General features: G+C 36.2%; 2 protein-coding genes and 1 long non-coding RNA gene across 3 annotated transcripts; 2 read left to right on the top strand and 1 right to left on the bottom strand.

Annotated features, from left to right (window-relative positions):
* Positions 1-13,712: 13,712 nt before the first annotated feature.
* LOC131859150 (uncharacterized) lies at positions 13,713-27,395 on the top strand. The gene is made up of 3 exons (XM_059212707.1): positions 13,713-13,749; positions 13,859-14,925; positions 27,153-27,395. Exons 1-3 carry the CDS (start codon positions 13,713-13,715, stop codon positions 27,393-27,395), a joined length of 1,347 nt encoding a protein of 448 aa, XP_059068690.1.
* A 1,473-nt stretch (positions 27,396-28,868) lies between these two features.
* Positions 28,869-29,492, top strand: LOC131029278 (uncharacterized). Its single transcript, XR_009102739.2, has 2 exons — positions 28,869-28,925; positions 29,117-29,492. It is a non-coding gene; the product is annotated as an uncharacterized LOC131029278 (long non-coding RNA).
* Positions 29,493-41,582: 12,090 nt separating this feature from the next.
* LOC131029274 (uncharacterized) lies at positions 41,583-42,957 on the bottom strand. Its single transcript, XM_057959699.2, has 3 exons — positions 42,657-42,957; positions 42,461-42,549; positions 41,583-41,976 (listed from the first exon to the last, which is right to left on the bottom strand). Exons 1-3 carry the CDS (start codon positions 42,793-42,795, stop codon positions 41,893-41,895), a joined length of 312 nt encoding a protein of 103 aa, XP_057815682.2. The 5' UTR covers positions 42,796-42,957; the 3' UTR covers positions 41,583-41,892.
* Positions 42,958-72,089: the final 29,132 nt, after the last annotated feature.

Here is a 72,089-nt window from a genome sequence, read left to right on the forward strand (position 1 = left end):
AGTATCAAGTATGTCAGGGACAGAAACGATACAAGTGCAGGACACAGTGAATCTGAAGTTCACTTTTAACAGGTCCTAATGTTGCGAAGGATGAGACTCGGGTCGAATGGTCCGGCGCCGAGGACGTCGCCTGTTTTAAGTGGGGCAGGATGTAAGAGGCTGCTATCTCAGGGAGATCAGTAGGCTTCTGGGGTTGTAAGTCCCTTGTTATTCTCAGCAGGTGGAAGTTGTGGTGATTGACAAAGGGTTAATGCCAAGCTACAGTTGTGTGAGAATTGGAGGAAAAAATTATATATGGGGGTCGGTTGAAAGAATAGCCGAGTGCTAGGAGTGCACCAAGGTGGTCTGCGGTAGACACCTCCTCCTAGGGGTGAAGAAGAGTAACCCTGCTGTCTAGTCTCAGGGAGATAGAGGTCCTACATGGACATTAGGGGTGAAGTAGAGTAACCCCGCCTTATCATTGGATGGTGAGGTTTACTAGTGGATGCATTCTCATGGTCCCTATCTCAGTGAAGCGGAGTAACTGAGCCAATGTTGGGGATGACTCCCGGGGAGTTATCTATGACCCGAGGACTAGGGAAGTGGAGTACCTAGGCTCTTGCGAGAAGGATGATCATGCAATGGATTGTCCCGGTTGGGGAAATGGAGTACCCAAGATCTTGTAAGGGGGATGGCCGTGCAATGGGCTATCTATAATAGAATGTTGGAGCTTGAGAGTTGGGCAAGCTATGTGGGTTGAGTTGCAAAGCCAGAAGTCCATGTGTCTTGTGGAACAAGTGGGGTGATGTGCCGGGCACGCACCTAGGTTACCTGAAGTGGGATTTGCATAGAGGTCCGGGATCTCAAGGCCCTAGAGTGGGGGTCAAATGTGGCAGTAGGGACTGGGTTCCGAAAGTGTGCTCATGTGGAGCCGAGCCATGAGGCGAGTCCAAGAGGGTGACAAAGATGGATGAGTTGCATGACCGAAAAGAGGACATGGTCCGTAGGCGAGTTGTTCTGGGAGCACAACCGAGTTGAAGGTGAGTTCAACGACCAAGGATATTGGATTGGATCATGGAGCGAAAAGCTTGGTGCCCAAGTAGGAGTGCAAGGTGTTTTGTCAGTCTGAGAGACTTAGACTAGGTGTTTGCATGGAGCTGGTTATTGTGCATAGGATGTACAGGGAACTAGGTTCACCGGTGAAGCCATGTAGGCATAGGCCAAGGGCCCAAAGCAGTGTGACTTGGAGTCCTTGTTCAGGAAGGGGTTCTGAGTTGTTTACTGGGTAAGCCGTCGTGGGCTCATGAGAGAGTCAGTGGTGTGCCAGGTTGAGTTCCGAAGGAGACAGGGTCTTCGTGGATCAGGAGTCTATATGAGAAGCTATCGCCAGGGGCGAGGTGCAGTGGTATCTGTGCTGGTGTTTCAAGAGTGGACGTTGATCTAGGGGCAGGAACTTGTAATCGGATGCTTGGGAAGTATTCGGGGTAGTGACCAACGACAGAGTTGGAATTGTTTGTAGATCGAGCTAGGGGCCATCTCTTCATAACAATAAAGCTATCTATTGCCCTAGTGTTGTGTTCATTGTGTGGAGATGGACCAACAGGAAGCTAGCTCAGGGAGTCTAGTCGTCCCATGAGATATGTTTGGTGCTTGAGGGTTCAGAAGAGCTGAGGGAGGCCAACATGGGGCGCCAGTGCTGTGGGAGTACTGGGCATGCTCAGGGAGTGTGCAGAGTTGGAGCCAGAGGACTTAAGGAGTTCCGGATGGGTCATTGTTAGTAGTCAGGGTCTTATGGGGGACTCAAGAAGATGAAGACATCGAGGAGACCTGTAAGCTTGTACCAGGGGTGCAAGGATGGTGTGACAAGACAGTGCTAGAGTAGAGTCAGGGACTTGAAGGGAGTGCTAGGAGCATCAGGATGAAAGAAACCCGTGAGAGGGTTGGCATGCACTTCTATTCCGCATGGGTGTGTGTTAATGTGGTCAGGTGGTGGACACTTGAAAAGGTATGGCGTAGTCTGGAAACAAGAAAGGACTTGTCCGCAATGGAAGTCATGAGTAAGGTTTGCCAGTGCCGCATGAGGTTGGACCTCCTTTGGAAGGAAAAAGCTTGCTTGATTGCTTGTTTCTAGCTTATTCTGCTGCTGATGATTGAATGAATAAGAATTTCTTTTCAAAATAAACTTAGAGTAGAGATGTTTTGTATGATTACTTTTATGTTTTTACCTATGTTGTATTTCGAGTTGTTTGTAATTCTCTACGTATATCTCAACAAATTCTACTTTAAGAATATGGGCATTAAAGCTCCATAAATCCGTATTATTTATAACCCAAAAATCTTAAATTTCATGCCAGAAGGAAACATAGAATAAAGTCATCTTCAAATTTAATTATTTCGTGGTAAAATCTTTCCATTTCACGGTAAAGTAAAATGGATTAAATCCATTCACGGTAAAGTAAAGTGGAATATTATATTGTAAAAACATGTTTGATCATTAAATTCAGATTCTATCCTTCATGTGTACTCTCACTTATAGGAATCAATTATTCCTAAGCTGCTCTATTAATATTTATATAATTATTTCTTTTCTTTCAAAACTATTATAATTAAAGTATATGTGAGAATATTGAAAGAGAGAGAATTAATAAATGTAGGTAATAAATAATATAAAGAGTGTGAATTTATTTATTTAGTTTAATAATTTTAATGGATAAGTTATTTGTTTGGGTTTTTAGTGTAGAAAATCGTTAGTCATTCAAAAAAGTGTCTATAAGGACATTTATTGGAAGCACTAAGAACTTGGTAGCTGAATGTGACACATTTATTTATAATTTTTATTGAAAGTATTATTTTCATATTTATTTGCAATGTTTATTGAAAGTATTGTTTATTTATTAAGGTTTTCTCGCTTAAATTATTGGAAGTACCAAGAACTTGATAACCAGATGTGGTACATTTATTTGCAATTTTTATTGAAAGTATTGTTTTTACATTTATTTTCAATTCTTATTGAAAGCATTTTTCTCTCGTTATTTTATCAATAAAGATTTCTTGCACTATTTGCTAATTAAGTGGTTGCATTATATGTCACTTAGAGGCTTGCGTCTAGCTTGCATTTACTGATTTAGTTTTTTTTTCCACTGTTTTGGCCTTGCTCATTACTACATTTTGACTAATTATGGCCATTTTAAAGAGACATTTTCCTTGATGATGGGTTAGGGTTTTTGATAAATAAGAATAAAAATAAAAATTAAATAGTTATTATGAGCTATAAAAATTTTGCAAATGATCATTATTATGGTTTTTGGCTATTTATAAATTAAATACTCTGAGTTTTATTATAGTTATTATCGTTGCCCATTATGCATTTTGGTGAATTATGGCTATTTGTAAGAGATTCTATGGTCAATGGTGGGTTAAAGTTTTTGAAAAATAATAAAGAAAAAAAAGCTAAATAATTTACTGAGCATCTAACACATGAAAACTCGTTTGATCAAATTATGTTCTAACAAATAAATAATTACTACCAATGCTCATTAGCAGTAAAGTGCTTTCACAAAAGATTTTTATTTTATAGAGTAAGGCAATATCCATTTATGAAACAGATTGCAATCATTTCACAACCTTGCCATTTATTCTTTCTTATTACAAACAAGATATTAATCATGGGAGTTCTTATGAACTTGAAGTCTACTTCTTCAAAGGTCACATTAAAATCAAGTCAACACACAATAACAACAGACCCATATTCCCATATTCCACACACACAAATATAGAAATCTTCAACCTATCTTTGGAGTTATGGTCACTATACCATTGGAAACAACAATACCCTTACATGCTTATTATTAAAATCTAGTGTAACAAAGGAGCCTTTAGAGAGTATCACAACAGTCAAGTCTAAGTTTTATGATTTAATTTTCTTCTTGGCTTCCTCCCCCAAAATACTCACAACCTCTAGCCATTATCTGAGTGGATTAGTGTTCACTTCAAACAATTTTTCTTGTTCCTCTTCATAAGGATGATTGAGGTTACCTTATTAATGTCACTAACATGTAATAAAAAAATACATTATATACAGAAATCATCATTGTGAGGTTGTATATATATACAATGTTAATGTGCCATAATGAAGATATACATTTTAGACTTGTAACAACACAAATTACAAGTAGTGCCTATGGATGTGTGTTGTTTTAGATGAAAAGGACATATATACATTGTATATAGATACAACTAGATCAGGTCTACAAGACTTGATTAGAAAAAAAAATACTTTCAATAGTGGATATATATCGAGATCCGAATAACAAACTATAGACCAACTTATGTCATTATATAAATGAAGGCTATAACTTTCTCTAAACATATCTATTCTGAGAATTGATGACTTGTTTGATATGAGAATTCAATGATGTATCTAAAGATGAGATCATAGAAATATAAACTTGAATATTCACTTAAGAAATCAAAGATGTACCTAAGGTGAGATAATATTTAGAAAATTGAATAAAATTATTCATATGGTCAAAATTGTGTAATTAAACTCCTATGGTCCATCATCCGAATTTTCCTCGTCCTGATAATAAAGGATACTTATTCAACTACAATAGAGTGTATAAATATCATGTCATTGGATATAAACTAGCTTCACCTATACGAAAATTCAACTACTTAACAAGCATTTGAGGATGAGAGAAAGCTCATATTAGACTGTCAAATATAGCAACTCTCAACATATAAGTTACATCCAGTGTAGCCTACATTCATTCACAATTTTTTTTTATAGGGTTCTACCATGTTCATCCATAATGACTTGTAGAGGAAACAAAGGATTGAGAAGAGATTTAAATATATATATGTCACATGGAGGGCTTGTAGGTTAACAAGATGAAAATTAATCAAAAGGACAATTGAAGTTATCTTAATAATGTCACTAGCATTTAATAAAATAAATCACAATATATAGAGAAATCATCGTTGCAAGATTGTATATATATAATATTTATATGCCACAATGAAGATATATATTTCAAATCTATAAGAACACAAATTACAATTAATTCCTATGTATGTGTGTTGTTGTAGATCAAAACGAGATATATACATTGTATATTGATACAGCTAGGTCAGATCTCACTATATATGTTCAGTAGCTAGATATATACCACCACTTAAGAATAATTTGTGGTTATATATATTCAGTTGTGAAAATGTATATTCAGTCCATAGGCTAATCTCAAATGCAACTAGGGCAAGCCATATTACTTACTGATCGTTGAGACAGACCATCTCAGCGGTCCTAACTGCCCAACTTCAATTTGTTCAACTGGCCAAACCTCGCAACATTAGCCACCGCCTAGGGTTTGGCAGCTCCCGAATGGAGGTGGGTGGGAGGGAGTTATAGATGAGCTTCCAGACCTTTGCGGCTAGCAGGATTGAGGGCTAACCCCCTCGCGGGGGTGGGTGGAGCTTTGTTTTCCATCCGGCCCCTATTATTTGTAGGGCCCGACTATAGTTCCGTTCGCGTATCATGAGTGAAATCCGTTGATCCGCTCGAGAACAGGTGAGTAAAATTCAGTCAACCAGCCAGTCAACCAGCCTATGGGTCTAGTTACTGTATGATCGTATGGAAGCAGTATGGAGTAACCAGTATGCCTGGTTTAGTAGTCCAGTTATTGTATGGCAGGTCCAGTTATTGTATGGCAGTATGGAGTATTCCGAAGTCCGCCCCCTACTATTATAAGCCAAGCCACTAGAATGACAATTCTAGATGCGGGGACCCTATTATTCTATTATTCCCCCCTACTATTCTAAGGCTAAACAATTCTAGATGCGGCAGAACCCTATAGCGGCGCTTCGAGATAGCAGGTGAACTAACTAGAGTTGCTGATTCGATTCGCCCTACTATTCTATGGGCGTCACTTCTAGAGAATAAGGCCGATTCGATTACAAGAATTGACTGCTCAATATGCTGCACCTGCCCCTCCCCTCCCCTCTGTTCACTCCGCCCGCGTTGCTGCCGATCATCCGTCACGAATCCAATCCATCCCCTCTTAATTACAACAAGTTGAATGCTCCCACCATATGCAAAAAGAGATGCATGTTATATACGTCGCAACACCTTTAATAACCAATTGAACAAGAATGGGGACGGAATACAAAAACCGATAGTCAACTTACGCTGGATCAACTTTCTTTTTTTATACCTCATAATGGGGAGGTGGAGATTATAAGGGGTTTAATGCTTTTTTTTCTGTACAATCCATATAGTCTCCAAGAGCAGGATAGGTTTTGTAAATATACAATGTATATATTGTAACTTCAAAGTTACAAATCATTCAAATGCAACCACTTAATCACAAAACACTACGAGCAAGCCTAAATCAGAAAATAATACTTTCCATAGTAGATATATAGTAAGATCCAAACAACAAACTACAAACCACCTTATGTCATTTTATAATTAAAGTCTATAACTTCCTCTAAACATATCTATTCTCACGTTGAACAATATTAATCACAAATAATCCTTATGTGCGTATATATACAATGTATATATTATATCCTGTAGCAAAAAAAAACCACAAATAATCCCTTTGTGGCTGCACTCATAGTTTATATATAAACAAACAATATATTGGCCTCTATGATTCGATAAATATATGGAAGGGGTAGTGGCTGCTCAAGGTTTGGCTAATGAATAATATATATACTTACTGTGGGGTTGTTTTTCTCTCTGTGTTTTCTAATTAATTGGTTGCATTATATTTCAGTATAGAAACTTTTGTACGGCTATAGTATTTCTCTTAAAGCTTTGTGCTTCTATACAGGTTTTGATTAATATAGTTTTCAAAAAACTAAAGTGAACACTATATGGTTTTTGAATGGTATTTCTTCCCAATGTTTATTGAAACTTATATTTTCTAATGAATGATAATCTTGTCGCAGTGTCTATCGAAAATATTATTTTCTGATTTTCTGATTAAGTGGTTACATTGTATTTCACTACAGAGGCTTTCTTCTCGACTTGCATTTACTGGTCTAGGTATATTTTTCATTGCTTTACCCTTATCCATTACTGCATTTTGGTAAATTATGACTATTTGTAAGAGATTTTTCTGTCAATGGTGGGTTAGAGTTTCTGACCAATAAGAATTTAAGCCAACTTGCTTCTTGTGTCATTTCAACCATTCCCATCTTTCTAACAATATATATTGTTCTTACCAGGTGTAGCTTATAATCTGAATGCAAAACGACCACCTTTCAAGTCAAGCACTAATTTAGGTATTTTATTGCACTATTTTTTAGTATCTTGTGTTTACTTTGGGAGTATTTTTGTTCTATCTAGCAAATCAATCTAATTGTATCAGCTATCTTTTATGAATAAAGTTCAAAATGAGTTTATATTATTTTTTTTTGTCTTCCAAATTTTATTTGTGGTTTGATTGTTCATATTAGGTTCACTTAAGAATCATTCCATACACCAATAATCATAGTCTTATAATAACAATATAGTACTTTATTGTTTCTCTAAGTGGGTTCTCTTATACTTTTAATGTATTTTACCTATTAATATTCAATACAATGCATAATGCACCTACAAAACCAAATTTTATATAAAATCAATAGAGAAGCGCAACAATTTTAAATGTGTCATGCATTTAAACTATTTGAATATAGAAATTATAAAATTATATTATGTAGATAGGGTGGATCCTGTCGGAGCTTCTTAGATCTATACTTTACATCTACACAAGTTGTTTTATTCTTTGTGCTATAAGATTTGGAAACCATCCTAATAATGAACAAAAGTACTCTTAAAAAGGATTTCAAACACTCTCTTATTTTAAGTCTTCTTAGATGATTTTTTATGTAGATCATTGACCCTAAACTTTTTGAAGATGATGAATAATATAACAAGGAATGTTTCAAACTATCTTACATCCTTTTCCTTTGTCCTCTAGACAATGGTTCTCATGTACATTATCTGTCTTATCATCTTGGTTATGGTTTGCATCATACTTTAAAAACTCAAACTTGAGAAAAACTTACCAAACCCAAAATTTTCAAAAACTTATGACTTGGGCAAATTTTTTGGATATGGGGAAACACATAAATGTGTAAATTATTCTTCAAAAACATGTATATTACTAAAAATAGAGATCATATTAACGATATCAAGTTCACATATTAATCAAAATTAAATTTCAATGCACATTGTAGATAGAAAAATGAATTCAATATATATCAACTTCAAGTTTCAATATATATAAAAAATTACAAAGTGTACAATTTTAATATTCACATAATCAACAAATTTTTCATATGACTAAAGTTCCTAAATGACTATGGGTGTCCTTGAGTTAGATGTTGGTATTATAGGTCCTTGTTAAGAAATAATATCATTTGCAGTAGGATTCTTGGGCATATAATCATGATGTGAATGTTGCTACTACATCCATTGCAATTTCATAACCTTCTCCAAATCAATTTTACCTATTTCTCCTCCAATTATAGTTGTTTCAATGAGATATTTTTTAAATACTCCCATAATGCTTGGTTTTTCAATTATTTTAATCATAGTGGGTTAGTTTTTTTAGGGTTTGGAATTCTGCGGCTTGCATTTTTACAACTTGAAATTCTACAGTTTGATTTCCCAGTTTTTAAGAAATTGAAGTCCTAAGGTTTGGAGATTTATGGTTTGATGTTTCTAGGGTGTTTAAAATTATATAAGTTTTTTAACCTTGGTTATTGCTGTTGTCCACTTGCAACACCAAAATTGTCTGATAAATTTGGAGGAGTTGGATCTTCAAAGAAACGAGAAAAAACACAATAACAAGGTATTTTTACTGCACATATAAGGTATTTTTATGCTTCCTCTAGTTAGTAATTTTTGTAATTAATTTGAAGCCTTGAATTCAAAACAAAACACAACATTCCAGACAATTATGGTCACTCAACATAAGTTTGATAAATAGACACCTTTTATTATTAATGATGATTTCTAATGAATCTACTATCAAAATTTTAGAACAAGCCACACTAATGATGCTTTCTCATTTATTATTAAATTATATTTCAAAGTGGGGACATTATAGTCCGCCCTTCCCAAATTTAGTCGTCCTCAAGCAATGTCGATTATAATTTTCTCAAATTAAGTCATCTCTCAAACTAAGTCATCTACCAATATGAATCAAACATGAAGCATACACATGACAAACACGAAGCATACACATGGATGGAGCATACACGTGAATACACATATTATTAGACTTCTTATTGACTAGAATGATTCATTGATTCATCTTTACCCTTCAAGATTGTAGGATCAAAGCTCTGATACCATTTGTAATGTCCCCTACCTCATCTATTTCAATATATTAAAATTGATTGACATTCTTCAATTATTTATTAACAAGTGCTTATCCATTTTCCTCATTAGATGATTAATTTCATTATTCATAGTTCTTAATATAGATATGAGATCTTGTTAATACTTCAATTTTAAGGGAGAAGGGTTTATGTATATTACCAAAGCGCTTAGAGACCAACTATAATAGGTTTGCTCAAAGTTTATAGATCCAAGCCATTACCTATCTTGGATCTATACCCTCAAGGCTTATGGGTCGTTGATGCCCACCCTATCTTGGGACTTAACCTATTGCTTGGATTTAGATTGCCCCTCTTTGGAACATCTCATTACCATCTTCTTAAATACTGATGGTAATAACATGATTTAGACTATTAAGTATACTAATTTCTTAGTTATTATGAATATATATATGAAATTAAGTATGACTAACATACATATTGCAGTCCATAATAATAATACTATTAAATTGTGTGTAAGAACATTATCATGCTTTATATATTAAGCATACATATTAAACACATCCCTATGCATACCACCAAGAACAAGGGTGTTACTGCATGTAACTTAATAACAATTTTGATCTAATCTGATCCATGGTGATATCTCTCGATGCTTTTGATTCCTTTCCCATATATCTCTCAATGTGAGGGAGAGGTCACACTCTTCATCATGTATGTCCTTTGGCAAGGGACACACCCTTTCACAATCAGATCTGCACTTCTAATTCCCAAATTATCCCCCCTTCAAATGATTTCTCTCCTCTCTTTTATACCTTATAGTTTGGGCGAGTCACAACTTATCATTTCATGTCGTTTGACCTTTCATTAACTTTAATGAATTTTTAATTATATTCTTTTATATTTTTATTTTAATTTTAATTTTATTTTTATTCTTTTGTATTTTAATTTTATTCTTCTCACTTATTATTAAATTATATTTCAAAGTGAGGACATTACAGTCTACCCTTCCCAAATTTGCTTGTCCTCAAGCAATGCTGATTATAATTTTCTCAAACTAAGTCATCTACCAATATGAATCAAACACGAAGCATACACATGGATGGAGAAAACACATGAATACACATATTGTTAGATTTCTTCTTATTGACTAGAATGATTCATTGATTCATCTATACCCTTTAGGATGGAAGGATCAAAGAACTGATACCATTTGTAATGTCCCCTACCCGATCTATTTCAATATATTAAAATTGATTGATATTTCTAGTGTATTTTTTTCTGGATTCGATTGTGTGTATATTTTTCCATCAACGTTTCGAATCACACTCCGTGATTCATCATCAGGATGATAAGAATTCCCAAGACATGAAAGATGTTGAGTTGCAGATTTGAGGCAAAATATAAAGAGGAGAGGGGTGGGGGAAGGCACGGGAAACAAGGAGAGAGGAAAGAGAAAAGGAAAAGACCACCTGAAGGATGAGAGACCTAAAACACTCCAAGGAATAAACCACCCACAAAAAAGAAAAAAGGAAAGCTCAGCACCATAATCAAAACCACTAAAGAACAAAAAAGAAGAAGAGAAAATGGGATAAAAATAAGAAACTAAAAGAATAAAAAATGATTATAAATACATAACGGAATAACCACAAAGGCAAAGACCAAAAGACAAAAACCAGAAACAAATAAGAAAAGAGAAAATTACAATTCCAAAAGAATGAGCATATAAAAATAAACACACGAGGAGGTCTAAAATCAAATAAAAACTAAATAAACAAATAGGAAAATAGACCAAAGGGGGAGAGGGCGATGCATAAATGAAGAAGAAAGAGGAGGAGAAGTCAAGGAGGGGGGCGGGGATGACGCTGGAGGGCAAGAAGAAGAGGGTGCCACGAGATGCTAAGGTTTAACCCATCGTCTCGATTAAGATTGGATGGGTGCTGAATGATAGCAATGGCCTCTTTAACTTTCCTCTTGAAAAAGTTGTTCTCCCTACACAATACCTGAGTGTCCTCTAAACAGATATGATGCTTGGTAGTTGATGAATGCTCAGCTAAGGCTGATTTGAGGGCACGTTCATGCTTAATGTCGGCACTATGCTCTTTTATTCGAGTCATGAACGAACGACCTGTTTCTCCAATGTATGGAGTTCCACAGGAGCATACAATCTTGTATACACCTGACTCTGAAAAGGCATCCCTAGTGTCCTTAAGCGGTGGGGCATGCCTCTTGATGGTGGAAACAGGTTTGAAGGCACAACGGAGACCTTTTTTCCCAAGGATTTTTGAGATTTTGTGCGAAATGCCTTCAACATAAGGGAGAGAGACATACGGGGCCTGAGATGGAGAGGGCACGGGATTCGAGATGGAAAGGAAATGAGATTTGGCTTGGAGGAAGGCCCGAGTGATCTGCTTGTTCGAGTAGCCATTCCAAAGGAAGACTTGACGAAGATGGGAGAGCTCTTGGTCTAAGTTATCCTTATCACAAATCCGATGGGCTCGTAAAGCCAAGGTTTTGAGGATCCCAACTTTCTGGCTATGGTGGTGATGAGAAGACGAATGAAGATATAAGTCAGTGTGGGTAGTTTTGCGAAACACCTGACGACCAAGGGATCCGTCAGGTTTTTTACAAATTAAGACATCGAGAAAGGATAAAAGGTTGTTGGATTCAAGTTCTTTGGTGAAGGTAATAGACGGAGAAATGTTGTTAAGGTGAGTATGAAATTCCTCTAACATGTCCAAGCCATGGGGCCAACATACATTGGTGTCATCCATATATCGTTTCCACCATTTTGGCTTGAGGGGGAAAGAATGTAAGGCCACCTCTTCAAAATGTTCCATGAATATGTTGGCAATGACCGGCGAGAGAGGGGAGCCCATGGCTACTCCGTCAACCTGTTCATAGATAACACCTTGGAAGGCGAAGAAGGTTGACCTTAAGCAAAGTTCCACTAAAGAGGCGATTTCCTCATTGACCTTAAGCTTGACAATCTCTATGGCGTCTAGAATAGGGACCTTGGTGAAGAGGGACACCACATCGAAGCTCACAAGAGTGTCTTGAGGGTCCAACTTAGTGTCCTTGATAAACTGGACAAATTGGTTGGAATCTTTGATGAAGGAGTTGGAGTTACCAACAAGCGGAGAGATTAATTTGGCAAGAAAAGCGGCTAACTTGTAAGTCGGAGACCCAATGGTATCGACAATGGGTCTCAAAGGAATGTTGGCTTTGTGAATTTTTGGGACCCCATATATACGAGGGGTCACTTCCTTAGACGGAAGAAGACGAAGTTTGGTAGAATCATCCAAAGAGGAGTTAGAAATAGCAGATCTAACTGCCTTCAGAATCTTCGGGCACGGGTTACGAGACAAAATTTTGTAACTACTAGAATCTGAGAGGAGGATTTCCATTTTGGCCAAGTAATCAGGTTTGCTCATAATGACCGTGGCATTGCCTTTGTCAGCTCTTGAGATGATAAGGTCATTATTGTGCATTAGATTATTGAAGGCCAACAGCTCAGCTTTAGGGATGTTGAATTTAGGAGGTTTGGCATAACGGAGCGCAACAGCACAATCTTGTCTAACCTCTTCAGCAACATCAAGAGGAAGGGTACGAACCGCATTTTCGATCTCGATGAGGAAGTCGATGTGCGGAATGTTGCGAGGAGTCAAGGCAAAGTTAAGACCTCGCTTGAGGAAGTTGAAAGCGAGAGGATCAATGTGGGCGGGAGAGAGGTTGACCACAAGTTTGGTCTCCCAATTACTAATGGGGTTGATGATAGGGGCTGACCTAGGAAGAGTGCCGAGATCCAAGGCGGGGGGTGGGGGGGCTGAAAAGACATAAGGACAAGACTGCAAGGAATGGGATGAGTTCACACCGAGGGGAGTGGTCGGGCAAGGTTTACGTGGAGGAAGATAAGCCACGAAGGATGTGTCCACCTCCTCCGTAGGAAGAGCCGGTTGCGGTTGGACACATGAGCATGAAATACTAACCTCACGTGCCACAGCCTGGTGATGGGACAGAGGAGGAGTGGCTCGAGGTTGGAAAAGATTGCAAGCTACGCAACCACAAAAACATGAAATGGCAGAGCAATTAAAGCAGAAGGGACGAGATTGGATAACTGAGGAAGAGGACAGCGTACCTGGAGTTGACCGAGGAGAGCCGTTGCTGAGGAGCCGTTGGTGAATTGCTGAGGAGCCGTTGGTGAATTGCAACGGCTCTCCTCGGTCAACTCCATGTACGCTGTCCTCTTCCTCAGTTATCCAATCTCGTCCCTTCTGCTTTAATTGCTCTGCCATTTCATGTTTTTGTGGTTGCGTAGCTTGCAATCTTTTCCAACCTCGAGCCACTCCTCCTCTGTCCCATCACCAGGCTGTGGCACGTGAGGTTAGTATTTCATGCTCATGTGTCCAACCGCAACCGGCTCTTCCTACGGAGGAGGTGGACACATCCTTCGTGGCTTATCTTCCTCCACGTAAACCTTGCTCGACCACTCCCCTCGGTGTGAACTCATCCCATTCCTTGCAGTCTTGTCCTTATGTCTTTTCAGCCCCCCCACCCCCCGCCTTGGATCTCGGCACTCTTCCTAGGTCAGCCCCTATCATCAACCCCATTAGTAATTGGGAGACCAAACTTGTGGTCAACCTCTCTCCCGCCCACATTGATCCTCTCGCTTTCAACTTCCTCAAGCGAGGTCTTAACTTTGCCTTGACTCCTCGCAACATTCCGCACATCGACTTCCTCATCGAGATCGAAAATGCGGTTCGTACCCTTCCTCTTGATGTTGCTGAAGAGGTTAGACAAGATTGTGCTGTTGCGCTCCGTTATGCCAAACCTCCTAAATTCAACATCCCTAAAGCTGAGCTGTTGGCCTTCAATAATCTAATGCACAATAATGACCTTATCATCTCAAGAGCTGACAAAGGCAATGCCACGGTCATTATGAGCAAACCTGATTACTTGGCCAAAATGGAAATCCTCCTCTCAGATTCCAGTAGTTACAAAATTTTGTCTCGTAACCCGTGCCCGAAGATTCTGAAGGCAGTTAGATCTGCTATTTCTAACTCCTCTTTGGATGATTCTACCAAACTTCGTCTTCTTCCGTCTAAGGAAGTGACCCCTCGTATATATGGGGTCCCAAAAATTCACAAAGCCAACATTCCTTTGAGACCCATTGTCGATACCATTGGGTCTCCAACTTACAAGTTAGCCGCTTTTCTTGCCAAATTAATCTCTCCGCTTGTTGGTAACTCCAACTCCTTCATCAAAGATTCCAACCAATTTGTCCAGTTTATCAAGGACACTAAGTTGGACCCTCAAGACACTCTTGTGAGCTTCGATGTGGTGTCCCTCTTCACCAAGGTCCCTATTCTAGACGCCATAGAGATTGTCAAGCTTAAGGTCAATGAGGAAATCGCCTCTTTAGTGGAACTTTGCTTAAGGTCAACCTTCTTCGCCTTCCAAGGTGTTATCTATGAACAGGTTGACGGAGTAGCCATGGGCTCCCCTCTCTCGCCGGTCATTGCCAACATATTCATGGAACATTTTGAAGAGGTGGCCTTACATTCTTTCCCCCTCAAGCCAAAATGGTGGAAACGATATATGGATGACACCAATGTATGTTGGCCCCATGGCTTGGACATGTTAGAGGAATTTCATACTCACCTTAACAACATTTCTCCGTCTATTACCTTCACCAAAGAACTTGAATCCAACAACCTTTTATCCTTTCTCGATGTCTTAATTTGTAAAAAACCTGACGGATCCCTTGGTCGTCAGGTGTTTCGCAAAACTACCCACACTGACTTATATCTTCATTCATCTTCTCATCACCACCATAGCCAGAAAGTTGGGATCCTCAAAACCTTGGCTTTACGAGCCCATCGGATTTGTGATAAGGATAACTTAGACCAAGAGCTCTCCCATCTTCGTCAAGTCTTCCTTTGGAATGGCTACTCGAACAAGCAGATCACTCGGGCCTTCCTCCAAGCCAAATCTCATTTCCTTTCCATCTCGAATCCCGTGCCCTCTCCATCTCAGGCCCCGTATGTCTCTCTCCCTTATGTTGAAGGCATTTCTCACAAAATCTCAAAAATCCTTGCGAAAAAAGGTCTCCGTTGTGCCTTCAAACCTGTTTCCACCATCAAGAGGCATGCCCCACCGCTTAAGGACACTAGGGATGCCTTTTCAGAGTCAGGTGTATACAAGATTGTATGCTCCTGTGGAACTCCATACATTGGAGAAACAGGTCGTTCGTTCATGACTCGAATAAAAGAGCATAGTGCCGACATTAAGCATGAACGTGCCCTCAAATCAGCCTTAGCTGAGCATTCATCAACTACCAAGCATCATATCTGTTTAGAGGACACTCAGGTATTGTGTAGGGAGAACAACTTTTTCAAGAGGAAAGTTAAAGAGGCCATTGCTATCATTCAGCACCCATCCAATCTTAATCGAGACGATGGGTTAAACCTTAGCATCTCGTGGCACCCTCTTCTTCTTGCCCTCCAGCGTCATCCCCGCCCCCCTCCTTGACTTCTCCTCCTCTTTCTTCTTCATTTATGCATCGCCCTCTCCCCCTTTGGTCTATTTTCCTATTTGTTTATTTAGTTTTTATTTGATTTTAGACCTCCTCGTGTGTTTATTTTTATATGCTCATTCTTTTGGAATTGTAATTTTCTCTTTTCTTATTTGTTTCTGGTTTTTGTCTTTTGGTCTTTGCCTTTGTGGTTATTCCGTTATGTATTTATAATCATTTTTTATTCTTTTAGTTTCTTATTTTTATCCCATTTTCTCTTCTTCTTTTTTGTTCTTTAGTGGTTTTGATTATGGTGCTGAGCTTTCCTTTTTTCTTTTTTGTGGGTGGTTTATTCCTTGGAGTGTTTTAGGTCTCTCATCCTTCAGGTGGTCTTTTCCTTTTCTCTTTCCTCTCTCCTTGTTTCCCGTGCCTTCCCCCACCCCTCTCCTCTTTATATTTTGCCTCAAATCTGCAACTCAACATCTTTCATGTCTTGGGAATTCTTATCATCCTGATGATGAATCACGGAGTGTGATTCGAAACGTTGATGGAAAAATATACACACAATCGAATCCAGAAAAAAATACACTAGAAATGCAAAATGGATTGTGGAAATCTCATAGCTTTAATTGATTGATATTCTTCAATTCGTTATTAACAAGTGCTTATCTATTTTCCTCATTAGATGATTAATTTCACTATTCATAGTTTTTAATATAGATATCAGACCCTTCTACTACTTCAATTTTAAAGGAGAAGGGTTTACGCATAATACTAACGCGCTTAGAGACCAACTACAATAGGTTCCCTCAAAGTTTATAGATCCAAGCCCTTACCTATCTTGGATCTATACCCTCAAGGCTTATGGGTCACTGATCCCCACCCTATCTTGGGACTTAACCTATTGCTTGGATTTAGAATGCCCCTCTTTGGAACATCTCATTACCATCTTCTTAAATATTGACAATAATAACATGATTTAGACTATTAAGTATACTAATTTCTTATGTATTATGAATATATATATGAAATTAAGTATGACTGTCATACATATTGCAGTCCATATTAATAGTACTATTAAATTATATGTAAGAACATTATAAGGATTTATATACTAAGCATACATATAAAACACATCCCCACGCATACCACAAAGAACAAGGGTGTTATTGCTTGTAACTTAATAACAATTTTGATTTGATCTGATCCATGGATGATCTTGATTCCTTTCCTATATACTCTCAATGTGAGGGAGAGATCACACCTCTTCATCATGTATGTCCTTTGGCAAGGGACACACCCTTTCACAATAAAATCTGCACTTCTGATTCCCAAATTATCCCCCCTTTAAATGAGTTCTCTCCTCCCTTTTATACCTTATATTTTGGGCAAGTCACAACTTATCATTTCATGTCTTTTAACCATTCATTAAATTTAATCGATTTTTAATTATATTATTTTATATTTTTATTTTTATTTTATTCTTTTGTATTTTAATTTTATTATTCTCATTTATTATTAAATTATATTTCAAAGTGGGGAAATTACAATAAACCTTCACAATCAACCATGCTTTATACTTCTCAACACTTCCATCTAGACTCAATTTCTTTTTGAACACCCATTTACATCCAATGGGCTTCTATCCTTCAGGAAATGGTACCAGATCCCATGTAGCATTTTTTTAATGTAGTCATTGCTTCATTTATGGATTTCATTTAGGAATATATATCATGCATACCCATAGATTCTCTAACAATCCTTCATTAGTGATTAATTAAAGAAAATATGCATTTGGAATCCAAAAAAGAATTTTTAAACCTTTTTGGTGAATAAACATATCTATTAGGCACTATCTATCATGGGTAGACCCCCTCAATGGCTAAGTTTGAGGTTCTTCTTCTTCTTTAGAAATTTCAAAAATACTTGAACTCTCCTCATCATTAGGTCCAACAGGAGTGCATAGTTCATTTCTTATAGGAGTAGATGGTACCTAAACTACCTCCATTTTTTGTTTTTCTTCCTTATCTGGCTGCAAAACAATTGTGGAAGATTTCAACTCATGGAAGATCACACTTCTACTATAGATAACCTTCTCTTCAAATGGATCCTAAATCTTGCAGCCTTTCACATTGACACCATAACAGATTAAGATATACCTAACCATCTTGTTCTCCAATTTTGATACTTTCTCACTTGGTAGTTGTGCATATGCCTCACAACCAAAGACTCTAAGATGTCTCAAAAAGAGATTCTTACTAGACCGTACCTCCATGAGTGTCTTTTCAACTAGCATTGAAATAGGAGATCTATTTATTGAATAACATGAAGTAGCTACAACTTTAGTCCAGAACTTTTGTTAAGGCCCAACTACACTTATCATATGCCTAGCCCTCTCCATCAATTTTCTATTCATTCTTTCGAAAAATCCAATTTTTTTGGGGTGTACGGAATTTTATTATGTCTTTCAAACCCATTGTCCTTACATAAATTATTAAATTCTGTTGAACAAAACTCAACTACCATTATCAATTCTCAAACACTTAATTTTTCTACTAGTCTAGTTTTCAACCAAGGATTTCAATTCCTTAAATTTACTAAAAACTTCAGATTTTATTATGAGAATATATAGAATTGTCCTACTATAGTCATCTACGAAAGAGAAAAAAGACACAGATCTAGATATCAAAGGAACATTAATTGAACCAAATGCATCCAAATGAATATAATCCAAAACTCCAAAAGACTTATGAGAACTTTAATAAAAATAAATATAATTTTATTTTCCATAAACATAATATTCACAAAAGTCAAACTCAAGATTACAATCATCAAGGCTTGTAACAAGCATCTTGTTTTTTAGGGCTCTAAGAGCCTTCTCACCAATATGATTAATTCCTTAGTACCATAACATTGTCTTCTCATTTGGGAGCTTCGTCTACAAAGAATTTGCACCCTTAAGTACCTAGAAATCATGGCCATCAAATGTAGAGACATCAATCTTCTTTTTTGCTTGATCTAATGGTGAGGACAAAGAATCAAAATACTTTTTCTTGGACTTCACAAAAGCACTATTTCATTGAACCATGCATGCACATTTAGCTTATATAAGGTGCCAATCTAAACTCCCTTAGAAAGAACCATAAAGCCTCTTGTTAGCTTACATGCATTACTTGAGAAAATAGCCTATGCACCCAGATCACTCAACTTGCTAATTGAAAGTAAGTTTCATGCCAAACCAAGGATTGCAAGACTATCAATCTCTTTCATTATTCCATTAGGAAATAAAATCTTGACTCTTCCATGGCCAACAACCTTTAGGTGAGATTCATAACCCAGATATACCTTCCCACCATCAAATTTTTCACACTTTGAAATCCAACCTCTATGAGAGGTCATGCAGAAAGAGGAACCTAAATCTATCAACCATACATTTTTCGATGCACATGTTGCAAAAGCTATGATAAAATCATCTACTTCACCATGAGAGGATTTATTAGAGTCAAGATTATAGAAATCCTTTATACCTTTCTTTTTCTCCTCCTCCTTGCACTCTATTTGAAAATGACCAGATTTGCCATAGTTTCAACATGTCACATTGGAATTTTTACCAAGAGACTTAGATCTCCCCAAATACTTTGATTTACCCTTCTTGTCCTTTTTATTTCCTTTCTCCATCATTCTACTGTGAGCAACTAGGGCCTTGTTAGCCATCTCAAAATATTTCCTCCACGTATCTTCACCTAAGAACAAGCCAACCACATCCTCGATCTTGAAAGTGGTTGTTTTGCTTCCAATGACCATCACAAGACGATCCCATGATTCTGACAAGGAACATAATAGAAGCATACATTTATGTTGATCATCAATCTCATCACCAACAAAATTTAGTTTAGAAACTAGCATGTTGAATGCACTCATGTGATCTACAACGAACCATCCTTCATCCATCCTCAAAGAATACAATTTCTTTCTTAGGAATACATTATTTACTAAGGTTTTCCCTTGATAAATATCACCAAGATTTTTCTAAAGTGAAGCTATAGTCTTCTCCTCATAGAAATTCAAGAACAATAAATCAACTACATAGAGCCTTATCAAACCCTTAGCTTTATAATCCATTTTATCCCATGCATCCAATGGTGTATTTTAAGTTTTCATTGAAGAAATTGCAACCCATAGATCTCTATCCACAAGTATGTCCATTTTGAGTTTCCACAACTCAAAATTGCTGCCATTAAATTTATCCATCACTATCTACTAGATGTGCTTTCCATACCAAAGTTGCAACAAAATTATGAAATCTTCCTCTGCAAAACTCCCACTAAAACTAGATCAACACAAAAATACGTCAAGCCAATAACAATAGTAAAGTTAGCCAAGCTCTAATACTAATTGAAAGGAAGCCAAAGTGTAGAATAATACTTCCAAATGCTAAATCTAATAGGATAGATGGTGCAAACATTTCTTACAAACTCTTAAATGATTACAAATTAGATAAACACATATAAAATTAAAGTTAAAAATATAAAACCACAACACTAGATGTACATGGCAAAACCCTTTCGAGAAAAAACCCACACTCAAAAAGATAGACTCAATTGTCTTATCAATAACACCAATACTCATAATACAATGCACAAAGCTAATGATCTTCAGGAGTAGCTACAACAGAGAATTCGAGAACAGTTGTGGCAACATAACAATGCCTTAGAAAACAATCAACTTGTCTCTCTTTAAAATAACTAAGGGTATTAACATAGTAATAGAGCTCAACGCACATAAGTATGCACCCATGGTTTCCAAAAACATCTTGAATGCCTAAGAGGTAACTTATGTAATAAAAAACGTCTTACTAATCCCATGACATGTTGCACATAGCAACTTTCAATACAATAACACCTATATCTTCCATAATGGTCATCTTGACAAATATAATGTAAGTACAACATTGAAGTTTTCATGACCAAATAGGCGTCTTCCTTACCTCACACCACTTATCAAAATTAAACTCAAACCATAAATGCAAGCTGCAAAAAAGTAACTCTCCATGACTCTTCCACCAAACTAGAAACCATGATAGCCATAATATGAATTAGTCATAGTCTCAACCTAGCAACGTATGACACTAGTTCCCTAAAATTTAGAACTTTCAAAGTGGGTGTAAATAAAATAAATAATTAAATAAGTATGTTTGGACTCTAAGATTGAGATACCTTAATCCCAACAATACATAATAATACATCATTTTTATTCACTACTATATAGAGGGGGGTTTTAAGACAATATTTATGACAATATATAGAGGGGGGTTTTCAGAATTCTGATTTTGAGATTAGGTATCTCTGCATTGCATTTTTATTATCTTTGATAAAAATAATGCAATTAAAGAACTAAAAAATTCGTCATTCCAGTTAGATGAGATATTTCTGCATTGCACTTGTATGCTTTTTAAGAAAAAATAATAAAATGATGTGATTATATTTAAAATGGAACACATAAAATGAGGTGTATATATAGATATTAAAATTAAAAAAATAGGGCATTCAAAGTGAAGGGGATATAAAGTCGGTTAGAATACACTGTGAAATTGTAAGTGTTTTTTTTTCTGAATTATTTCTTTCTGTCGTTGGTCCACTTGTGAAAAAGAAAACATATGAAGTAGAAATCACAATTACAAGCTTCAGACCACCAATCGAACTGCTAATCGAAATTTTGTAGAGTTGATTTGTTTAATAAAAAATTTCTCTATCTAATCTTCCTTTTTTTTCATTTGATGTTGTGGGTCTTGATTGTATTCATTTTTTTACAAGGACATTTTCTTCTTTTTTTGTCATTTGATGTTGTGGGTCTTGACTGCATTCATTATCTCACAAGGACATTTTCCTTTTTTTTTTTCATTTGATGTTGTGTGTTTTGACTGCATTCATTCTCTCACAATAACATGATTTGTCTGTGGGAATCTTACTTTTAAAGATTTACCATGAACAATTCGAGTGTACCAAGATTCCTTGAAAATGCATTGAATCTATAAATTTAGTTTATTCTTAAAAATTATTAAAAGATTAATAGTAAAACAATTAGAAAATAGTTGATAAGGGAGATGTATTAATTGTTATATTGCTTTAAATTTAGAAGCTTATATAGAGATCATTCTAGTTTCTGTCACTTAATTTTATTATAAAATGTAATTGTTGATATATTTATATCATTTATTTTAATTATATATTAAAATTTGAATATTATTACACTAGTTAAATTTGTTTTGGCACATATAAAATTATATCAATTTTAATTTTAATAACATATTATTAAGGTATTATGTTATAAATTATTTTCTTAAGATTATATTTGAAGAGTTCCTTTCTTTTGGTTATAGTATATTACAACTTGAAGATTTTAGTTGAGATGGTGGGATGCCAAGTGGAATGATGAAATCCTTTTCATACTAGATCAATTGGATTCATTCTCCAATGGAAAAGTAACATTAGACTATATAGAGAAAGCTTATTAATGAAGATCAATGAGTGTTGTCTACTTACAAATCTTTAAAACCACTTACAAATTAGAAAATCTTACAAATGAATGATTGGATCTATTGAATTTATGCACTTATCCTCATTTACATTAAATGATTCCATTTGTTGTATCACTCCTCTATGTACTTTCTTGGTATTACTATATTCAGCTTGAATATAAATACTTACTATTTTGGGGACTTTAATAAATTTAATATTTTAATATATTTTTAATTTCATAATTAAATTATTTTAAAATTATAAATCCTTTCAATGATTTGTGAATATATACAAGCAACATTATTAACATTATTAACATTATAGATGTAAAAATACCAATTCATATCTCTTATTATTATCTTTTTAAATTCTTAAAAAGTTTATTAAAATTTTAAATCAATTAAAATATTTTTCTATTACTAAAAATTGTAGAGTTTTGAGATAAAATTATAATATTTAAAATATTAAATGGAATATAAAGAATTAATTATAATTTAAAAAATTAAGTTTAATTAATGGTGACATGTTTCTTAAATTATGTTTTCTATAAAGATTTAAATCTCTAAAAGATTGCACAGGACTGATTCCTCTAGTTACATATATGGAAGAAATTTATAAAATACTTAATAAGAATAAAGCAATTATTTAATATTTTTAATATGAACAATATATAAAAAATTCTTTTTATGGTAGACAAGGTATCATGAGAAAGAGTTGACCTTATCTCTAAATGCTTGACCAAAAAAATCATACTTATTAATAGTGATGCTGTTTACAATTATTTATCATAGAATGTCCTCTTAACAACCCTTGCACCTTTGCTATTCTTGGTTTTTTAAGAAGACCTTTTGTCAAACAAGTCCGTGTCTCTATTTGCCTGATTTTCATATGCAGATATCATAATACAAGTTTTTTTTCCCTTTTTCAAATTATTTAAATAACAGTAGTGCATAATCTTTACTACCTTCAAAATTAGTAGTATGATATTCTTATTGTTGTTTATAGAAGTGAACATAATAATATTTTTATAGTGGAATTGTTGTTCTTGTAGATAGAGAAAAGATGGCAAAGAGAAGATCAAGATTAGCACTTTATATGTTGTTAGTGTTGATGGCAGTTATGGTAGAAGCCGATCCAACATGCAGTCTAGCTGGGAACTTCTGGTGCAATAGTGGGTGATGTTGCAGCATTTATAACTGGTGTGGAAGTACATCAGACTACTGTGCATCTGGCAATTGTCTTGTTCAGTGCTGGCCAAATGCCCTTGCACTTAATCATTCTAGTTTGAGTGTAGCTCAACACAACCTTACCTCAGCCTCTCCATAGCAATCCATCACTGCTATCAGGCTTGATGAAGAAGAATTAGTTAATCTTTTATACTAAGCAACATATGAAATCTAGAGAATGTCAGTTGATTCTGAGTGTTTAACATTTTTAAATTTAGAAATCAAAATTTAGTGTGTGTGATTTAAGCCATCCACAAATAAATAAAATTGTATCAAGAATTTTAATCATCATGTAATTACAGCTATGTAAGTAAGTTCTTATATTTTAAAATTGAGAGTTTACAAAAAATCAAGGAACTAGAGGGGGACGCAAGCCTCAACCCATAAAAAATAGAATTAAACATGGAGAACCAACAGACTGAGCTAGAGAATATATGACTCAAATAAACTAATCAGCCAACAAAACATCCTAACCGAGGGGGTAGTAATCAAATGAAACAAAAATGATAATCAGAATAGCCACAAAAGGAGTATATGTCAATGCGATCAACCTGGGAAACAATTGATTCACAACAAAAATTCGGGGGGCAGTATACGTCAATAGAGGATGTCATTCTGATTTTCAACCTAGGCAAACCACCCAGCAGGGCCCTCCATCCAGACAATGTTCCTTCTAACTTGAATCCGAGCAAGCATAGCAATCTGTGGTGGTGCCATGCCATTGTCATGTATTTCCTTCATTAGCTTGCTCAGGGCATGGTCAAAGGAGGTGAGGCTCTCAGTGCTTCTCATCCACTCGTACCCACAACGCATTTTATAGACTAACAGGGTAGGTGCCCCATCTTTGTGGAACCTAAGCAGTTTGTTTCTTTCAATGTCCATGATGATAGATACATGCACAACAATATTGTGAAAGGTGAGGCTTTTGAAAGACTCAGTAGGGATCCTAGGTCAATCCTGAAATCTATCGTCGTTTCTAATTTTCCATAGTTTTCATAAGATTTAAGTAGAGAGAATAGACCAAAGAAGATTAGCATCTTTTTTAATTCCATGAATATGTCCATTAACAATCTCCAAAATATTTACACTGTGAGGTAAGATAAAACCAAACATAATCCATATTTCCTTAGCAACAATGCAGTAAAAAAAAAATGTCTAGAAGTCTCCGAGGTCTTACAAATAGAGAAAAGTTTAGTATTAGAATTGTCCTTTCTTATCGGCAGCCTGTCAATAAGGAGAAGCCACCTAGAATACTTAATTTTTTGTTCAATAGGGGATTTCCAAAATTTGTTGAAGGAGGACTGCCAAAGAGATGCATCAAGATCAGAATACCATATCTGATTAATGTTGGAGAGGACGGTGGGATCATAGGACAACACAAAATATATGTCATGGGATTTAATCTTATGGAGGGAAGTACCACTAGGCCATTTGTAGAGGAGGTGCCTATGGGAGTCAAGGGCGCAATCCTTGGGAAGATTGAAGGTGGCACAGGCAAGTTGGATCAGTTTGTAAGTTTTTTTTTGGGATTCAGGGAGACCAAAGGTTCTGCTAAGTTCATGCCAAGAGATAAGGACATCATGTTCCAAGATATCAATGAGGTATCTAATTCCCTTCTAAGCCCAAAGTCTAGCAGAGCATCCTTGGGTAAGGGCAAGAGGTTTATTAGAGTGGGTGAGATTCCACCATATAGATGTCTCACCATGAATATGGCTAATGGTATAATAGTCAGTGTTATTAAGAGAGCCTCTAACATGCTCCCAGGCCTTCCAAATCGACTTGAAAATAGTAGTTGCTTGCATCGAGACAGGGAATTTACCAGCCACAAGATCAACAAATGGGAGAGATTTCCATGATTTAGCATATTTTGGGATGGATTTCTCAATGTTATTTCTAATGAGTATTTTCCAAGGCTCATCACCGTCAAGAGCATGGAAAATCCATTTAGCAGCAAGAGAGATCCCGTGTAATCTAAGGTCTTTAAGGCCGAGGCCACCCAGTTTCTTTTCAACATGACACCATGCCCACTTGACAGCATGCTTTTTTTACTTCCCTTGCCATTGGACCACAAGAAATTCCTTATAAGATTTTGAATCTCAAGGATTTGGTAGTTGCTAAACATCCAGGCCAAGGAGTAGTAGATGTTGTAAGAGGAGAACATCTTTTGACAAACTTGAACCCTACCAGCAAGAGAGAGATACTTATTGTTCCATTTTTTGAGTTTTTGGCCAATTCTCTCTTTGACCCAATACCACATTTCTTTGAGGGAGGGGGCGATGGAGAAGGGGATACCAAGATATCTAATGATCTTTTTAGGTCCCCCCACTGGAACCCAAGTTGTGGGACCCAATCGGGAGGTAGGTCTTGCCATCCCAGAAGAAGACACTTAGACTGGGAGATTTTTGCACCAGAGACAAAGCCAAAGATTTCAATTTTTTGGTTAAGGGCTTCAAAGTTCTTCTTGGTGAGTTCAAGGAAAAGTGAGGTGTTGTTAGCAAATTGGATGTTAAGGAGCTGGGATTGATCAGAGAGTCTAAGACCTTTAACACAGGGGAAATTGAGTTGTCCCTAAGAAGATAGAAGAGGGTGTCAGATGCAATCACAAAGAGGGTAGGGCCAAGAGGGCACCCTTGGCAGATGGATTTGGATAGTTTGATTGGTAAAGAAAGGGTACCATTAATATCAATAAGGGCAGAGGCATCCTTAAAGAGGGTTTTAACCATGTCACAAAACTTTTCATTCAACTCTGTCGTAGGCCTTTTCATAGTTAAGGAGGAACATAGCGGCATCATGGTTGGAGATTTTAGCCCATTCCATGGCTTCCCAGCTAGTGATCAAGTTCTCAAGGATGTATCTTCCTTTGATGAAGCTAGTTTAGGTTGAGAAGATAAACTTAGGGAGGATTTTTTCAAGTCTACTCGCAAGGATTTTGGCCAAGACTTTGTAAGAGACATTGAGGAGGGTGATCGGCCTCCAGTTCTTGACAAGAGTCTTGTCCCCGTTCTTAGGGATTAGTTTAATAATCCCTTGGTTGATACCTTCACCCAGAGATCCCTTGTTAATGGCTTCATTGAATATCTCATGGAGGTCTTTACTAACCCAGTCAATATTGGCCTTATAGAATTCAGCAGGGAGGTCATCTAGCCCAGGTGCCTTACCATTACTAAGGGAGATGATAGCTCTCTCAACCTCGTCAATGGATATCTCTTGCTTAAGAAGTAGGGAGTCACCACTAGATATTTTGAGGGGTATGATAGCAAAAAATCTAATTCTAAGTGCTCTAGCCACATTAGAATCCTCAGATGTGAAGAGGTTTTGATGGTACAGGGAGAAGGCCTCTATAATATCCAAAGGATCAACAAGTTCCTTACCATCAACCACAAATCTATCCACTTTTTCTCTAAGGTTTTTATGCTTGAGGAGGTTAAAAAAGAATTTCGATCCTCTATCGCCAAATTGGAGCCAGTGTTGTCGGGATCTAATCATAGCACCTCTGATTTTGACTTGTTGATGTTGTCTAAGGGAATTCTTGGCCATAGCCATATGGGAGGCAAGATTAACATTGTTTGGAGATTGTTGCAGTTCGCCTTCAAGGGAGTGGAGCATGCTGGAAAGGGATTTCTCAGAGGTTCTAAGGTTCATGGCCTTATTTTTCCCAATGGTTTGAAGGAGTTTCTGCCAGGCGATAAGGTTATAATTCCATCTGTCAGTAGGGGAAGTAAGGTTGCGGTCTTGAAGATTGAAGAATCTAATCATCTTGATGGTAGCAGGGACCATTGGGTCCTTAAGAAGATTAATATTAAGGAGGAATTTGTACCCAGGTAGAGGGGAAAGGGGAGTGGAGTTGGATAGGATAATCTGGGCAGCAATAGGGTGATGATCCGAGATGGTTGTAGCCAAGACATTTAAACGGTTTCCAAGGTCATCAGGAGGAAAGGAGAAGAAATCCTTGTTAGCATACACCCAGTCAAGTCTAGAGTAGATTTGATTGCATCCTTGCTAGAAATTACACCATGTATACCAAGCACCAAAGTGATCAAATAAATCCTTATGCTGCTTAAGTTTATCCCAGTGAGGTTTTTAAAGGGTTTTCCATTCGAAAGGGTTGCCACCACTCTTATCCTCATGGTGCTCGATCATATTGAAGTCACCCGCGATGATCGAAGGGATATCACAGAGAGAGTCAAGGTAGTTCCATAGTTCTATTCTATCTTTATATTCATTGGGGGCATAAACGGAGCAGACCCCAAAGCAGGAGTTATTGTCATTGAAAATGGTCCGAACAACCCTATTGCAGGGGGAGATACCTTTGTCGGTTATCATTTTTGCCCACTTGTTATTGACCAATAGAGAAACACCACCCTTTCCTTTGGGATGGTTAGTGTAGATTTTTTGAGACTCTTTCCAAATAAAGTCTAGATAGACATCCAGATTAAACTCGGTAGCTTTGAGTTCTTGCAACATTAGAAAATCAATATCCTTAATCAAGTTGAGATATATTTTATCAACGTGTTTTCTACATGGATCTACCAGGCCTCTAATATTCCAAGAAACTAACTTCTAGATGATTAATTTCATTTTTTATAGTTCTTAATATAGATATCAAACCCTGCTACTAGTTCAGTTTTAAGGGAGAAGGGTTTACGTATATTACCAAAGCATTTAGAGACCAACTACAATAGGATCCCTCAAAGTTTACAGATCCAAGCCCTTACCTATCTTGGGTTTATACCCTCAAGGCTTATGGGTCGCTGATCCCCACCCTATCTTGGGACTTAACCTATTTCTTGGATTTAGACTACCCCTCTTTGGAACATCTCATTACCATCTTCTTAAATACTAATAGTAATAATATGATTTAGACTAAGTAATAATATCGATTAAATGAAATGTCTTTTGTTAAAGTGAATAAAGAGTTATTTTGGATTTCCTAAAAATCGGCTTATAACAGCTAAATTGTACGAAAAATAATTTTCGTAATTTATAATGTTAAAAATTGTACAATTAGACTTTGGTAAATAAAAAGATTGAAAAAATTAAAAATTAAAATTTGTTTGTGATTGGTTGAAATTAATTTTTTTAAATAACTAGTTAAGTGGGAAAACAAAAAACTCATTACAATAGTATTGCCTAAAGGCAAGTACTAATAAAAGAGAAGATCTCAACCTAATAATACCAGAATATACCACAGGAACAATATTCAACCAAGCTAACCATACCCATATGAACACGGCATGACCAAAATATCACACTTATAAATAGTGATGCTCTCTACAATTATTTATCATCAAAAGTGCTCTTAACAAACCCTGCACCTCTGCCATTGTTGGTTTTTTAAGACCTCTTGTCAAACAAGTCTGTCTCTGCCTGCCCGCTTTTCATATGCAGATATTATAATACAAGTTTTTCCCTTTTTCAAATTATTTATTTAACTTCAGTGGATAATCTTTACTAGCTACCCATAAAATGACAAGTATGATTTTCTTATTATTCTATAAAGAAGTGAAGATTATAATATTTTTATTATGGAATTGTTGTTCTTGCAGATAGAGAAAAGATGGCAGAGAGGAGATCAAGATTAGCACTTTATATGTTGTTAGTGTTGATGGCAGTTATGGTGAAGGTAAAGGGAGATCCAACATGCAGTCCTGCTGGGAATTTCTGGTGAAATAGTGGGCGATGTTGAAGCATATATGATTGGTGTGGAAGTACTTCAGATTACTGTGCATCTGGCAACTGTCTTGCTCAGTGCTGGCCTAACGCGCTTGCACTTAACCAATCTAGTTTCACTCGAGGCCAACACAATCTTACCTCACTCAATCCAAGCAACCCATGAAAGCTATGTAGTTTCCTCGTTGAAGGGGAATGGAGTTGTAAAAATTAGAAATAGTTAATCGTGTGTATTAAATGATATTATATTAATAGTTCTAGTGGTCATGTGGTTTGCAGTTATGTGTGCAAATTCTTATACCTCTTTAGCTAAACTAATTTTATCCTCATCATAAATTTAGTTCATAATACAAGTCTTTGCAAGGAAGTGGTTTATTGAAAAAAAAAATTATTATTAATTATCCCTGCTGCATGAATAAAATTTGGCTATCAAGTTTGTCCGTTGATTAAAATTCTCATGGCGGTTATTTATTCAACACCATTATTAAAATGCTAGGGCATTTCATGGTTAAATATAGTAACATCGAAGACTAAACATATAATTATCTTTCAGAATTTTCTTCTGGTCAGAAATTCTTCTTTCATCTGATACAATCTTTTCACATATTTTGATTATTATTTTGCTATCATCGTGCTTCCATATTATTATTTGGATTATTATTTTGCTACGATTATTATTTTGCTGTAAAATTGTATGATTGTCCATTACAATAATACTATCTAACTATAAAATACTAATAAGAATACTGATTACAATGAAGGAGCTGATTGCTTTACGAAGAGATAATGAATGAATGACTGGCAATAATATTTGGAAGAATAAATGTTGAAATGATATTATGTGACGGATATGGAATCTTATTTTGGGTTGTCAGTGGTGGGCATAGTGCGCACGTCAAATCCGGACTTGTACAGTAATGATTCCATTGTAGAGAATAATATACTAAATGTGTTATCCATGTTTATGATCCATCGTAAAAGAGTTTCTAAGTCCTCTTAAACATTGACAACAAAGCCGTTGGCATTGTCAATATGATTCCATCAAACAATGTAATAGACAAATATAGTCTTCATGGTGTCCTGCAAATAGATTTCTTGAGGCCAAGTGGGACTCTAATGGCATGATTAATATGGTTGATGAGACTTTCTGAGAAACAAGTCTACCATCTGATGATGCAAATATTTGATTTAACGAAGATGTGATTTTACATTCATAATAAAAATGGTCTAGGTGCTCCCAGTCTTAGCTGCCAAAGTGTATCTTTTATTTAGTGTACACATGAAGCAACTTGCTTATTGGATTGGAAATATTAATAAATTTATATGTTCATGCTATAATACTTTTTATTAAGGGTAAAACATGTTTTGAAGGGACCCAAAAACCTATTTACTAGATGTTTCTTAATAGATAAACATAGCCAACCAACATCCTACAAATAGTAAAAAAAAACAAGAAACAACAAAAAAGAAATGACCAGATAATCCTAATGCAACATCTTATTTTCTTAGAAGCCTATAGCTCCTACTGATAGAAGCTCATTTTAAGATCAACTAGACTATACAAATATTTATTTTCCTCTTCAAAATAATTCTTCAAGTTGCCACACATGTGCGAACAAGTTCCCTTCTCAACCAAGAGATTACCATGTTTACCCTTCACTTCTTCACACCAACATTCTTATCACTAGAACTAGAAGCTCCCATGGTGTTCTCATCCTTGATGTTTCTCAACTTCTCAGAAAAAATTTAGATACCTTCAACACTATTATGGATAGAGGTATGAGTAACTTTGTCCACTTTTTCTAGGTTTGTTCTCATAGGCATTCTTCATGATGCTAATGTATTTCACTACAATCTCTAGGATAACAAGCATCTTTTTATCCAATTCACTTTTCTTGGAAGTCCATTCAATCCATAATGAGATTCAAATATGTTTCATAGTGTGTAATTTGATATTTAATTTTTATCTCCATGACAAACTACTTAAAGAAATCCTAAAATAACCAACAACCCCATCCCTGGCTAACCCAAGGATATCATTTAAATCTTCTCTATTGGTATTGAGGAGATGAGACTCATCTAGGAGGTCCTCAGGAGATGGATCCATCTCCTATCTTCCATTGTATAGTTTATAGGAAGGATTTTCTATGGATTACCTATGATTTCCTTACCCTTCTTTTGAAGCTTCGCATTAGTAGATCCCTTATTTCAAACCTTTTCCATTTCTCTAACATGGACTTAACCTTCTTAGTACCTTTCAAAACACCATTCTGGGAGACATTAATCCATGAAACATGATGATAACCAAGGAAGAAAATCCCTCTAATCTATTTATGGTTTGGCTTGGATTGATAATGAAATTTAATGGCATCTCAAAATGATCTTTTCTTTGAATTTCTTAGCTCCTAAAATTATTAAATGACATTACCATTTTGCCTATGCTACAAACCATAATAAATACTAGCCTTAAAATTGAGGGGTAGGGGGTTGTTAGAGTTTCACCTCTGCAATGAGATGCTAGTGACTTCTAGATTGGTGAAGGTATCAAAAAGTATATTCCCTTCCCAGTAGATATGGTAAATAAAATAATTTAAATAAACTCATGGGTGTTATGGGATCTCCTCTTAAAATATCAATAGAAAAGATAGGATCTTGAGTTTTCTTTAAGTATTGATTAATGTTTAGTGAACCCCTTCAATAAAAACCTTTTTAAATCCTTGAGATTGAGAAAGCTTCAAATCATTTTAGGGTAGCACAACTAACAAACTGATTAGACTGAGTTCCCAGAGGGGGTGCAGCCATTGAAATAAGCATGACATATTCATTTATCAACACTCCCCCATATCTAGTAGTCACTGAATTGGTCATGCTATAATTTTAAAGTAACCATATTTCTCCTTTACTAGTTATTATTTGATATGTAAGGAAGCAAGATCCTAGGCCTATGAATGAAAACTAAGATCTCAAATTCCCTTGCATAAAATTGGAACATAAATAGGTTCATCTACAATCTTGATAAGAGAGATGAACATTGGGGATTGTGTTCCTTTGTTTTAATGGAATTGAGATTATAAAGCTAGTGTATGATATCTAAGATTAATTAACAAAAATGATTAATTTCAATAATATATAGTAGATACAAAATGAATAACAAACCTAGTAAACCAAATCTACAAGAAAGATATAGAAAGGAATCCAGATCTGAAATCTAGAGTAGAAAGTGCCAAACATGGGTGATAGGTGCTTTGTTTTGAAGGTTTTCACAACTAAAAAAATTGAGTAGGAATGCAATTAGGAGGCTTTGAAACACCATCCTCTAGAAATTTAATATACAATAGTAGTACATTGGTTCTTGTTGAATTAATAATAATTTTTTGCCTATTGAAAATCTACTCCAACATGTAACTGTGTTCTATGTGCTTGTGTAACACTTTCATTGTTGGATATGAACCTTCACATACAAAATATGACGAAGAAGGGTTGTTTTATATATGGGATTCCCTAATTGAAAACTTATGTTGGTGTTTCCATCTCTACAAACAACTATGATGATGAAAAAAGAGTATAGGTTTGTAGAGATAGAGGATAAGGAAATGGTAAATATTGAAATGACAAGATCACCTCAAGTGTGAAACCCTATCATGGAGTTTCACATAAATATAGTGATATAATGCTCTTTTTTGAAGCCATACAATTGTTAATGCAATGACATGACAATAATGAATGACAATTATGAATCCATACTTAAATGTACAATGCTTGTAATCTGCGCATAATATGTCAATAACATAGGATTGTATTTTATTAGAATATTTCTTAGCTTCCTTAGTTAGACATTATGAATGATAGAATATGTTATTTATATAGGGATCATATGGTTTTTTTCAAATGTAGGCCAACAACTAGAAATCAAATGCAAAGATTGAGGCTAGATCATAATTGATGAAGGTTGATACTCACAAATATTAAAATTTAATCCTCTTTTGGAGGAGCAAGGACAATATGTTTCATATTCTATTAAAAAAGGAGCAAACAAAAGAGGAGATAATATGCTAATGTCCAAATATAGGATCTCATCTTGGATTTTATGTTTGACAATGATTAAGTTGTGTCATTATTAATAAATTTATGAGATATCATACCCAATCATATCAAATAAAAAAGATGAAATATTCATACACAACATCAAGCTCTCATTTATGTCTAAAATTGGATCTTATTTTATATTTCTTCTGATGACCTAATATTGATTTGTATCTTATTTCATGTCTCTAGGATAATATTATATTTCAACAAATTTCACCTAATAAGATGCTTATATATTTTAATTGCAAGATCATGTCTAGATTTGAAGATATTAAATTTTTCATTTTGAAAGTTTCAAAGTCAATTTTGAAGGTCCTAAAATATTATTTGGGCTCAAAAGTGGTCATAACCAATGTAGTAAGTTATATCTTGATAGATCACTTCATGATATTTATGGTGCTACAAATGGTTTTCAATCAGCCTCCCAAATCAAAGGTTATGGCCTCTAAATATTGACTAACCTGAAATGGAAAAATTAAAAATTTGTTAGAAACATAAATGAATTGTAAAAGGGAGTTACACATGTTGGTACATGTGTTTTGACAAATCATACAACATCTTGGATTGGAGATAAGTTGGGCACCACATTTTTTAGTGGTTTTAGCTCATGGTTTTGTAATACTATTTGATGGCTTCATTTATTGTATCTCTAATATATTTGGTTTGTGAGATGGAGGTTGTGTAGGAGAATTATAGCTATTGATTTACCTATAAATATTTGGTTGGTAATACACCTATGAGGAGCTTTGCAAATATATTCTATCCTATTTTGATTTTTGAATTATATATTGGGTGGATTTTGGAGTGTGGTTTTTTTTCTCTGGAAAGTGTTCTCCTCATGCAAGTCACTTTGTTATGGTATGTATGATATTTATGTTCTTATTACAGGACAAAGAGGTTTTGAAGGGACCCAAAACCCTTTAACAAAGAACTACATAAAAAAGCTACATAAAAATGTACCATTAACACAACAACCCAAAGACAACAAAAAAACTAGCAAAACACCAAAAACAACAGAAAAAATAGCAGAAAGGAAGAACCTATTACAAGTTTTTAAGGGCCTCTATGGGCTCATTTTCTAGTTGAGTCACATTTAGAGAAATCTTCTTAAGCTCTTGGATATCTTGGTTGGCAGTTTTCTTCTTTAGGTTAGCTCTAGTTCTCTTGCAAGGTCCCACTATTTCCTTTGGATTTTTGTCCAATGCCTCCACATCCACTATAGATCCTTTCTAATGGATGGCTTCAAGCTTTCAAACCATGGTATTTAAACCTTCAATAAAGTTCTTCACCACTTTATGACTGAAGGTAACCAGAGATATCAAGTTCTCATTAATTTTATAGAATTTGTTCTCCATCTTACTCAATCTACCTTCAAAATATTTCTTAACTTTATCCTCCAACTGAGAGATCTTGCAATCATATTATTTCTTCATATCACTTTCCATTCCCAAAGTCTTCTACATTGAATCTACAATTGACTTTCTCTGATTTACCGTCCACTATTCAGTAGCTTGGGAATATTGTTTGCTGCTAATCACTCGAATTTTCACATTGATATCCTTAATCTTATATAAATCCCATTTAAAAATTATGAAGTTGTCTACCATAGTATCATGAGCTAAGGATAGAACATATCTAGGTTATCCCTTTCCAAGTTGACATAAGGTGAGTTGGTGTTTAGATCCTTCAAGAAAGGAGGGTCTTTCATTCTTGGGATGAGCTGGGACAAACTTATTTGGGAGACATTGGTGGGAGGGTTGAGATTCAAAATTAGAACTAGAAATATAAGAGACTCTACCACATTTATCTTGGTGTACAGTCTTCAAAGAAGACTCAAACCCAAATTCATAATCTTCCATATCGGTTTTCCAGTCTTCTTGACTGGAGGAAAGACTAACATTGTCCTCCTCCTTAGACTCACTAGATCCATCAGGAGCCCTAGTTGAAGGAGAGGGTAGGTTTTTGATAAATTCATGCATAAGGAAGAGCAGCCCACCATGAAAAAAAAGGGATTTCTTGTTTTCTTTATTATCCTTAAAACTAGCATTGATAGATTCCATCAAGAAGGGAAAAGAAATTTTCTCTTCGTGCCTAAAATTATTAAGAAAAAAAAATGATGCGCATAGGCCCTATTAAATCTACCATCAAGGGTAACATATTTCATTAAAATGACAAGAATACTGCACCATATAGATTTGTTGTTACTTATGTCATAGCTACTTTTATCAACTTTTGTAAGCTTTTCCCTCTCCGTCTCATTTTAGGAGAACTTATTGACTGCAACAACAAACATTTTCCTAACTCTGTAGAACTTCTCCCCTTCCCTTGATAGACCTATGACCTCGACGATAAGATTCTCATCAATTTCTACCCTTCTGCTCTCAATTTGAATTTTGTCATCCTTCAAACCCTTGGTGAATTTCTTCGGGACATTTGCATGGGCTCTGTCTAGTCTTTCAATAAAGGGGGTGAGACCATCATGATCCAGGATGCACCATATAATCTTATTCTTCTTGTTCTCTTCACAGTTCAAGGGCTCCACCCTTTTCCTTTTTCTTTTAATGAATTTGGAAATGGCAATAATGCGTAGGGTAGGGTAATTCCAGAATGAACCACAAAATACCCAGAAAGCATGTGACCTAGCTAGAAATAACAAAAGAATGACACTCTTAATGATTTAAATGCGAGCCATCAATATAAGGTGTTATGTGATCATTTAAAGGCTTTCTCGCCTAGGCCAAATTATATAGCATTAAGGCCTTAATTTCGACCAATAGACTATCACCTATCCCCCATTCTTTTTCATCATTAATACATACTCCTAGGTTATTCAAGTGGTCAGCCAATCTATTAGCTTCGTGATAAGCATGCAAAATATAAAAGTTTTGGTAATTTTTAAATAAGTTCCTAGCTTTCTCATTCCAACATTTAATATTCTATGAGGGTTTTTGTTTACATAATAGACATTGGATAATTTTATTAGAATCCCCTTTTGGCCAAATTGTATTGGTATTGATTCTTTTAGCCAATAATAACCAATGGTAGGTAGGAATAGCTTCAACAAGGTGGTTTGTTTGACATCCCAAGGGGAGTGCCACCGCTACTAACAACTTACCATTTTCATCCATAATTAGTCACCTACACCCAATTGCCCTTGGATTTCCTTTGGTTGCCCCATCAAAATTGACTTTGACCCATCCAATCGAGGGACGTGTCCAATGGGCATAATCTATGGGAGAGTTATCCATTCTAAGATGCTTAGGATAATCCAACTTTATATTCCATCTGGAAGAGGTATCAAAGTCAAATAGTGAGATAATATTCACCTTAGTGTTTTGATTGACTCTAGCAAAGATAAATGTCTTAGTAACATCTCTACGGATCTTATTAAAAATGAATGTAGGAAGAGAAGCAACATTCCTGAATATTTTGTCCTTGTGTTCTTTCCAAAGTCCTCAAAACAGATGTGGAAAAGATAAGGACCAAAGTAACTTTAGACAATGATTGACAGTTGCCACTCTCCATTGGTTAAAGGATTGAAAAGGAGAAGAGGGAATATCTTAGTCCACATTCCATAACAACAGTATAGGCCCCCCAAACTTTGGAGGAAAAATCATAATGCAAGAATAGGTGATGAATATTTCTAGCTTCCTTCATACATGAAAAGCATCTATTGGTGAGATAGAACTCTCTTTTGCACAATTTATAAAATATTAGAATTTTTTTTACATTACAATCCAAAAATATATATTGATCTTTGGAATGAGACCTTTAGACAAAACACTAGCCCAAGGGGGAGGGGGATGAACATTCACAATGTGAAGGGCCATAGTTGAAGCCACTGAGAATTCTCTGAAAGGGGAATGCTTCCAAATCATCCAATCTTCCACATTCCTATCAAGTGTGATAGAATTTAGGGCCTTCTAAAGGGGTTGCAGATCATCATTGATTTCACCCAACTTAACCCACCTGTTATCAATGCAATAGTCAACCACCCAGATTCCAAACATTTCTTTACATTTTTCCATATACATATTGAAAATTGTACATTTCTAGAGTGGGTCTTGGTAAATCTATCTGTCTTCCCAAAATAGAATGCCCCTACTCGACACTAAGTTCCATCCAACTCCAAAGTTAATAATAGATCTCGCATGAATAGTGAAATTTCAAAGACAAGAACCAGAAGGGATATCATTGGCATTGAGAAGAGCTTGAAGAGAATCAATATTTTGAAGATATTTCCTTCTCCAGATAATTTTCCATTCCCCTTTTGAATTAAATATTCTCCATATTTTTTAGCAAGGAGGGCATTATTGACACCTAGGATACTTCTTAAGCCTAGACCACCCCATTTTTTTGGTTTACAAACAGAGGCCCATGCCACAAGAGGCATTTTCTTTTTTCTCAAATCTAGACCAAAGGAACTTCTTATGAATGCTATCAATTTCTTTAGCATATTTAGTCGGGAATTTGAACAAGTTGAGACCATAGAATAGAAGATTTTGGAGCATTTCTTTTAAAAGCTAGAGTTTCCTAGCTTGACTCAACAAAGCCCCCTTCCATCCAACCAATTTTTTGTGAAATTTATCAATTAGAGAAATCCAAAAAGAGTCAGACACTTTAAAGCAGAGAGGAAGACCTAAATAAATGGTAGGTAACTTTCCAATAGAGCACCCAAGAATTTTAGAAATTTTCCATTGTCTAGCTTTAGGAGTATTTATTAAGCACAAAGAGACTTTAGAATACTTTATACATTGTCCTAAAGATTTAACCAAATCTTCCAAGATTTTCTTTAAGGATTGCGCTTTCCCCATTGAAGCTTCCCCCATAACAACTATATAATCCATGAATTGTTGGTGTGAGCAGACACGAATATTAGATGTAGGTTTTAGCCCTTTTAAACCTCCATACCTAATCATTTTGATCATATATCTTCCAAAGGCCTATGCCACCAGAGTGAAGAGGATAGGAGATTAAGGGTCTCCTTAATGTAGGCCTCTCAAGAGTAGAGACTCCAAAGGTTCCCGACTTTTTGTTTCATTTTTTCCTTTCCACTTGTGTAAAAGGTGGACCGTCCTCCAATTCTGATTCCTCTTGGATTTAATTTTCTTTACCAGTATGCTTCAGCTTTCTAGATCCTAATTTTTTACAAGGACTAATATTCTCCTTAAGAATAGGGGATTATTCAAAACAAACCACAGAGATAGAAGATTCTTCATTTAGAAAACTTATACTCTAATCTCCAAAAGTAGGACAAACCACTTTAGTAGATATTGAGACATTGATTACGCATTATTTTCGATCTCCAAAGTTAGGATTAGGAGTATTGAGATTTTCCATCATCCGAGGTTCAATCTCACCAGATCCCTCATCCTTGTTCAAAGATGTAGACTTACTATTTATCCCTATGGAAGAGTCCAAATACAAGTTCTCTTATGATCTAGGAACATAATCTTCTTTAATATCTCAAGATACCTAGCCTTCCTCTTTCTCATTGTGAGTATCTTCAACTAAAATATTATTAACAATTTTTTTCTCCTTATCGCCTCTTTTCTCATCTATATTGAAGGAAGGATCCATCATATTAGAAATTCTCTCCCCTCCCTTGGATTTTCCTCTCCACACTTTCTGGTATCCTTCAATTGACTTTGGCACTTTATCCTAGATTCTAGAGGGACATTTTTTAGCCTTGCAGCTTAATTTTTTGCAGTTAAAGAAAACAAATGGTAATGTTTCAAACTCTACAATCTACTCCCATGTTCATATTTTTGACACAATATCAATCGATGTGGGCATATGCTTAGATTGAAGGATTCCAACACATATTCTAGCATACACAAGCCTTTTCCTAGCAACAGTCATGGGATCAATGGAAAGGAGTTCCCCAAAAGAACTAGAAATCCCCTTAAACACATCTTCATTCCAATATTCTATTTGTAACCCAGGAAGATGAACCCACATAGGGATGGCTTCAAAAGTGGAATTCGATATGTCTAGCATCGAAGACCATTTTTTTAATACTAAGGAAGCCTTACCAATAACCCAAGGTCCTCACCTAAGAAGCCAATGAAAGATAACCCTTTTGGTAATGTAGGAACCTCCACTTGACCTTTGAGACACCATTTTCTTTTAACAAAAGCTCTAATGACCTTAATATTGGGTCTTGGTCCCATGAACTTTCCAACTAAAGAGAAACCCATAAGAGAAATGTTATAATTAATAATAGAATCAAGCACAAGAATGGAAAACTTACCCTACTTAGGATCCAAGAGATTGCAAACTGGAGAATGAGAGGATTTTCCAATGGGTTTCACCCTAGAAAGTGAGACCCATGGTTTATGGAACTCTGGCCCTAATTTTCCCTTCCCTTTGTCCAACTTAGCAGATGCACACAGGTCCACAGGTATCTGAGCACATGGGTCCCTAGGAATCTAAGTGAAAATATTTGTTTCTACTAAGCGTGTTGCACCAGTCCCTTCAGGATCATCAAAAAACCCCTTTGGCCCATTAGGCTTAACTTCCATGGCCCCATTTAAATTATTTTATCCTACTCCTGCATCTTATTCCCCTGCCTCAACCTCTAGTTTTGAACTTGGTACTCCCTCTCGGCCTATGGATTTAAAATCGCCTTTCCTGCCTAAGTCTTTGTTGCTCCACATCACCATGTTATAAGTTTATCAATTCTACCTAGGACCTCATCATAAATAATAAAAAGGTAATATTATTTGTGTTATTTTTGTTTATTTTTTGTAATTTTGGTAAAGCTCTAACTTTTTTTACATAACCCTCTTGTTAGGATTAGTGTAGGAATTTATTCTACTACCTTTTTTGCCTTTCATTTATCTCTCTTTCAATCATACTCATCTAATTATTGAGCCAAAAAACTATAAATTGGCCACAACCTAAGACATTATCAATATGTCATCTTAAGTGTATGTAATGTTATACTATTGATGAAGACACTCACATATCACAAAATCCATCATCTATAACAACAAACTCTATGGTTTGGTACATTAAGGTTTGACATTACTAATAGTTTTGTTTATTTCCATTAATGCTTGCTAGCCCTTTCCTTTGTCTTGAGTGTTGCATGCATTTGGGATAGAATAAGTTATTTAGTTTAACTTTTTATTTTATGCTCTAAATTCATGTACACAGTTACTTTCTAAATGTAATCCATGTTTTCTCTTACTAACTTTTGGTTTTTATTTTATTTCTATCAAGTTTCTTACATATAGCTCTAAAATATGGTTTTCTTACACTATGTACTTTGTATGAAATGAGAGTACATTGATGAATAGATGGTAATAAATCATTTTTTTTTGTATACAAAGAAATGGTTTTTTTTTTTTTTAAATTGAAAATCTAGTGGGCCAATACAAGCTCCTTACAATCAAACATATTAGAAACCACTAATGGGAGATCAAGAACCACTACATACAAATATGCTTTTATTTAGAGACCACCTTTTCTGGAAGATCAAGAGTCACAACTTAGAAATCCACTTTAGATTTTATGATTATATTTATATAATAAGATTGTATTTGTCATATTGATGACATCTATTTATTTAATGTAATTACAATCACACTTGTTTGTTTTCTAAATATCTTGATCACCTTTACACAAGATTTCTTTTTATTATACAAAAGACATTACAATTGCATATAAGTATGATACAAAATTGATATATGTATTGTTTCACAATAATTCTAGTGTAATAGAAAGATATATTGTTTAATAGAAAATTCAATAGATTAAAATTTTATGACCCATATTTTTTATAACAATTCTTGGTATTCTTTTGAATAATGATTTATGTTGATAAATTATACTACATTAAAAATCACTTATTTTAAATAAATTTGTCAAACCTCTTCAATTATTAAACACATGATATTGGTATAAAATAATGAAAGAGCTCAAGATGATATTCAATGGTTGATAAGAACAAATATAAATACTCCTATTCACCACTTGCACTACATGAAATGAATCTAGCAAAAAAAACATAATTATGTATTACTTGGCTTAGAAAACTGTTTATATATGTATATTGAGCACCTAATAGCATATTTATGTATTTTAAAGAGTTAAAAAATATTAAAATAACTCTGTTGTAAATCATATTTTTAGACAAGTCTCTCACTCGTATCCATGATCAAATAAAAAGATTTAAATTAACTAATAATAATCCATTTGAAAACTAAAATAACATCCCTTTATAGCATTATAAAGTGTGACACGTTAGCAAAATATATAATGCTAGGTACTCATATTTCATTTTATCATATAGGCATATCCACTTCCTTAAAAAGTGGAATCCTTTTCCGCAAGCCTTCAACTTTTAATGAATGACAATCACTATATTAGACTTCAAACCATATTGTAGCTATATTATCATAGCAGTATCTTTGTCTGATACATTAGAAAACATCTCATACAAATAAAGCAGGCCACTAGTACAACTTTTATTTCTGTGTCCCAACACCAGGGCGCTTCAAACAAAACATTTTCACTAGCCCTAATCTATGCATAAATTTACCATACTTTTCCCATTGCTTTATGCTCCTCTGGTATACCGAAATCTTCTTACACCTGTATTTGGGCCTGGAGGGTCTGGAGGTTTCACACTCATAACAGCAGCCTGAATCACAAATACCAAACCAAATATTTAGATTAAGACAATCTTTATCATCAAAACCGTTTGATAAAGTTGATTTCACCAGATGACAGAATAACAAAATAAAACAATGATATAGAAGCGCCACAATTGAATCACCCACGTAAACTGCAACTATTTGTAGTTACCTTGTCAATTGTTTACGAGAGATCATTTCTACATGAAAATAGGTAGACTGACTGCAATGATGATATTGATCAAACGGCTTGTTTCTTTTTCAAATTAAAAAGTATTCAAAGTTCAAATCTGAAACGTATTCTTTTCAAGAATCACTGCTTGCCAGTACACATCAAAATGACAAATATTCACCACATTTTAAAATTCAAAAAAATTGGCTTAAACCATTGACTCGAAATAATCAGTAAGAAAGGCCTGATTCTACAATATAAGAACTGCAGCAACAGGAAGATACTGCACAGACTTATTCTGTCTGGGGATCGATGCTTACAGTTGAAAACCTTTGGGTTTGTCTCATGGTACCACCTTTTGATGCCTTCTTAAACTCATTATTAGAGTTTTCCACCAGATTGACATCTTCTGAAAGGGAGAAGAGAAAATCAAATAAGTGGACTTGGAAAGAAAATAAACAACATCACAAAATAAGAAAATCCATTGTATCTAGATGACAATAAAATAGCAAATACCCAGTTGCAGGTTTTCCCTTGCTTCTAAGCTGTGACTAACTTTATCAGTGTTTCCCTTCAGAAATGTATGTGTAAATCTGTTGTGGAAAACAGTAGCATTACTCCAAACCCTTATATGGGTGGTAGTGAAGCTTCGCATACAGAGAGCTCATGTGTTGCTGCTCACTATTATTCGGCTCATCTTCACACACCCTTATCTCTGATTTCTTCTTCTTCTACACCTCATTTTATACAATTTTCTTGTAAAATTCCATTCTGCATTGTGAAGACTCTACATGCTAAACCCCCACCAAAAGCAGAAAAAGATAAGAGTTTAAGTCACAGATTCCATATTGAAAGGCGTGCAACCAATAAAGAACAAAACTTGTGCAAGTGAGGGCATGATTAAGTCATAAGATTTACGCAATTCAAGTGTGAACGTTATCCGAGCCATTAAGAAAACAGTAAAAATGATGTAAATAAATGCACTAAGGTCACTTCATTTTACTCGCTGGCAATGACTTGACTCGTAAAGTCTAAACCTCAAGTCAAGCTTACTTTTGACTCTCAAAGTCACTTCGACTTTTGATTTTTGTTTTTACAATATATAGGGTAACACTCTGCATCTTTGATTGCATTTATTAATTAACTAAAAATTAGAATAGAATGAATTTTTTATTCTTTATTAACTAAATGATTGACTGGCAATATTATTTTGACAACATACTAAATTTACTAAATTTTATCCATGTCCTTAAAATGTTGGGTAATAGTCAAAATTAAAACACTACAAAATTTTAAACTGTTTCAGCCCTCTAAAGTCTTTATTCACAAAAGGCGTTGATGTATTTTCTATTTTTTTATTGAATAAAGCAATAAGAAGAAAACAATTATTCAGAGATTTTTTTTAGCAACATTGCTAAAAGAGGGAGGGAATAGGCAAAAAGATCAAGGAAGGAAGGAAGACAAGATAAAAATTAAAGTAAATTAAAGAGAAGTCAAGGGATCTTTAATTGGTGAGAGCTTCCAGTACCGGGGGACATAATAGGGGGTGTTAAAAAAGGGACTCAATAAAAAGAGAACAAACAATACATAGAAAAAGAAAGGAGGAGCAAAGAGTAAACACATAAATGAAATAATAAAATAAAACAAAAAAGAAAACAACAAAAATAAATGAGAAATAAATAAATGCAATAGGGGGTGTTAAAAAAGGGACTCAATAAAAATAGAACAAACAATACTTAAGAAAAGAAAGGAGGAGCAAAGAGTAAACACATAAATGAAATAATAAAATAAAACAAAAGAGAAAACAACAAAAATAAATGAGAAATAAATAAATGCAATAAAAATATATAAGAAAACACATGCACACACACAAAAATATGAGTTTTGGGTTACGTTATAATGGCTAGGTTAGAGTTAAGGTAACACTATAATTAGGGTTACTATTCTGGATTTAATTTAGGGTTAGGGTTAATGTTATGTTACGATTAAGATTATTATTGTAGGATAAATTTTTGTGTTATGGTTATGGTTTAAATATGGTTCAAGTTAAAGTTTAATTAGCATTACGGTTCAAGCACAATTAGAGTTAGGATTAACATTATGTTAGGTTTAAGGTTAGGTAAAATTAGGGTTAGGATTAGCATTAGGTTATAATTAAGGTTAGTATTCTAGAATAGATCTTGGTGTTATGGTTAGGAATTAGTATTAGGGTTAGCATGATAATTATGGTTATGTTACAATTAGGGTAAGAACATTAATTATGGTTAAGGTTATGGTTAGTGTAGATTCCTTCACAAAGGCCTAAGTCCAAGCTCATCTCATTCATTTCAAATTCATTCAAGCTATTGAAATATTTTGTGGGTTTATTCTTTTATTTAGTGTCCCTTTTAAAACCTATGAGCTTTAATATTATTTAATTAGCAAGATCACATGGAGCGGGCCACATGGTTGTATGATGTAATTTCTAGCAAGACCATGACCCTTCATGGTCACAAAGGTGTGTTAGTACATAATGTGGTAGCCCTATAGGTTATTTATTAAAAAAAAATTTTAGGGACTTCTCATGGAAAAAAGTACCACATGTTGGCACCATAGAGTTTTGAAAGGAAAGAAAAAAGACGATTCCAAAAAGCTCCACTAGCAAGCCACATGTCTAAAGCATGAGATTTCTAAAAGAGAAGGCAAATAAGCAAACACTGCAAGTAGATGATGCTACTTGTTAGTAGGGAAAAAGTCCAAGGAGGTTTTGAGCTTGGAGATAGAATTCAAGTGCACCATTGGCAATTAGCAAATTGAAAAGGCACCACAAAGCGATGCTTGGAGAAACCAAAGATCATGGATGCAAACAAAAGGAGAGCCCATATGCTTCAATGATTGAAACAACAATTGAATTTGAATCAACTAGCAATGGCATCACAATGAAAGGAGGGGACTAAAAATTTGAAGGTGGCTTTTATCCTAAGCAAGTAGAGAGCTCGTAAGATTATTAGGTCTCCAAAGGACAACAAGTACACCAGAAGCACCATTAGCACACATAGCAACTGTGTGGGAAAAGGGCCAAATTAAGTCACAAACCTTCAAATAGCACTCAAAAACACATCTTAGTTTCCTATAGAAGAAAAATATTTGATTTTAATTCTTTTACCAAACTCTTGACCAAAATCTGCTTATGGGGCCCAGTCAGACCCCTTACATTCCAAGAGAGAATAATCATTTCTTATTATTTTGGGAGTAAAATTGCTCCAACATACCTTGAAAACCATTAGCCACATCCTTGGCAGCAATAGTATGCCTCACATCCTTTAAGAATTTCCTTCCCACTCTAGAGTCCTTTCCTAAATCCATAATCTTCCTTCTTCTAGGCGAAGACACCTGACTAGAAGAGATTTGTTCATTAGACAAGGTGGTGCTATTGAAGACCAAAGAATGAGTAGTGGCAAGAAGGGTACCCACAACAAAATCCATGGAGTACTGGGGGGATACCTCGCAGTAGGGGCGCTAGAAAGGGGGTCTCTAGAGTCGACATCCTATCAAAAGGAGGGGAGTTCTTCCTGTGGGAGAGACAAAATGGGATAATGGCCTACCTTTGAGAGGGAGGTGGAATCATCACCAATCCATTGGGAGACACCTCTTCCACAACCTATTCCCCCTTAGTGAGAGAGATAAAAACTTCCAATGCAACCTCCAGGGGGGGGATATTGTTGGCCTCCATGGTAGCATTTTGGGCCACTAAAATTTGCACCTTCAATTCCATCCATGAATCAAAGATACAGTTGACCGCAACCGTAGCCGAGGCAAATGGGTTAAGATCCAAAGGGACAAGTCTAGGAGTGAATGAGGAAGGGGGTAGAATTTTTCCTTTACCCTTAGGCTCGAGGTCCTTCTTGATACCACTAGGAGAAGCATTAGCGTGGTGTCCAACATATGAGAAACATAGATTACTTTAGTGGCGAATATTCGCCAATGGCAAATTTTTCACATCGGCCATGTTGGAAATGGCGAATATTTTGTACCGTCTAGGGGTGGCCATGTTGCTAGAACATTATCAATTTTCATCAAAGTCACGGCCCGATCGCCATATGTTTTATGCAAATAAATGTTTCTATGCAATGATTTCGTCAATACAATATATGGTGGACACACGGTAAATTTAATTGTTTTGCCTACACTCTCCGAGGTTGCCTTAATAGATGACCTTAATTCACCTATAGGCATGTGAAGATTTGTTAGCCAGGGGGACCCAATTCGCCTGACATCTTGCCGACGCGTGTCTCCATTCACCCCAACTTTTGCCAACTATATTGTATTCGGCTATTATTTGGATGACCTATAATCGCCTCGAAAATTACATAAGTCGTGTTATAGTTACGCGGGATTCACCAAATATTTGTATACCATATAAAATTCCCGCGGAATTCGCCATATAAGGATTTGTATAAATACATGCAAAGATTAGATCTATCTCAACACAATATGGTGGGTTCTAGGCTCTGAATTCTGATCAGTAGCAAAGTTTCAGACCAAGTAAAATCATTGTTGTTGAGTCGTTGACTATATTGGTGACTGCTACTGACATAAAGCCTAAAGGCGAGTGATCATATTTTTGAAGTGGTATATTATACATTATAGCCTATTATTGCTTCTTCAGCAAATTGATATTTTTTTGGCAGCCTTTATTTCGTTAGAGATGTTGAACAGGAAGAGGGGTAGGAAACCTAAATGTGGGGAAGGCCAGGAGAGGCCAACAAAAAGCAGAATGTTGTCTTCATACTTTGGCATTGGATGTGAAAATTAGGAAGGTACATCATCACAAGTACAAGTACAAAATTCGCCACCTACACCGCATGTTGAAGATGACAGTGAACCTAATATCTCAGATCAGGATGATCTTGAAGAAGATTATTTGGTAGATACCCAAGTTAGCCAGAATGATATAATCGACTTGGGTGATAATGCCATTGATGATAATGCACGGAAGCAGAAAAGAAAAGCCATATCAAAAAAGGATCGGGAGTGGGATATGTTAGTGAGGAATTTTCAAATTAATTAGGCATCAAAGTATCCATTCATTGAACCAGTCGAGAATCCAATTGAAGGCGAGCCTCCAATAGAATGCAGGTGTAAGATTTGCACTTGGAAACATAACAAGGAAATAAGGTTGTAGCTAAAATTTGACACCATAGAAAAGCATATGGGTAAAGTTTATGAAAAACAAATGATAGACGGCCCGGGGGTGAACTCACAATACTGGTTCCCACTTTTTGACCAACTTTGACACTTAGATGAACATTTTGCAAAAAACCTTCACTTTCCGACACCTATAACTTTTAAATCATTAAGAATTTGAAGATGATGTAAACTAGTGATTTGTAACATCCTTTTTGCAGATTCTAAATATATTTTTTTCAAATTTTTTTGAATAAAATTTTATTGATTTTTCCATCTCCCTCAAAAGTAGTTTTTTATAGGAAACAACATTTTTTAAGAGTGATGTGCATCCCAAAACGTATAAATTTTTTTTTATAAATGATAAAAACTTATCTCTTTTAAATTTTGGTTTGTAACATCAATACCCAGGGCATGCAGTTGGTTTGATAGTGATATGTTGAATATTTTTTATTTTATTAAGTTTTGAAGTTCGACTAATTATAATTTAGATATAGGCGTATCTTTGAACACATATCTTGCTCTATATATATCAAAATTAAGTTTTATTTTTTTTGTTAGAAAGAAGACATCAATACCTAGGGCATAGATATTTTTCAGAATTTTTTTGAATTAGTTTGCTATTTTTCCCAATGCATTGAACAAAGAAGTTCATGTTCAGTGAAAAACCTACATTCATAAAAAATAAAATAAAAATATATTAATAAACTCAAATATATTAAAAATTATACTATTTGGAAAGCTTATAATAAGGACTAAATCCTTAAGAAAACTGATGAGCTTAAAATATGCTCATAATTTGGATGTTATGATAAACTTTTAAATGCCTTTACTTTTGTTATTTTATAGATGTTCAAACTTTGTTGAAACCCTTTTTTGGGATATCCTGTAGCAAGATACTTTTATATTCCTGCAGCTCATTGTATTGACTTGATTGCATTTATTGCCCCGTTGACTCCCTAAAATGACTGGTATATCGTATACAGTTTTTTTGAATGATGAAGTAGATTTAAAATGTGTGATTAATGAATAGATATCGTGTATGTGCCATATGCCTTTTTCTATTGCCTGTTACCTTTTGTTTCGCAGGTTGTTGAAGAACGATCGAGTCAAGTGCAGCCGATCTCAGCCTTGCAGTAAAGTCCATTTCCTACATGACTTCGAGGGAGCTCTAGTGAAGACTTTGTGACCGAAACCATGGGAAAGAATTTTAATGTCAGTCAATCTGGAAAGAGTGGAGCGCTAGATTCTCTCTGCATCAGGTTGAACGCATAAATTCATTTATGGAGCTTGTTCCTTGATTCGGGGATATATTTTACTTCCACGTCTTTCCTTGATGGAGTTAGTTAGTTAGTTGCTCTCCTGTTTTTAAATAAAGTTCTCCTCTTGTGCGAGAGAAAAGGAGAAGAGAGTTAGAATAAGATAGAATCAGAGTAGTAGATATCATGTAAGAATCAATATGATAATAAAAGACAGAATCTGTTTAACGAGAGACAGAGTTTGTTGTTAGTTTCCATATCAACAAAACAATGTATATCATTCTGTTTTTATGAATAAAGTTCAATGAAGTTCTGAGTTTAGCATCTGCGTAATCACGAGATGCTTGCTAAGGGGGCCCACTTAGTAGGTATCTGTATCTAGTTTGTTAGTTGTTCTTTCCTGTTAAGCTTCAGTTTACTTTCATCTTTAAAGTTTTTATACAAACTCAGCTTTACATTGCTCCTGCAGCACAAGGAATCCATCACTGTGCCTGTTCCTACAGCATAAGGCCAGTTCATAGTTTGTGTTTCAGTTGTAGTTATCATGATTTCTGTTTTAATCAAATCATAGTTGAGTTAAAGAGCTTTGCATTACCTTCCTGTAGCGTAGGTAGAATTTCTTTCCAGTATGTATTTCTGCTAAGATTTGACCAAAATGAGTTCCTAGTGCATATATTTTGCTGCGCCATTTAAAGTATACGTCCCCTGGTTTACAAGTAAATGAACGTCTACAGAGAGAGATATTGGTCACCTGTTGGAATGCCCAATTCCCAGGAATGGTTTTACTGTGATTTTCATATCCTTTTGTGGGCACGACCAAAAACAAAACTTCTAAATGAATTCGTTTGACCCCTCAAAAGCTAATGTAAAATTGGTTTTTTGTCAGCATTTGATAGATGCAAAGGAGACTCCATTGCAAGTATGATTTAGAAGTAGAGAGGTTCTATCCAAGAAATTTTGATCTAAGAGCCTTTGATCTAACTCTCTTCAATTAATTACTTCAAATGGGACCTCTTAAAGCTTAAATAATTATATTTTCCAAAAAATGTATGATTTCAGCAAAAATTAGGATGTACCAAAAAGTGAGAACCAGCTTTGTGAGTTCACCCGGGGTTGAAAAATCAGTGATAAGATGGAAAACAAAGGATGAATGTAAGCATGTGAGGAATGTCAAAGAGTATTATTTTCATGAGAAATTACAGTCGAAGCCTGCTAAAGTTAAAGGTTCTATTGAAGCTATTTTGGAAAAGCAATGCAAATAGAATAACTGGGAAAAGCTATTCAGTTAAGTGTTGTTTTTCATATTTTGAGTAGAGGGCGTGCTATGACAGATTTCCCATCAATTAGTGGTTTATTACACTTTTTGAAAGTTCCTAACTATCCTAATAGACACTGGTCAGTAAACAGTGGATGGGAATGGGTAAGTTGTCTTGCTGAGGTTGAAAAATAAGATGTATAGGAAAAAATAAGAGTCAAACTTCATTGCATTTTCTTTAGACGAAGTTACCATAGTAAACAATACTTCATGGGTATGCATACATGTTTATACTATAGAGAATCATACCCGCCAACCTCATCTACTATCTGTTGCTAAAATGAAGGAGAGTGCGACAGCGGAAAATTTATTTCAACTAGTAAAGAGAAGTTTAATTGAATATGGAGGTATGGATGACATGACGATAGCCAAAAAATTGGTTTGTGTTGGAGCAAATGGAGCTTCAGTAATGCAAGGTCATAGGAAAAAACTTTGTACAAAGATTGAAACTTCATTTGCACCGTACATTACTGCAATTCACTGCATGGCTCACAGAATGAATCTAGCTTTTGGAATTATGAGCAAGTTTGCTTTGGTTAAAAAGTTTGAAATTTTAATCAGAGATCTCTACTCACACTTCTGTTGAAGTCCCAAGCGATTTATGGAATTTCAAAACTTTGATAATGGATTAACTGATGGGAACAAGCTTCTCAAGGATAATGATACCAAATGGATCTCTTTGGATGGTCCAGCGCATCGAGTGTTTTTAGAATATCCATCCTTGATTGGACTATTTCACACAACTCGCAATGAATCAGATCAACCAAAATTTCCAGAACTTCTTGGTAGGTTAAGTAATTTAGAGACACTCTTAACTTTAGCAACTCTTCTGCCCATGCTAGAGGAAATGAGGAATATTATGAAGGCTGCCCCAAAAAAGAGCTCTATATATTGCAGAATATGTTATGCTGCGTAAGATGACATGCCTCTCCCTCGACAATCTCTATCGAAATCAACCAACACTATCTGATAAAAAATTTGTTAAGTGGCAGAAACTCACAGATTTGAACAATCCTGATAACTTTTTACAAATCGGTGTAGATGGGGAGGTATGTGCCAATGTATGGGGAGTTGAGATACCAATGCACTTCTATGCCATGGTCGACCCCGAGGAACCAGGAAAGCGCCCCAGGAAGAAACTAGCAAGAGTTACAAAGGAAGATTTTGAAAAGATTGTCGAGATTGTAACTACTTCTGTGAAGAAAATTGCATATGATCTTTCCTCTCAAATTAGAAGCAAATTCCCTCCTGACAACCTACTCGAAGCCATGTCTATTGTGTTTCCTCATTATTGGAGCCTCAATAATGCATCTGATTATCGAAGTAAGCTACTGACTTTGGTAAAACAATTTTGCATTTCCAGAGAATTTAATGGAGTAACTATAAATGAAATATTAGACGAAACTCATCTTCAAGAGCAATCAGCTCATTTTGCATACACTATGAAAGAACAATATGCCAAAATGGATAACCCCCACGAAGACGGATCAATAACAAGGGTTTGGAAATATATAGCTAAGAACAAAACCTTGCGTGATTCAATGCCAGAATATTTGAAGCTTGCTGATTTATGTCTTACCATGATATTGGGTTCGGTGGAAGATGAGAGTTTTCAGTGCTTTGGGGTTCCTAAAATCAAAGCTAAGAAACAAACTAGACAAAAATTTGGAAAATTGCTTGAGGCTCTATACATCTAGGTATGATGTCCACACTTTTCCTTACGATAGGGCACTGCAAATCTGGAGGTCCAAATGTGAAAGAAGAGGTTTGGGCAACACTTCAAACCAAAGTGCCAGTGGGACTACTAGAGCTAATGGTAGCATTGAGATGCAGTTCGGCGAAGATATGCAGACTCGGACTCAGAGTGAAGAAACCACAGATGGTAATCAAGAAAGCACTGAATTTGATGAGGATGAATGGAAACTATAACAATAAGAGATTGGTATTTATTAATCTTATTACTGTATCTCATCATTCATATTACAAAAGCATATTACTTTTTGCAATTAGAATTTAATATTGATTTGTAATTATATTTTTCAACTTTCTATTTCTAGATTTAAAATAACATAATAAAAAAAAAACCATAATGTGTTTATTGATACAGAGATGTTTATTGTTTATTTATACATGTTTGAGTCTCAAATCTATGTGATCCATTTCAGAACCATATGATATAATTCATTCAATAGTAATACACATGTCGAGAACTTAGATTTTCATTAATTCTTTCAAAATATAGCCATATGATACAATTCATTCAATAGTAATACACCAAATTCCAATCTGTGTGATTCTCCATACCAATTGCAAAAGTGAATACAAAGTTTCAGAACCCTTTGCAAATGACCCTGAATTCCCTTTTATAAAAACAAGAGAGCAACAACAACTCTTGTGTGATTCTCCAATATCCATGCAAAAGTGAATACAAAGTTTCAAAAGTAGAACCCTTTGCAAAACTGCAAATGACCTTGAATTCCCTTTTATAGAAATAAGGGAGCAACAACAGCTTCAGGTCGAATTGCACAAGTTTGCAACATGTGAACACTAAACATCAAAATCACAAACTCAACACATATTTATATGGCCATCATATGCCGTATTAGCAATTTAACATCTGCTACATGTTTGATGTCTCCTGTTCAAAAAACAGAGTTCAAAATTAAATATTAATTCACGCCATGACAAATTAAACATAGATAATAGCAGTGCCTAAAACCTATTAATCAGAAATAGAGAAATGCATATATGTTAAAGCAAGGGAGAATTTGAGAATACAAATTTACTGGCTGAAGTTTTGCACTGTGCATCATAGATTCATAGGCTAGATTAGCAAAATAGCAATAGCGAGTGCTATTTTTTTCCTATTCATAAAATAGATTCATAGGCTAAATTAGAAAAATAGCATTAGCCAGTACATCATAGATTCATAGGCTGGATTAGCAAAATAGCAAACAGAAAAAACATAAAACCTTGAAATTAAGAATAAAAGAAGAAAATTGTGCAATACATACTATGATTCTTAAGAATTCTATGCCAGTTTTTGTAGGGTGCTCCACTCTTCGTCTGATGGAAGGTCAATATTCTATAAACTATTGAAAGTCAAATCCAACTTCGTCAACATTCCATATTTATAAGATTTACTTGACATCACTGTTTCATCCAATACCGTATTTAGAGTTGTAAATGGTTGGATGAATTCCAGAAAGCTTTTGGGAGTTGTGCCCTTTGGAAGCAAGTCTAAATCAGACTTCATTTTTATCTCCATGATTTTTTTGTAAGCTTCTTCTCCAATGAATTTATTTGATGTGTCAACAGGCTTAGGCAAACCAAGTTTAATCAAATTATTTTTCATTTCTTGCAGCTTCAATATCTTTTTTCCACAGTTGTCCATAACTTTTGATGTTTCCCTTAGCTTTTGGCATTTTTGAATGATAGATGATGTCTTAACTGTGGCATCAATGTGGCTCTTAATTCCCTTGGATGCCAAGTAGCTGTCATTGGAATTGTAGACTAATTTCAAAATCTTTTTTGCCATTTCCTCTTTTGAATAAACATGTGTGCTCTTCTCATAGTGCCCTTTGATTTTTATAAAAATTTGTCTCATACTTTCAACCAATTGAAACCATTCTCACAACTTCTCACTACTCTGCATTATTCGCTGCGAAATGTTTTCTTGTATATGCTTCGTTGTATTTTTCATATTGTCTTTCAATCTATCCTCCAAAGTTTTTATTTTATCATTTGCATTATGCAGGTCTTCTTTCATTTGTGCACATTTTTTTTTCTTCCTCTACTTCCTCTTGCAAATGTTTTTCTTTTTCCTTACCATGATCCAATAGGTCTTGTAACTTTCTCATTTCTGTGGCAGTAGACTCATAACTTTTGTATAATTTTTGAAAACTGGCTTTTTCCTCAACAATTTTTTTACTGCTTTTAGCCAGTTTTTCAGTCAGGTCCTTCAATTCTGCATCCTTCTTCTCCTGCTCTACAATTTCTACTGTAGAGCCCAAATTTTTAATCCTTTTCTGTAAATCATTGCACTTTCTATCTGCTGCTTTCCTCGATTTTTCGTTTCCAGGTTTGCCTGTAACTTTTCTATTTGTTTCTCCAGTTTATTTTTTTCTCTCTCCACCTTTAGTAGTGAAGTGTAGACCACTTCGTTAGTCCTTTTTGACACACTAATTTTGTCCATATTATGTACTTTGGAAAAATCCATTTGGAGGGTGCTAACTTGAAATTGAGAGGGATCTATTTGACTGTGTGGTGGATTTTTATCTTTAGATGTGTCCGGGGGCATAACAACCATGAACTCCATCATATCTTTCTGTGGGTCATATGTTGGAAATACCCTGTTCCTGGCAGGCTGTTTGTTTACAACTTCAGACACGGAATTCTTATGAAATGCTTTCTTTTTTTCTTTATTTGCTTTTGTTGTGTGTTCATATTTTTCATAGTAATCACGAAATTGAAAATATGGGCCTACTGAAGCAATTGAATGTTTGAAAGGTGACATAGGAATACCATAGGCTCCAGTTCCACTTATTCCTATGGTTTTAACTAATGCTTGACGAGGATTACCAACAACAGTTCCTGATGCTGTCCCACTCCCACTGACACTTTCATGTGTAGTTTACATAGTCTTTTGAGGTGTGTGATCTGAAGCTGCAAATGATTGATTTGTAGTGTCAGTGGCACTTGATATAGGATTCTCAATAGTATGAGATTGAGTATCTACCTCTAGTGGCCTCTTGCGAGATATTTTTTGTTGTTGTCCTTGTCCAACACCAAGACAACTAGTATCAATAGTAGTACCCATGCCAACCCCACCAATCACAGTGGCACTTGACTGAACATTAATAGGAATACTATCCCTAGATTCCCCACCAGTGGCAGTGGCACTTGATTCACCACCAATGGGAATACCATGATGTGGTGGTGGTTGTGGATTTGAACCTGAAACAAATGTAGGTGGACCCTGAGGGCAATGAGTAGTACCTATCCCTGATGAATCTGAAGAATTAAGTCCAATGACTGGTTTATAAGGACCTTTTGATTTTGACTGTGATGGAAGTTGTACCTGAAGTGGATACCAAATGCCCTCTCCTCTGGGACCTAGACCACCACCTTCAAAACCCATTTTTTCCACAAGGTTTGCCCGTTTGCTATATTTTTTTTTCATGGACTCACTGACTCCACCTAATATTTTAGGGACTGTAGTAGTTGTTGGAGGGGGCTCAATGGCAACCTTATGCTCATCATCATCACCTTCAGTCCCGCCATGCTCTATATCCCACAATTTTCTAAACTCTGCATCCTCGTTGATGCTCTCAAATTCTGCACTTGTCTTTGGTTCACCGAGATTCCTCCTCATAGTCCAAAAATCATTTATTTTGGTTTGAGTGAAATAATTCTCTTTACATTCATGCAGAATTGATTTGGGAATAGTTTTTTAAGATGGATTAGCAGATTTTAGGTAGAAATTGTAGGACCTCCTATTTTGGATGCCCTAGCCCTCCTCTATTGTCCTCTCTGTGTGCATCTGCAATGCCATAATTTGTGATGAAATTTCTTCTGTTGAAATGTTATTGTTAGCTGCAATTTTCTCCATCTCTTTTTTAACCTCATCCTAGGAGTCCGTATTTCTAATATTTTCTAGCAATGGCTTACTTTCATGTTGACATAACGCTGAAGAGTTCCCATTTTTCTTAAGCCTTGCTTGAACTACACCGATTGGATCATACTGCCAGAGACCCTCATCACCAAAGTTAAAAACTATCAAGAAATCATGTGCCACAATGAATGCTTTTCTCTCAAATGTGAACCCTCCACATGAGAAAGGAAAGGAAGGAAATATGCTCTTCTTTTGCTGACCATGGAAGTGTCTATTTGTGCTCTCCAATTTCTGTACATACTCTAATGCAAATACCCTCTCTGTCACATGTATTGGAAGTCTAAATGGTTTTACTGCCGATCCGTAAAACCTTAACACAGAGAATTCTTCCATGAAGAACCAGTCAGCCAATTCTATTTGTCTTCCGAGTTGAATGCAATCTCTACAAGACATAGGCAACCTAGCCATTGGAGTGCTTGTAATTTCATTATACATTGGTGCCAAAAAGAAGTCTACAAAATGGTTGTAGTTCTTTCTGTTATCATGCATCCTTATCTTTGGGGTCCAATCATATATTGGACACTCTGTTCTCTTCCTAGCCTTCTCATCAATCTTATAGCTCACAATTTGAAGCTTGTTAGTCTCAAATATTGCACGATACTTGGATAGAAGGAGATAGCACAAGTAGGATGAGAACCTAAATGTCTTATAGGAACCTTTTTTGATCATTAGTAACTATTTTTGCATGGGATTTACAATGTGTTCAATAAAATTATATCTTACTGGCTGACCTGCACAATGGATATTATAAATCAATTCAAGAAGGCTTGCACCCACTTCCCTATCATTTTCCAATCCCAGGCAAAACGGCAGCAAGGAAAGAGTATCCCCAACCCATGGAACAAAATTTTTAGAATCATAAGGAGGCTTATGATTCTGATCCAACACAATACCAGTACCAATCTTTATTAGAGCTTTGATAAATGATTCTCTGCCAGCTTTCCTAGGTCAATTTGGACATTTGAGTTTTGGGCTTCAAATCCTAGGTTCGACAAACAAGCAAATTCTCCCTCGTTTATGGATATAATTTCCTCTTTTGTATTGTTATTGAAAATTGGTTTTTTATCTTCATCATAATTTTCAGCGCAGACCATGACAAAATCAGGGCAAGGGAATACTTCAGGTAACACCATGCTTCCCAATCCAACATCCCACGATGCGATTTTATTTGTTTTTTGTTGTAACATTGGGTTGAAAATAGTAAATTTTGCCCTGGATGCATCTGCGGCCTTACTAGACAATGTATATCTAATATCTATGATACGCTTTTCACCATGGATAGCAAGGTCATAAATATCATGGTATTCATCAGTGAAACCTAGTGTTTTAACTAGTTCGGTTAGGTACATTTTGTTTTTCACTTGACTTCTTGTAGAACTATTGCTTCCCATTTTCCCCATCACTATTATTGTTAATAATTCAAAATAATGCTAGATAAAAACTTGAAAATGCTAACCCTCAAATTGGACCACGGGATTACCAAAAGCAAAAAAGGCGGGATGTAGGTGTTCTAGATTTTACTCGGAAATTGGAATTTCTATTTCACTAGATTGGTGCAGACAGTCTCTGTTGCAACTTGCATTCCTCAATCTAGTAGTTGTTTTTGAATCTCCCTCGACTTACAGGTTTGTCCAAGAAATGAAAGACGATTATGATTTACGAGTTTCTTATTTTGAAAACTCTAAAAAGTAGAAAAGTAAAACCTAAATGGCAAAATATCAAGAATCATGTTGTAATTTTATTAATTACTATTACCAACTATTCGATGCCGGAGGACAAAACATTCATTACTTCAGTATAAATTCCGAGGACATTAAGAATCATGTTGTAATTTTATTAATTATTATTAATAAGTATTTGATGCCGAAGGACAAAACATTCACTACTTCAGTATAATTTTTCTGAGGACATTAAATGCAATATGTTCAATTTTGGGCTAAGTTCTCCCAAATGTGTTCACTTCCCACATTCGGGCCAAAATCCACCCTAAGCCGTTGATCTTTGCTCATCCGACGGATGAGGGACCAAGGTACCTGTTGTGACTTTACGGGTCTATTTTTTAAGTCTGTTTAATAATTTTAAACTTCCGTCTGAAAAAGTGCTTTATAGACTTACTTATATTTAATTAAATTTAAAACATTTCAATTCAGGGCGAAGTTCTCCCAAATGTGTTCACTTCCCACATTCTGGCCGAATTCCACCCTAAGTTGTTGATCTTTGTTCATCTGACGGTCGATGCTACCTGTTTTAAGATGTAGTGGGTCCCACGACTTCTACCATTTTTCTGGTACGTTACCATAATTGTGTCACTTTTTGGGTTTGATTTTTAGTCTATTTAATCATTTTAAACCTCCGCCCGAAAAAAAGCTTTATAGACTTAATTATATTTAACTACATTTAAAATGTGCAATTTCGAGTGAAGTTCTCCCAAATGTGTTCACTTCCCACATTCGGGCTGAAATCCACCCTAGTCGTTGATCTTCGTTCATCCAACGGTCGATGGTACCTATTTTAAGATGTAGTGGGTCCCACAACTTCTGCCATTTTTCGGCACGCCACCATACTCATGTCACTTTTCCGGTTTGATTTTTAGTCTATTTAAACATTTTAAAATTCAGCCCGAAAAAAGAAATGTTTAGACTTAATTATATTTAATTAAATTTAAAATGTCCAATTCCGGGCGAAGTTCTTAGAAAGGTGTTCACTTCCCACATTTGGGCCGAAATCCACCCTAGCCATTGATCTTTGTTCATCCAATGGTCAATGGTACCGTTGATCTTTGTTCATTAATGATGCTCTGCAAAAAGGATTAGAAAATCTGTTTGATGGCAACACACACAAGAGCACAAGAAACAAACGTTAGTGTTAGCAACAAAAAGATTATCCTAAACAGGCATATCAAGAGAGATATTAAGCATGAAATAGAAAGCATATAAACATAGAATGAAATAGCTAATCAAGATGCTCATAGTTGCTCCTCCCTTGTTCCTCTCCTCTCCAAGTCCCAAATGAGTGTAGCTCTCAGCTTTTAGCACTAGCCATGGATGCCATATGGAGATTCAAGATGGTTGAATATGATAAGCAAATACTATGCAAGAGTAGATAGTGATGCTATGAAAAAGCTCTATGCTAATGCCAGTATAACAACAATACTCTAAAATGCTTCCTCCTTTTTCTTGAGGAGAAGGGTTCTATTTATAGAAGAAATGGGGAAATGAAGGGTTAAGATTGAATGGTTTAATCAAGGGCCAAGTTTGAAATTTGGGGATCCATGTGCACAATTGGCACCAATAAAATGGTGACAAGTGTCAACATAGGATTGGGTTGAGAGAAGAGGTTGGAGGCATTAAAGGCCTGAGAAGACCTCATGGTTATCTAGAAGGTAAGGGTCAAGTCTAAATTAAGATTACCCATTGGATTAAGAGTTAATCCAAGGATAAACCTTTGTGCAAATGATTAAGAGATAATCATGGTCAAAGCATTAAAGGCTTGATGAGACCTTTGGGTTGGGTAGAGGTTGAGTCAAAACAAATATTTTAACCATGTGGGAGGGTTTGAGGTAACCATTAATGGTTATTGGAGACTTTGGGGATTAAGTGGTTGAAGGTTGAAAGCTTTCAAAGGTTATCCAAGACTTTGAGGGTTAATTTGTTGAACACACAAAGCATTAATTGCTTTTCAAAGACTTTGGAGTCTTTGAGAAGTGACTCCAATTTGCTTAGGAATGTGACAATATTTAGGGGATGGATTAGGCTAATTAGGAAGGGTTTATAAGAATCTAGAAGGGGTTTAGGCATACAAGTGGATTTTGTAGGAAAATGCAAGTGGGAGAAATTTTGGTATTTTCAATTAAAATAAAATCCTTTATTTCAATTAAATGGTGTAATTTGCATTTGGATAAATATTCAAATAAATATTAATTTATTTAAATGAGAAAAATGAAGATAAAGCATTAAAATGCTTGAAGACTTTGAGGGAAACCATTAAAGGCTTGAAGACTTTAAGGAAAACCATTAAAGTCTTAAGAAGATTATAGAAGGAAGCCATCAAGTTTGAAGACTTTAAAGCCATCAAGTTTGAATACTTTAAGGGAAACCATTAAAGGTTTCAAGTGGGTGAGGATAAATAGGATTTTAAATAAATAATTTATTTAAAATAGTTGTGCAACTTGCTTTTGTAGGAAAATACAAGTGGGTGGAGGATAAAGGTGATTTAAATAAATTATTTATTTAAAATAATTGTGCAACTTGCTTTTGTAGGAAAATGCAAGTGGGTGGAGGATAAAGGTGATTTAAATAAATGTTAATTTATTTAAATGTGAGAGGTGGGATTTTGGGGGATTTAAATAAATATTAATTTATTTAAATGTGAGAGAATATTTAATTAAATAAATATGATTTATTTATTTAATTAATGGTCTGAATTTGGTTAAGTGAATTAAATCAAATAAATTGAATAATTTATTTAATTAATAGGAGAAGAGGGTTAAGATGAATTAATTAAATATTAATTTAATTAATTATTAATTGATGGTTAAATAATCAAATAAATACTAAGTATTCATTTAATTAAGTGGACAGATTTATGTGACTACATTTGCCCCTCTTTGAGACGGTGCAGTTTATCGCATCGTTTCAAAGAAAGAAAAATAGGTGTGAAGAAATGCCCCATAAAATGTAAATTTAATGGGTGGTATGCCCCCTCGAGAGATGGGCCGAAGTTTTTTTGAAAAATCGGGCGATCTCTCGAAAAAGAATGAAAAGTGGAGGGGAGGTAGAATAGAAGAAATTAGAACTAATGATGAAAGAATGGGAGAAAATGGAGTGAATATGAAGAAACAACAAGCCAGCGAGTACCCTGAGGTCGTGCAAGAGATACATAGCAGATGTAGTATGGGGTTTTGATTGATGCTATACAATTGATCAAAATTGGTTGGACAATCTGGTGCAATCGGTTGAATTGCCCCAGTCAAGTCAAAGCATGACAGTTGATGTCAGTTGGTTGCTTGGACATGATAAAGTCTGAGTAAGTGAATCAAAGTGACCTGATGGTGACTTAGACAATTGATGTAATTGCCCGATGAAGTCAAGGTATATGAAGCAAAATACTCATTGAGACGTAGACAATTGATGTAATTGTCCGTTGGATTGTGTTTGATTGGTTGATCAATTGATAGTATGTGCGTGTGATGGATGGTTGTGGGGAATCATGGCAGCCCCGTTGAGACTAGGTCATTATGATAAATGCCTGATGTAGTCTAGGATTGCCATAATCGATTACCTGTTGAGACCCGAAGATACTTGATCAGAGTATCTGTTGATAGTCTAGGTGTGCGTGAGTTGATGTATCTGTGTAGATAGAGTAACTGGCTTAATTTTGTGGAGGAGTGAGGATGGGAAGCGATGAAGGGATTAGGATGATGTTGATGATCAAGATAGGGAGGGTGAGGGGGGATTTGATGTTAGATAGAAGATATGGAGGACTAGGACCGAGTCCTATGGAAGAAGATGAGTAAAATAGAGTATGCATTATTATGACTACGTATGCATGATATGCAGCTATTATGAATGTAGGGATGGGTGGAATGAAACGAAATGCAATATATACAGATGAGATGGAATGATGATCCATGGTGCTTTATTTTCATTATTGAGCTTTAAAATGTTGGAAGAGAATACAAGCATCTTGACATAATGATTCAAGATGACCAGAGTATTTCTTACATGGATTTGATATAGCTAGTTAATACAAGCAACTTGATATAATGGATCAAGTTGACCTGAGTATTTCTTGCAGAACAGACAAGGATTATCTCCTTTCATGCATGACTTGGATCGTCCTCCTTGCTTGGATCGTCCTCCTTGATCTTAGACTGATCATATCCTGAGACAAGTGCATACCATAATAAGAGATAAAACCTTTATCCAGTTTGGATGAGGTAGGAGGAACCAAAGAAAGAGCATTGTACCTGCAAACAAACAGTATATACATAAAGAATAAAGAATAAGGATCCTTGGTAATGGTTCATGCTCATATGGTCGAGGTATACGCTGTAGTCAGCAAGCCGTAGTGATCTATGACTGAATTTTGCATAAGATCACGTAGCTTAGTGAACTTCCCACGTAGACACCATTAGTACATGCCCCAGAACTTCATCGGAATTAATGCGCAAACGATACAAAACAATGCTGAAAGATCCCGATATAGATAAACGAACGATTGTACTCACAAATCAACCAAGTATTTGATAGCTTAACATAATTTTCTTGTCAAAGAAAACGTCATCTTGTCTTTGTTTTGGTAAGGAAGGATGCATCCTTGTTTAAAGACAGGTTTGGATTTGTTAATGTCGATTGTGTGGTTTGATTGGTAAATGGTCATTGTGTGAGTATTTTGTCAATGTTTATTTTGTATCTGATCGGATAAATATGTACAAGGTGTTGCCATGTTTTTGTGTGATTTTTGATGGGTTTTCCGATGTTTTTTGGATTTTGTGAAACAATTTTGAATGTTTTTGGTATTTTGAGAGTCATTTTTGAATGTTTTTGATATTTTCTGATGATTGCCTGAATGAAGAGCGTAATGAATCATATGAGACAATGTAGAATCCACTTCCTTCACGAGGGTAAGGGTATTGCCCCCAGTTTGTAGACCTGACTATGAAAAGGTGGGATGCTAGACGCATGGAGTATTTTCTTAATTGCAGATCAAATAAGAAGCCATGGTTTGGATGGATGGATGTATGTGTGCATGAATGTGATCGCAATGAGCCTGAAAGATACTGGAGCCATTGCCTTTACGAGTGGCACCTGTTTGCCAGGTTTTCACCATCGCATTTACCCAAGGTGCCACCGGAGTGGTTGTTCACCGTTTGGATGCATGATTTTTTTTCTTTACTTTTGTGAATGTTTTTATATTTTCTTCAGGACATTTTCTGAATGTTTTTGGTATTTTCTGATGTGCAGTGGAGCCTGATGCTCTGTACACCTTAGGTATAAAACCTTTTGAGGTGCATGCTGTTGATTGGATCTGCAAGCGGTTCTCCTTCTGATGTAGCCAACTGATATGCCCCGGACCCGAATACAGCAGTGACAACATATGGGCCGAGCCAATTTGATTCAAACTTGCCTTGATGTTCTCTATTTGGTTGGTTGCGAGGATTTTCGCGAAGAACAAGATCACCTACCTCAAATGTATGAGATCTAACTCGGTGATTGTAACTTCTACTCATGCGCTGCTGATAGGCTTTGAGGTGATTGTATGCAGCTTGTCGCTTCTCATCAAGTAACTCTAAGTCCTGAAGACGGGATACTCAGTATGCTTCATCATCAATGAGATTATGCAAGGAAACCCGTAATGATGGTATCTCAACCTCAATAGGTAAGATAGCTTCAGCACCATAGACCAATGAATAAGGAGTTGCACCTGTAGGGGTTCGAATGCTAGTTCGATATGCCCATAGCGCTGGATTTAATTGAACATGCCAATCACGGCCGGCATCATTGACTGTTTTCTTGAGGATCCTTAATATGTTTTTATTGGATGCTTCGGCCTGACCATTGCCTTGTGGGTAATAGGGAGTGGAAAAGCGGTGTTGGATATGAAATTTCTCACAAAGTTCATGGACATCCTGATTTTTGAAAGGAAGACCGTTATCTGTGACAATGGACATGGGCACACCATACCAGCAGATGATGTAATTGAGGATGAATGAGGCGATCTGCTTGCCGGTGACTTGGGTAAGTGGAACAGCTTCGATCCACTTGGTGAAATATTCAGTGGCGGTAATAATGAATTTATGGCCGTTGGATGAAGATGGATGAATCTTACCCACAAGGTCAAGGCCCCATTGACAGAAAGGCCATGGTGTTGTGATTGGTTGTAGTTCCTGTGCTGGTGCATGTATCAGGTCACCATGAACTTGGCATTTCTTGCATTTCCTGACAAAGTAGTAGGAATCCTTTTCCATAGATGGCTAATAGTATCCAGCTCGCATGAGTTTCTTGGCTAGTGACGGACCACTTGAGTGAGTCCCGCAAATTCCTTCATGTACCTCTTCCAAAGCCTTTGTTATCTCATCTTGTTCCAGACATCGAAGGAGAGTACCATCAAGACTACGTCGGTATAGGGTTTCGGCAATAATGGTATATCGAGCAGTTTGGCGAATGAAGGTTTTTCGTTGGTTATTTGATTGGTTGGGAGGAAGGGTGTGATCGCGGAGATAGGTGTAGAACTCACCGTACCATGGGGATTCAGAACCAACAAGGCGACATATCATTTCAGATTCGGGGATATCATAAGCGGGGATCCAAAGTTGTTCTACCAAGAACTCGTAGCGTGTTGAATTCTGTGGAAGATCTAGTAGAGATGCGATGGTAGCCATAGCATCAGCAGCTCAATTCTGATCCCTTGGTATCTGCTCAAAAGTGATAGTAGTAAATGATGTCTTTAGATTGTCCACCATTTGCTTATATGGCATGAGTTTATCATCTTTGCTCTGATATTCATCTGTTGCTTGTCGAATGACTAGTTGGGAATCGCCATATACTTGTAGTTCTTGTAATTTCCATTGTACGGCTAACCTGAGTCCCGTGATCAAGGCCTCATACTCTGCTATGTTGTTTGTGCATGGAAATGTGAGCCTGTAAGACTTCGGGATGCTATCACCTTGAGGTGTGATAAACAGAATGCCTGCCCCCGAGCCGTGCCTAGTGTATGAACCATCAAAGTATAATTTCCATGACTGTGCTTCTGTAATCATGAATATCTCTTCATCTGGAAAATTGGAAATGAGAGGATGATCACCTATGAGAGGTGCATCGGCCAACTGATCTGCAATAACTTGCCCTTTGATAGCCTTACGGTCCACATACTCGATGTCAAATTCACTTAGAATCATCACCCATTTGGCCAAACGACCTGTCAATGCTGCTTTGCTGAGTAAATACTTGAGTGGATCAATCTTTGCGATGAGTTGTACCTTGTGTGTCAACAGATAGTGTCGCAATTTAGTGGCTGCTAAGATTACTGCTAGGCAAGCTCGCTCAATAGGTGTGTAATTGAGTTCATAGCCAACCAGTGTGCGAGAGATGTAGTAAACAGCACACTCTTTGCCTTCTGCATTATGTTGTGCCAATAATACACCTAATGCTGTACTTGTCGCTGAGATATAAAGTAACAACGGTCTACTTGGATCTGGTGGCGTCAACAAGGGTGGATTCATGAGATAGTCTTTAAGTGCCTGAAATGCTTGTTGGCATCTGTCATCCCATTGGAAGCGTATGTTCTTGTGTAGCAGGTGTGTGAATGGGTGACACTTATCAGCCAATTGTGCAATGAATCTGCGGATGGATTGAAGCCATCCTTGTAGTGTTCTTAGCTGACTGATATTCTTTGGAGGTGGCATGTCCATGATTGCCTTAACCTTTGCTGGATCGACCTCAATACCTTTGCTTGAGACAATGTATCCTAGAAGCTTCCCGGAGGTCACTCCGAAGACACATTTCTTTGGGTTGAGTCGAACATGGTATTGTTCCAGTCTATCAAAGATTTGATCTAAGATATGGAGATGTCCTTCTCTTGTGAGTGATTTTGCTAGTAAATCATCCACATAATCTTCCATCATAGTATGCATCATGTCATGGAAGATGGTGGTCATTGCTCTTTGATAGGTCGCTCCTGCATTCTTTAGACCAAAAGGCATTACATTCCAGCAATATGTGCCCCATGGACATGTGAAAGCTGTCTTATGTTGATATTCTGGTGCGATCTTTATTTGATTATATCCTGAAAATCCATCCATGAGTGAAAGCATCGCATGTCCTGCTGTTAGATCCACTATGATGTCGATATTTGGTAGGGGAAAGTCATCCTTAGGACATGCCTTATTTAGATCTCTGAAGTCAGTACAAATGCGGATGCCCCCTTTTGGTTTGCCGACAGGCACAATATTGGAGATCCATTCTGCATAATCAATTGGTCTAATGAAACCAACATCTAGGAGTTTCTTGAGTTCTGTTTTGACTAGCACTGCAATTTGAGGATGCATCTTACGAAGCTTCTGCTTGACAGGTTTGGCTCCTTCTGCTACGGTGAGGTGATGCATGACTAAATCAGGATCAAGCCCAGGCATGTCTGCATATGACCATGCAAAGTTGATCTGACGCTTCTGGAAGAACTCTATAAATTTAGGTTGTTCCTCTGGAGTGAGAAGAGATGCCAGATGTATGATATGAGGATTTTCAGGAGTCCCCACATTGTATTCTTTGGTTTCCTCAATGAGAATCGTTGATCGTTCCTGTGTGCATTAGCAGGGAGAATGTCAAACCCTTCATCCTCAGGTGCCTCAAAGAGGTTTTCACCGTTGGATACGCTCTTTCTTTTTACTTTTGTGGGATCAAACAGTGCCACAGTGTGGTTTTCACTGGAAGATCCATGTTTCATTGTTATATTTTTGCAGCTGAAAGTTTTGGCATCCGCCCCGAAGTATGCTGCGCTATTAAGTTCAATGGCGAATCCAACTTTGTGATCCCCGCTTGGTAGATTATCCCGTAATTCCAAAAAGTCAATGATAGCCTCATCATTTTGGAAGAGGTCAAGACATGGGGGATTTGGTTGGTTCCATTCAATGAGTTCAGGGTGGATAATGGGCATTACTTCATCGATTAAGTTAAGTGCGGGAGATGTATCAGTGAGGGTTAAGACAGTGTGGTGAAGGTCATTGATGGTACTCTCCCTGTCAGAATCAGGCATAGGATGAGACGTAGGGTCTGTGGAAGATGTTTCCAGCTTAGGTACCCAAGTGGTCTTTATCTGTGCTTCTCCGTAAACAGGGATGTCTTTGCGGGGTGGAGGTGGTGATGTGTCTTCCTCATCTGAAGTGTTAAGTTGCACTGAATCGAATTCCCACTCATGTGAGTCGGTCTCTGAATCACTCTCCAGCATCCGATTGCTATACCATACTGGGATGTCTTTGGAGTTAAACACGGCAGGTGTGATTGGTTTATGTATCCTTGTAGTGATCGGTGCTGCAGGAATTGTGATGGGGTTTAATGGATTTGTCACTGGAAGTATCGATAATGGTGACTCAGTGGCTTCTGCTGGAACTACTGGTGCCATAGATGCTGCTGCGGGTTCCAATATAGTTGCTGCTACAAATGGTGTTGCTGATAGGATTACTGGTTCGTTTGATGGGATGAGTGACATTGGTGATGGTGGAGTTGTGAGCCTTGAGGGGGCAGTGGGGATAGTGCTTGATGGTGCTTTGATTATGAAAGGTATCCTCTTTGCAGTAGGTTGGCAAAATGGTTTGCTGGGTTTTCCTTTGAATCTGAGTTTAGGAAGTATCTCTTTTTCAAAGCCAAGGCCTGTATTACCTTTGGGCTTGAATTCTGGTAGTAGAGGTTCGTTTCGTCCTTGTTTGCAGTATCCCAAAGCACTCTGACCATCATATCCCATTCTTTGCATAATGAGGAGGCCTTTGCCATATTGTTCCGTAGGAAGTGTAACTTGCGGTTTGTCAGTGGTGATGGGATCTTTATAGATCCAGTCCGCTAGGTCCTCATCTTGTGTTTCTTCCTCTTGACTCTTTCCAAGGATGAAAGGCGTTAAGGCACATGCTGGCATGATTAGTGGTTGCTGGAGCAACTGCTGTGGTTTACCATGTGTTCTAGGAGAAGTGGGCATTTGTCCCACACAAAAGAGCTGACTCAAGTTATATTCTCCAGGACCTTCCTCTGCTACTTTCATCTTTAGCTTTTCTTGCTTGGGCATAGGGGTGTTTGAACTGGCAAGAGAGGCGGGATTTATATATGATGTGGAGGAAATGGCTTCTCTATTATTAGGAACAGTAATCTCTGGTTGATGGCTGATATTATGGCAAAATGCAAAGGGATTTGCATCGCCCAGGATTGTGATCTCGACCCTGTTATGTGGGAACTTGATACATTGATGGTAGGTAGATGGAACAGCTTGCATGGCATGTATCCAAGGTCTCCCTAATAATAGATTATATGGCAGAGGAAGGTCCAGAACCTGACAAATGATATGCTTTACCACAGGGCCCACTCGGATTGGTAGTACCACAGCTCCTTTGGATGAACGCTCTGCATCATCATAGGCTTTGATGGTGATCTTCTTACGAGGATCCACTGATTCTATTGCATATCCCAATGCTGTGACCAACTGAAGTGTGCAAATGTTTAGGCCTGCTCCATTATCGATCAAGACTCGCTTGATCCTGTGTTGGTTGACAAAGCCTTCAATGTGGAGTGAGGCGTTATGAGGTTGTTGGAAAGAAGAGTTGTCGCTTTCAGAAAAAGTGAGACAAGGTGATGACTTTAGATTTCCAACCATGGCTTGAAATTGGTCTGTATTCAAGTTTGCAGGGACTGACGCCTCTTGGAGTGCTTGATCCAAGATAGTTTTATGAGATGGTGACAGGCGTAATAGCTCTAAAATGGATATAAGCGCAGGCGTTTTGTCTAATTGTTCCACAAGATTGTACTGCTTTGGGATGGAGGTGGTGCCTTGTGGAGCTGCCTTGATGGTAACTTTGCCGCGATGCGTAACAACATTGCAATTTGAGGTGGGATTTTTGAAGGTGATAGTTACAATTTGTTCACTGGCATCATACAGGTGATTGACAGTGTAATTATATGCAACCTGCGTATAATCAGTGGTATCAGGACCTCGTCTGGAAGTGGAAGGACCCCTTTGATCTTGTGATGGAAGTGGATTCTTGAACATCTGATGATCATTATTGGTTGTTTTTGGGTCATGTCCTTCAATTTCAATTTCTCCTCGGTCAATAAGATCCTGAATGAGATCTTTCAATCGATGACAATTACTTGTCTTATGTCCTCTTCCTTGATGGAACTCACAATGTTCAGTATCTCTCCACCATGCCGGTTTGACTTGAGGCTCATAATTTGATAACTTAGGTAAAGTGATCAAATTCTGAGAAATGAGTTGTCGCATCACTGTTTCAATGGGTTCCCCTAAGGGAGTGTATGTGCGTTTTTGTTTTTGTGGATGAGGTCTTGGTTCATCATGAGATGTGATGCGACCTTGATTAAGAGGAACATTTGTGTTATTTTGAGGTGGAGGATTTTGTCCTGCAAACCGAACCACAGGTTGTGCATTTTGGACAGTCCGAGCATCCACAACTCCATCGTTGACGATGTTCTTATTCTTGTTCCAGAAGTTCGGTTTATCGCTATTGAAGCACGGGCGAGGACCATCTTTTGGTTCATTAAAGATTTTGATGAGTCCTTTCTTGATGAGTGCCCTTTCACATTTTATACCCTTGGTGATCATATCGTTAAAAGAGTCTGTGTCTTTGACATCCAGGTGAAATTCCATTTCTTCGTTTAAGTTGGAAATGAAAATTTCCACTAGTTCTCGTTCAGGTAACTGAAGAGAACGTCTGCTAGACATTTGGCGCCATCGTTGCAGGAATACTGAGAATAGTTCACCTGGTTTTTGTTTGGTATTGCACAAATCAGCCATGGTGATGTCGCATTCAATATTATAAGAGTAATGAGATGGGAACTTCTGGATGAGTTCCTCAAATGTTCTAATGCCACCTGGTAGTCGGGAAAACCATGATGTGGTTGTTCCTCCCAAGCTTTGGGGAAAAAGGCGCATTAAGTATGTGTCTTCATATGCAACTTCGAGACAAGCGGAATGAAATTCTCGGACATGATCGCGGGGATCTCCCTTTCCTCTATATTTTTTGAATTTTGGTGTTTCGAATCCGCGTGGAAAGGGTGGCATATAAAGATTCCTATCAAATGGATAGGGACAGATGTCGTTAAGTGAGAATTGATTGGTCTTAACACCACTATGAAGTTGTTGGGCGAGATTCTCGACTTGTTGCCGCAACATCTCCATTTCATTAGGAGGAGGAGGTGGTGGGTTACCTCGAGGGATGTTATATCTGATGGGATCTCTACGCCTTTCTTCCTCATGGCGACTTTGTCTTTCTAATGCTTGTCTTAATTGGGCAAGATCAAAGTCTGAGGGGAGTTTGGCTCCTTCTTGAGCGAGTTTTAAGAAGTGAGCATCTGCGTTGCTCCTTAGTATTTCATCAAATAATCTGTTAAAATGAGGATTATGCTGAACCCTTTCGATTGTTGAAGGAGTGGGTGTACCTGGGTTTTCATCATTCCCATTTCCTCCAAGTGCTTCTTGAAATTCATTGAGGTTGTCCTCTTCTTCCTCAATTTCTATTTCTCGTTGCCTTGATCGCGATCGGGTTTGAGCCATTTTGTTTGCAAGTTTATGTTTGAAGTTGATTGATGATGATGATGAGTTGTTTTGAGGAAAGATGGATGATTAGTGGATTGTATGATATGTAGATCTCTAGCACTCTAAAGGTAGATGTAACCAGAATTCCTTCTTTGAATTGCTTGTTTGTTTTGATGATTTTTGGATGTGATAAGGTGTAGAGAAATCTGAGATGTGTTACAGATTTAACTACCTAGTAATGAGAGGATTCACTCATGAACTAGTTTTAACCTGCGTAGATGTGTCTCTTAGGATGAGCTTATCCTAGATGTAGAAACAATCTAAAAAGTGATGTGATGTGTTTGATTTCAAGCAATATCTAAAAAGAGAATTTGGGACAAGAACCTCTTAATGCTTTAAGAATTTTTGGAATGGATTGATGATGGAATAATGATGTATGAATGAGATGATGGATGTTTTTGTTTTCAACTTTCAATCTTTCAATAAAAACTTTGTGTCACAAATGGAACAAACTCTTCTTCTTCCCTTTCAGGTGTTGGTGGCACTTCTCGAGCTGTGTTGTAGGTGATACAAATGTTTGGGAAGAATTTGGGATTAATCTTTCCTCCTTGATTTTTGTGATAACTCAGAGCTCTATATTGCATAAAAGCTCTGCGGTTCAATGATTTGGAATCAAACTCGTTTGTTTTACCTTGAAGATAGAGACGCATGCGATGTAGAAAGACTCTATGGGAGACAAAGATTTGTCGATTGATATAGAAAAATTTCCTCCTTTTGATCAAAGCCTTTGAGCTTAGTGGTCTCCTTTTCAAGGTGATATTCTGATGACACTTCTTCTTTCGCAAGATGTGAAGAATGGTCATAAATTTTTGATTCTTTGTTTGTTTGTACCTTGTTTTTGATGTTTTTGGTTGTGTTGACAGATGTTGGATGAATACTTTGTTTTTGGGATTGATTTTCTGATTTTTCTTTGACAAGAAAACAAAGCAAGCACACAAACACAAGAATGTTGCCTCAAAAGGCACAAATGAGTATGGGTCTAGATCAACCCAATCCTTGGACTTGTTTTTGACCCTTCCTTTAGATTTATTTTAAGGTGTAATTCCAAAGCCTGAAGTCGGCTCAATTTGCACTAGGTCTGTAAAACGAACACACTTCAAACACTCTTTATCCCTAAGGTCAAATGGCTAGCTGTGATAAATTTAGCCCACATCTTGATATTTCTTCGACTTTGGTACTACATACCTTATGAATCCCGCCGTGGCAGGTAAGGATGTGATATACTAAGTCTTGCACGAGCATAACAAATAGATGATCCCTATGATGGGGGAGTCACCACTTTTATCAAGCCACAAGTGACCTTTCAAAAAGCTATGTTTCTACTCAAGGAAATATGTATGGTGAGTATCTTGGGAGCAAAACCATCTATGCTCTTGCACTAAATTATACCTCAAATATCCTCAATCAATAGAACGGGTGGGCTACTACTTAAAGGTGTTTAGTCATGTTCGATGTTTTTGGACATAAGTTCATTCTGCAGTGACTCACTTAAGAGCCTTGTAACTGGTGGTGGGGCCCATTTGTCCTTTCGGCCAGTTACACTATAGGAACAGCTATACCCAAGGCTACAGCTTTCGCTCACACCTGATTTCTATAGCGGCTCGAAGGATTTACCGCTCAAGGTCGTTCCCAAGAGTGATGTGTCTCTTGGCAGGCCTCTCTTAAAAAGATAAAATTTTGAGTGTTACTAACACTTTTCTCTTGCACCTAGGACCACGAAAGCCAAGGGAGAGGATAGTGTGTGTTAGAAGTAGGACCACTCGACCAACTCTTTGCACAAGTGTGCCAAGCACGAAAAACACTTGTTCTTTTTAATCTGTCATTGCAATGTGATCTAACTATTTGGAGATGTTGCTCCAACAATCATGGTGTTCTTTTTAATTTTCAAAGGCAATTGTTTGAGTAAACTAGAATTTGAAAATCCTGGTCAACTTAATGAAAAACATGTTTGCATGAAGTAAAATTGCTTTGAAAATGAGACAAGTTGATTGTGAATTTTATTTGCACCAAAAATGGAAGTGTGGATTGTGAGTTTTATCTTGATGCAAGAAATAAAATTTGCCTTGTTGATTTTAAGCACCAAAACGAAGTTTGTTTCCTAACTTGCAAAAAAAATAAAATTGTTTTTGTATAAGTTTGTGGTTCTTTTTACCTTTGAACAATGAAATTCTTTTTAAGAGCCCCAAACAAATGTGTGATTCTTTTTTAAAAGCCCAAATTTGAAA

The sequence above is a fragment of the Cryptomeria japonica genome, chromosome 10 (genome assembly GCF_030272615.1).
Source record: "Cryptomeria japonica chromosome 10, Sugi_1.0, whole genome shotgun sequence".
Taxonomy (NCBI): Eukaryota; Viridiplantae; Streptophyta; class Pinopsida; order Cupressales; family Cupressaceae; genus Cryptomeria; species Cryptomeria japonica.

Excerpts from the sequence above, each read along its gene's own strand:
- LOC131859150 (XM_059212707.1), top strand. The coding sequence starts at position 13,713 with ATGTGTCCAACCGCAACCGGCTCTTCCTACGGAGGAG. Across the intron at positions 13,750-13,858 it reads CGGCTCTTCCTACGGAGGAG|CCCCCCCACCCCCCGCCTTG; the intron begins GTGGACACATCC and ends ATGTCTTTTCAG. Across the intron at positions 14,926-27,152 it reads GATATATGGATGACACCAAT|TTCGCCTTCAAGGGAGTGGA; the intron begins GTATGTTGGCCC and ends AGATTGTTGCAG.
- LOC131029274 (XM_057959699.2), bottom strand. The coding sequence starts at position 42,795 with ATGCGAAGCTTCACTACCACCCATATAAGGGTTTGGAGTAATGCTACT. Across the intron at positions 42,550-42,656 it reads AAGGGAAAACCTGCAACTGG|AAGATGTCAATCTGGTGGAA; the intron begins GTATTTGCTATT and ends TCTCCCTTTCAG. Across the intron at positions 41,977-42,460 it reads AAACCCAAAGGTTTTCAACT|GCTGCTGTTATGAGTGTGAA; the intron begins GTAAGCATCGAT and ends TTTGTGATTCAG.